General features: G+C 39.7%; 1 protein-coding gene and 1 pseudogene across 1 annotated transcript; both read left to right on the forward strand.

Annotated features, from left to right (window-relative positions):
- The first annotated feature begins 20,480 nt into the window (after positions 1–20,480).
- Positions 20,481–24,884, forward strand: LOC146484427 (uncharacterized). Its single transcript, XM_085104936.1, has one exon. It carries the CDS (start codon positions 21,957–21,959, stop codon positions 23,097–23,099), a length of 1,143 nt encoding a protein of 380 aa, XP_084961062.1. The 5' UTR covers positions 20,481–21,956; the 3' UTR covers positions 23,100–24,884.
- Positions 24,885–25,877: 993 nt separating this feature from the next.
- On the forward strand, positions 25,878–29,177 carry LOC146484428 (uncharacterized; annotated as a pseudogene).
- Positions 29,178–72,089: the final 42,912 nt, after the last annotated feature.

The raw sequence follows: 72,089 nt of genomic DNA on the forward strand, positions 1-72,089 counted from the left end.
TCTCTGGCCGTTCTGTGGGTGGATTCTCGGACCTACCTAGGCAATTTGGGGGAGATTTGACTTGCAAAGAAAACGATGTGAGCAATATTTTGCCAGTAGGACCGGGTGGCCCGACACTTATAAAAAAACTACTGAATTACAGTCGAACCAGGTCAAGCGTACCCCCCTAGACTCTATTAATGGATCGATTATTTGAAAATTGAACCATTAGTCGTTTCAAAGAATGCATTCATTCATTCATTGTTAGCGCGGATCAATGCTCAAATTAAAATTCCATTCTTATTGGCTTTTAATTTGAACATTGATCCGCGGTAACAGTAAAAGCAATAGCCTGTAAAATTTAAACTATAGTACATTTGAAACAGCTCGTTCGTTCAAACTGTTCCCGCATGTTGTTGACACGTTCATATATTAAAGCCATTATGCAAATTTGGTCATGGCAAGAGCACAAAGTCAAGCGCTTGCTGAAATGAGTCAGGCTGAAAATTCCAATTTATCTTTCAAGAATAGCATTACCCACCTTGTTGCATGAAAAGTATGGTATATATCTCATCAGACTGTCCATTATACCGCGAAAAATAGCGCAACACATGTGCCGAAGGTCATTGCCATTGTCGAAGATCAACTGAAATGAACATCTTTCACTGTGAGTTCGCATACTTTTCGCTGAATTAATTTGCATATACCTCAAAAAGAGAACTGCTTATTATGATAAAACGCTTCCAATTTTTTTCTCATTTTTTTAACAACTAACGGAATAAACGCCAGTGTATAAACGTAAAATGTCCACTGATTTAGTGATCATTTAACTTACCCGACAGGACCCATTTTCACCGTGCCTGGTTGAAAATGGCGAATTTTCTCTCTGACAGTACGCGTTGACTGCTGCAAACTACGAGAATGCTTTTTGGAAAATCCGCTTTTATACAAATCAAGAATTTCCGCTCTGAATATGTTGAAAAGGGTTTTTTTCCGGCGGGCTTACTGGTTTTGTGGTTTCATGCATTGTTCGTATAATCCAATCAGAAATCGAATTTTGATTTGAATACTTGAAACGACTAACGGCTTCAATTTTCAAATAATAGATTCATTAATAGAATCTAGGGGGGTACGCTTGACCTGGTTCGACTGTAAGATGGCGGGACCTCCATTTCGTCGTTGTATCGAAATTACCCAGAATGCAACTCGGACGGCAAAGGGAAAATTACGGGCTTTGAAAAGTGGCTCGAATCAAATGGCTGATGTTCGAACAGCTGTACGCGTGAGAGGCAAAATTGGAGATAAATGCTTAGTCATGAGATTAAGCTTTGCTGTCATGAAGGAATTTTGGTTTTAAAATAAGATTTTAAATTAAAAAATTGGTAGCAAAGAGGTGTGTTTTTCAGCTTTGTCGATGCCGCAGAAAACGGGCATTTTTGGTTTTGCTTGAAAATAAATGTTGATATGGAACGGCAAACGGAAGATAAACTCAGTTTATTTGCTCTTAAAGCCTAAAACACTTACTAATTAACACTATTAGTAGACCATAAGAATCAGATTTCTGGATTTGAGAACGTGGCCAATCTTGAAAGTGGTAGCCTCTAAAACGGCGTCATTAGTCGCCTTTAGCAGTAAAAGGGTTAACTAAAAATACTGGTTGTCAGCCACTCGTTAATTTCAACTCGGAAACCATACCAATCGGCAAATATCATCGATATTAGTATTTTTGCAAAGTATTGTAGAGATCTGAGTACATGAAATTAGAACTAGAGGGGGAGGGTAGTTCGCATGAGCCCAAAATGACCAACGTTGTAAGAAAGGACGAAATCAGAGTAAGAGGGGTAGTTATTTTGAAATTTGGGCTTAAATGAAAAAGTATTTTAGACTCAAGATAGCCAAAGGACAACAGGCATTTATCCAATAGTGTCAAAGTTGGGTGGGAGTGTCTGTCACGTGACTTACCCTCGTACAAACCATAGCCCTCACACGTACATCACCCTAGGGGCCAGAACTTAACCTTAACCCTAGATCTTAACCCTAATCCTGGATATCCTAGCTCCAACCATAGTTTTGAGTAATGCTTGTGTATGGCTTTCATCTGGTGATGTCACAAGTCCCGGTCACGTGACCTTGATTTTTTCCCTTAACTAAAGATACTGGTTGTCAGCCACTTGTTAATGGGCCATTTTCATGATGGCGTCATTTTACTACAACTACCAGAATTCATTTCGTTTTCCTTTTCAAATGCAAATTTTGTAATCCCAGTGGAGAGCAAAGCACAATAGCTCTAATTAGCATGAGAAAAGAAAAACCAGAAGGATTCTGGTAGTTGTAGTAAGATGACGCCATAGTGAAAATGTCCTATTTCAACTCGGAAACCATGCCAATCGGCAAATATTATCGATATTAGTATTTTTGCAAAGTATTGTAGAGATCTGAGTACATGAAATTAGAACTAGAAGGGGAGGGTAGTTGGCATGAGCCCAAAAATTACCAACGTTGTAAGAAAGGACGAAATCAGAGTAAGAGGGGAAGTTATTTTGAAATTTCGGCTTAAATGAAAAAGTATTTTAGACTCAAGTTAGCCAAAGGACAACAGGCATTTATCCAATAGTGTCAAAGTTGGGTGGGAGTGTCTGTCACGTGACTTACCCTCGTCCAAACCATAGCCCTCACACGTACATCACCCTAGGGGCCAGAACTTAACCTTAACCCTAGACCTTAACCCTAATCCCGAATATCCTAGCTCCAACCATAGTTTTGAGTAATGCTTGTGTATGGCTTTCATCTGGTGATGTCACAAGTCCCGGTCACGTGACCTTGATTTTTTCCCTTAACTAAAGATACTGGTTATCAGCCACTCGTGAATAGGCCATCTTCATGATGGCATCATTTTACTACAACTACCAGAATTCATTTCGTTTTCCTTTTCAAATGCAAATTTTGTAATCCCAGTGGAGAGCAAAGAACAATAGCTCTAATTAGCATGAGAAAAGAAAAACCAGAAGGATTCTGGTAGTTGTAGTAAAATGACGCCATAGTGAAAATGTCCTTTTTCAACTCAGAAACCATGCCAATCGGCAAATATTATCGATATTAGTATTTTTGCAAAGTATTGTAGAGATCTGAGTACAGGAAATTAGAACTAGAGGGGGAGGGTAGTTGGCATGAGCCCAAAAATGACCAACGTTGTAAGAAAGGACGAAATCAGAGTAAGAGGGGAAGTTATTTTGAAATTTGGGCTTAAATGAGAAAGTATTTTAGACTCAAGATAGCCAAAGGACAACAGGCATTTATCCAATAGTGTCAAAGTTGGGTGGGAGTGTCTGTCACGTGACTTACCCTCGTCCAAACCATAGCCCTCACACGTACATCACCCTAGGGGCCAGAACTTAACCTTAACCCTAGATCTTAACCCTAATCCTGGATATCCTAGCTCCAACCATAGTTTTGAGTAATGCTTGTGTATGGCTTTCATCTAGTGATGTCACAAGTCCCGGTCACGTGACCTTGATTTTTTCCCTTAACTAAAGATACTGGTTGTCAGCCACTCGTTAATAGGCCATTTTCATGATGGCGTCATTTTACTACAACTACCAGAATTCATTTCGTTTTCCTTTTCAAATGCAAATTTTGTAATCCCAGTGGAGAGCAAAGAACAATAGCTCTAATTAGCATGAGAAAAGAAAAACCAGAAGGATTCTGGTAGTTGTAGTAAAATGACGCCATAGTGAAAATGTCCTATTTCAACTCGGAAACCATGCCAATCGGCAAATATTATCGATATTAGTATTTTTGCAAAGTATTGTAGAGATCTGAGTACATGAAATTAGAACTAGAAGGGGAGGGTAGTTGGCATGAGCCCAAAAATGACCAACGTTGTAAGAAAGGACGAAATCAGAGAAAGAGGGGAAGTTATTTTGAAATTTCGGCTTAAATGAAAAAGTATTTTAGACTCAAGTTAGCCAAAGGACAACAGGCATTTATCCAATAGTGTCAAAGTTGGGTGGGAGTGTCTGTCACGTGACTTACCCTCGTCCAAACCATAGCCCTCACACGCACATCACCCTAGGGGCCAGAACTTAACCTTAACCCTAGACCTTAACCCTAATCCCGAATATCCTAGCTCCAACCATAGTTTTGAGTAATGCTTGTGTATGGCTTTCATCTGGTGATGTCACAAGTCCCGGTCACGTGACCTTGATTTTTTCCCTTAACTAAAGATACTGGTTGTCAGCCACTTGTTAATAGGCCATTTTCATGATGGCGTCATTTTACTACAACTACCAGAATTCATTTCGTTTTCCTTTTCAAATGCAAATTTTGTAATCCCAGTGGAGAGCAAAGAACAATAGCTCTAATTAGCATGAGAAAAGAAAAACAGGAAGGATTCTGGTAGTTGTAGTAAGATGACGCCATAGTGAAAATGTCCTATTTCAACTCAGAAACCATGCCAATCGGCAAATATTATCGATATTAGTATTTTTGCAAAGTATTGTAGAGATCTGAGTACAGGAAATTAGAACTAGAGGGGTAGGGTAGTTGGCATGAGCTCAAAAATGACCAACGTTGTAAGAAAGGACGAAATCAGAGTAAGAGGGGAAGTTATTTTGAAATTTGGGCTTAAATGAGAAAGTATTTTAGACTCAAGTTAGCCAAAGGACAACAGGCATTTATCCAATAGTGTCAAAGTTGGGTGGGAGTGTCTGTCACGTGACTTACCCTCGTCCAAACCATAGCCCTCACACGTACATCACCCTAGGGGCCAGAACTTAACCTTAACCCTAGACCTTAACCCTAATCCCGAATATCCTAGCTCCAACCATAGTTTTGAGTAATGCTTGTGTATGGCTTTCATCTGGTGATGTCACAAGTCCCGGTCACGTGACCTTGATTTTTTCCCTTAACTAAAGATACTGGTTGTCAGCCACTCGTTAATAGGCCATTTTCATGATGGCGTCATTTTACTACAACTACCAGAATTCATTTCGTTTTCCTTTTCAAATGCAAATTTTGTAATCCCAGTGGAGAGCAAAGAACAATAGCTCTAATTAGCATGAGAAAAGAAAAACCAGAAGGATTCTGGTAGTTGTAGTAAAATGACGCCATAGTGAAAATGTCCTATTTCAACTCGGAAACCATGCCAATCGGCAAATATTATCGATATTAGTATTTTTGCAAAGTATTGTAGAGATCTGAGTACATGAAATTAGAACTAGAAGGGGAGGGTAGTTGGCATGAGCCCAAAAATGACCAACGTTGTAATAAAAGACGAAATCAGAGAAAGAGGGGAAGTTATTTTGAAATTACGGCTTAAATGAGAAAGTATTTTAGACTCAAGATAGCCAAAGGACAACAGGCATTTATCCAATAGTGTCAAAGTTGGGTGGGAGTGTCTGTCACGTGACTTACCCTCGTCCAAACCATAGCCCTCACACGTACATCACCCTAGGGGCCAGAACTTAACCTTAACCCTAGACCTTTACCCTAATCCCGTATATCCTAGCTCCAACCATAGTTTTGAGTAATGCTTGTGTATGGCTTTCATCTGGTGATGTCACAAGTCCCGGTCACGTGACCTTGATTTTTTCCCTTAACTAAAGATACTGGTTGTCAGCCACTCGTGAATAGGCCATTTTCATGATGGCATCATTTTAATACAACAACCAGAATTCATTTCGTTTTCCTTTTCAAATGCAAATTTTGTAATCCCAGTGGAGAGCAAAGAACAATAGCTCTAATTAGCATGAGAAAAGAAAAACCAGAAGGATTCTGGTAGTTGTAGTAAAATGACGCCATAGTGAAAATGTCCTTTTTCAACTCAGAAACCATGCCAATCGGCAAATATTATCGATATTAGTATTTTTGCAAAGTATTGTAGAGATCTGAGTACAGGAAATTAGAACTAGAGGTGGAGGGTAGTTGGCATCAGCCCAAAAATGACCAACGTTGTAAGAAAGGACGAAATCAGAGTAAGAAGGGAAGTTATTTTGAAATTTGGGCTTAAATGAGAAAGTATTTTAGACTCAAGATAGCCAAAGGACAACAGGCATTTATCCAATAGTGTCAAAGTTGGGTGGGAGTGTCTGTCACGTGACTTACCCTCGTCCAAACCATAGCCCTCACACGTACATCACCCTAGGGGCCAGAACTTAACCTTAACCCTAGACCTTAACCCTAATCCCGAATATCCTAGCTCCAACCATAGTTTTGAGTAATGCTTGTGTATGGCTTTCATCTAGTGATGTCACAAGTCCCGGTCACGTGACCTTGATTTTTTCCCTTAACTAAAGATACTGGTTGTGAGCCACTCGTTAATAGGCCATTTTAATGATGGCGTCATTTTACTACAACTACCAGAATTCATTTCGTTTTCCTTTTCAAATGCAAATTTTGTAATCCCAGTGGAGAGCAAAGAACAATAGCTCTAATTAGCATGAGAAAAGAAAAACCAGAAGGATTCTGGTAGTTGTAGTAAAATGACGCCATAGTGAAAATGTCCTATTTCAACTCAGAAACCATGCCAATCGGCAAATATTATCGATATTAGTATTTTTGCAAAGTATTGTAGAGATCTGAGTACATGAAATTAGAACAAGAAGGGGAGGGTAGTTGGCATGAGCCCAAAAATGACCAACGTTGTAAGAAAGGACGAAATCAGGGAAAGAGGGGAAGTTATTTTGAAATTTGGGCTTAAATGAAAAAGTATTTTAGACTCAAGTTAGCCAAAGGACAACAGGCATTTAGCCAATAGTGTCAAAGTTGGGTGGGAGTGTCTGTCACGTGACTTACCCTCGTCCAAACCATAGCCCTCACACGTACATCACCTTAGGGGCCAGAACTTAACGTTAACCCTAGACCTTAACCCTAATCCCGAATATCCTAGCTCCAACCATAGTTTTGAGTAATGCTTGTGTATGGCTTTCATCTGGTGATGTCAGAAGTCCCGGTCACGTGACCTTGATTTTTTCTCTGAACTAAAGATACTGGTTGTCAGCCACTCGTTAATAGGCCATTTTGATGATGGCGTCATTTTACTACAACTACCAGAATTCATTTCGTTTTCCTTTTCAAATGCAAATTTTGTAATCCTAGTGGAGAGCAAAGAACAATAGCTCTAATTAGCATGAGAAAAGAAAAACCAGAAGGATTCTGGTAGTTGTAGTAAATTGACGCCATAGTGAAAATGTCCTATTTCAACTCGGAAACCATGCCAATCGGCAAATATTATCGATATTAGTATTTTTGCAAAGTATTGTAGAGATCTGAGTACAGGAAATTAGAACTAGAGGGGGAGGGTAGTTGGCATGAGCCCAAAAATGACCAACGTTGTAAGAAAGGACGAAATCAGAGTAAGAGGGGAAGTTATTTTGAAATTTCTGCTTAAATGAAAAAGTATCTTAGACTAAAGATAGCCAAAGGACAACAGGCATTTATCCAATAGTGTCAAAGTTGGGTGGGAGTGTCTGTCACGTGACTTACCCTCGTCCAAACCATAGCCCTCACACGTACATCACCCTAGGGGCCAGAACTTAACCTTAACCCTAGATCTTAACCTCAATCCCGAATATCCTAGCTCCAACCATAGTTTTGAGTAATGCTTGTGTATGGCTTTCATCTGGTGATGTCACAAGTCCCGGTCACGTGACCTTGATTTTTTCCCTTAACTAAAGATACTGGTTGTCAGCCACTCGTTAATAGGCCATTTTCATGATGGCGTCATTTTACTACAACTACCAGAATTTATTTCGTTTTCCTTTTCAAATGCAAATTTTGTAATCCTAGTGGAGAGCAAAGAACAATAGCTCTAATTAGCATGAGAAAAGAAAAACCAGAAGGATTCTGGTAGTTGTAGTAGAATGACGCCATAGTGAAAATGTCCTATTTCAACTCGGAAACCATGCCAATCGGCAAATATTATCGATATTAGTATTTTTGCAAAGTATTGTAGAGATGTGGGTACAGGAAATTAGAACTAGAGGGGGAGGGTAGTTGGCATGAGCCCAAAATGACCAACGTTGTAAGAAAGAACGAAATCAGAGTAAGAGGGGTAGTTATTTTGAAATTTGGGCTTAAATGAAAAAGTATTTTAGACTCAAGATAGCCAAAGGACAACAGGCATTTATCCAATAGTGTCAAAGTTGGGTGGGAGTGTCTGGCACGTGACTTACACTCGTACAAACCATAGCCCTCACACGTACATCACCCTAGGGGCCAGAACTTAACCTTAACCCTAGATCTTAAGCCTAATCCTGGATATCCTAGCTTCAACCATAGTTTTGAGTAATGCTTGTGTATGGCTTTCATCTGGTGATGTCACAAGTCCCGGTCACGTGACCTTGATTTTTTCCCTTAACTAAAGATACTGGTTGTCAGCCACTCGTTAATAGGCCATTTTCATGATGGCATCATTTTACTACAACTACCAGAATTCATTTCGTTTTCCTTTTCAAGTGCAAATTTTGTAATCCCAGTGGAGAGCAAAGAACAATAGCTCTAATTAGCATGAGAAAAGAAAAACCAGAAGGATTCTGGTAGTTGTAGTAAAATGACGCCATAGTGAAAATGTCCTATTTCAACTCGGAAACCATGCCAATCGGCAAATATTATCGATATTAGTATTTTTGCAAAGTATTGTAGAGATGTGAGTACAGGAAATTAGAACTAGAGGGGGAGGGTAGTTGGCATGAGCCCAAAATGACCAACGTTGTAAGAAAGGACGAAATCAGAGTAAGAGGGGAAGTTATTTTGAAATTTCTGCTTAAATGAAAAAGTATTTTAGACTCAAGATAGCCAAAGGACAACAGGCATTTATCCAATAGTGTCAAAGTTGGGTGGGAGTGTCTGTCACGTGACTTACCCTCGTCCAAACCATAGCCCTCACACGTACATCACCCTAGGGGCCAGAACTTAACCTTAACCCTAGACCTTCACCCTAATCCCAAATATCCTAGCTCCAACCATAGTTTTGAGTAATGCTTGTGTATGGCTTTCATCTGGTGATGTCACAAGTCCCGGTCACGTGACCTTGATTTTTTCCCTTAACTAAAGATACTGGTTGTCAGCCACTCGTTAATAGGCCATTTTCATGTTGGCATCATTTTACTACAACTACCAGAATTCATTTCCTTTTCCTTTTCAAATGCAAATTTTGTAATCCCCGTGGAGAGCAAAGAACAATAGCTCTAATTAGCATGAGAAAAGAAAAACCAGAAGGATTATGGTAGTTGTAGTAAAATGACGCCATAGTGAAAATGTCCTATTTCAACTCGGAAACCATGCCAATCGGCAAATATTATCGATATTAGTATTTTTGCAAACTATTGTAGAGATCTGAGTACAGGAAATTAGAACTAGAGGGGGAGGGTAGTTGGCATGAGCCCAAAATGACCAACGTTGTAAGAAAGGACGAAATCAGAGTAAGAGGGGAAGTTATTTTGAAATTTCTGCTTAAATGAAAAAGTATTTTAGACTCAAGATAGCCAAAGGACAACAGGCATTTATCCAATAGTGTCAAAGTTGGGTGGGAGTGTCTGTCACGTGATTTACCCTCGTCCAAACCATAGCCCTCACACGTACATCACCCTAGGGGCCAGAACTTAACCTTAATCCTAGACCTTAACCCTAATCCCAAATATCCTAGCTCCAACCATAGTTTTGAGTAATGCTTGTGTATGGCTTTCATCTGGTGATGTCACAAGTCCCGGTCACGTGACCTTGAGTTTTTCCCTTAACTAAAGATACTGGTTGTCAGCCACTCGTTAATAGGCCATTTTCACGATGGCGTCATTTTACTACAACTACCAGAATTCATTTCGTTTTCCTTTTCAAATGCAAATTTTGTAATCCTAGTGGAGAGCAAAGAACATTAGCTCTAATTAGCATCAGAAAAGAAAAACCAGAAGGATTCTGGTAGTTGTATTAAAATAACGCCATAGTGAAAATGTCCTATTTCAACTCGGAAACCATACCAATCGGCAAATATTATCGATATTAGTATTTTTGCAAAGTATTGTAGAGATCTGAGTACAGGAAATTAGAACTAGAGGGGGAGGGTAGTTGGCATGAGCCCAAAATGACCAACGTTGTAAAAAAGGACGAAATCAGAGTAAGAGGGGAAGTTATTTTGAAATTTCTGCTTAAATGAAAAAGTATTTTAGACTCAAGATAGCCGAAGGACAACAGGCATTTATCCAATAGTGTCAAAGTTGGGTGGGAGTGTCTGTCACTTGACTTACCCTCGTCCAAACCATAGCCCTCACACGTACATCACCCTAGGGGCCAGAACTTAACCTTAACCCTAGACCTTAACCCTAATCCCAAATATCCTAGCTCCACCCATAGTTTTGAGTAATGCTTGTGTATGGCTTTCATCTGGTGATGTCACAAGTCCCGGTCACGTGACCTTGATTTTTTCCCCTAACTAAAGATACTGGTTGTCAGCCACTCGTTAATAGGCCATTTTCATGTTGGCATCATTTTACTACAACTACCAGAATTCATTTCGTTTTCCTTTTCAAATGCAAATTTTGTAATCCCAGTGGAGAGCAAAGAACAATAGCTCTAATTAGCATGAGAAAAGAAAAACCAGAAGGATTCTGGTAGTTGTAGTAAAATGACGCCATAGTGAAAATGTCCTATTTCAACTCGGAAACCATGCCAATCGGCAAATATTATCGATATTAGTATTTTTGCAAACTATTGTAGAGATCTGAGTACAGGAAATTAGAACTAGAGGGGGAGGGTAGTTGGCATGAGCCCAAAATGACCAACGTTGTAAGAAAGGACGAAATCAGAGAAAGAGGGGAAGTTATTTTGAAATTTCGGCTTAAATGAAAAAGTATTTTAGACTAAAGATAGCCAAAGGACAACAGGCATTTATCCAATAGTGTCAAAGTTGGGTGGGAGTGTCTGTCACGTGACTTACCCTCGTCCAAACCATAGCCCTCACACGTACATCACCCTAGGGGCCAGAACTTAACCTTAACCTTAGACCTTAACCCTAATCCCGAATATCCTAGCTCCAACCATAGTTTTGAGTAATGCTTGTGTATGGCATTCATCTGGTGATGTCACAAGTCCCGGTCACGTGATCTCTATTTTTTCCCTTAACTAAAGATACTGGTTGTCAGCCACTCGTGAATAGGCCATTTTCATGATGGCATCATTTTACTACAACTACCAGAATTCATTTCGTTTTCTTTTTCAAATGCAAATTTTGTAATTCTAGTGGAGAGAAAAGAACAATAGCTCTAATTAGCATGAGAAAAGAAAAACCAGAAGGATTCTGGTAGTTGTAGTAAAATGACGCCATAGTGAAAATGTCCTATTTCAACTCGGAAACCATGCCAATCGGCAAATATTATCGATATTAGTATTTTTGCAAAGTATTGTAGAGATCTGAGTACATGAAATTAGAACTAGAAGGGCAGGGTAGTTGGCATGAGCCCAAAAATGACCAACGTTGTAAGAAAGGACGAAATCAGAGAAAGAGGGGAAGTTATTTTGAAATTTCGACTTAAATGAGAAAGTATTTTAGACTCAAGATAGCCAGAGGACAACAGGCATTTATCCAATAGTGTCAAAGTTGTGTGGGAGTGTCTGTCACGTGACTTACCCTCGTCCAAACCATAGCCCTCACACGTACATCACCCTAGGGGCCACAACTTAACCTTAACCCTAGATCTTAACCTCAATCCCGAATATCCTAGCTCCAATTATAGTTTTGAGTAATGCTTGTGTATGGCTTTCATCTGGTGATGTCACAAGTCCCGGTCACGTGACTTTGATTTTTTCTCTTAACTAAAGATACTGGTTGTCAGCCACTCGTTAATAGGCCATTTTCATGATGGCGTCATTTTACTTCAACCACCAGGATTTATTTCGTTTTCCTTTTTCAAATGCAAATTTTGTAATCCTAGTGGAGAGCAAAGAACAATAGCTCTAATTAGCATGAGAAAAGAAAAACCAGAAGGATTCTGGTAGTTGTAGTAAAATGACGCCTTAGTGAAAATGTCCTATTTCAACTCGGAAACCATGCCAATCGGCAAATATTATCGATATTAGTATTTTTGCAAAGTATTGTAGAGATCTAAGTACATGAAATTAGAACTAGAAGGGGAGGGTAGCTGGCATGAGCCCAAAAATGACCAACGTTGTAAGAAAGGACGAAATCAGAGAAAGAGGGGAAGTTCTTTTGAAATTTCGGCTTAAATGAGAAAGTATTTTAGACTCAAGATAGCCAAAGGACAACAGGCATTTATCCAATAGTGTCAAAGTTGGGTGGGAGTGTCTGTCACGTGACTTACCCTCGTACAAACCATAGCCCTCACACGTACATCACCCTAGGGGCCAGAACTTAACCTTAACCCTAGATCTTAACCCTAATCCTGGATATCCTAGCTCCAACCATAGTTTTGAGTAATGCTTGTGTATGGCTTTCATGTGGAGATGTCACAAGTCCCGGTCACGTGACCTTGATTTTTTCTCTTAACTAAAGATACTGGTTGTCAGCCACTCGTTAATAGGCCATTTTCATGATGGCGTCATTTTACTACAACTACCAGAATTCATTTCGTTTTCCTTTTGAAATGCAAATTTTGTAATCCTAGTGGAGAGCAAAGAACAATAGCTCTAATTAGCATGAGAAAAGAAAAACCAGAAGGATTCTGGTAGTTGTAGTAAAATGACGCCATAGTGAAAATGTCCTATTTCAACTCGGAAACCATGCCAATCGGCAAATATTATCGATATTAGTATTTTTGCAAAGTATTGTAGAGATCTGAGTACATGAAATTAGAACTAGAAGGGGAGGGTAGTTGGCATAAGCCCAAAAATGACCAACGTTGTAAGAAAGGACGAAATCAGAGAAAGAGGGGAAGTTATTTTGAAATTTGGGCTTAAATGAGAAAGTATTTTAGACTCAAGATAGCCAAAGGACAACAGGCATTGATCCAATAGTGTCAAAGTTGGGTGGGAGTGTCTGTCACGTGACTTACCCTCGTCCAAACTATAGCCCTCATACGTATATCACCCTAGGGGCCAGAACTTAACCTTAACCCTAGATCTTAACCCTAATCCTGGATATCCTAGCTCCAACCATAGTTTTGAGTATTGCTTGTGTATGGCTTTCATCTGGTGATGTCAGAAGTCCCGGTCACGTGACCTTGATTTTTTCCCGTAACTAAAGATACTGGTTGTCAGCCACTCGTTAATAGGCCATTTTCATGATGGCGTCATTTTACTACAACTACCAGAATTCATTTCGTTTTCCTTTTCAAATGCAAATTTTGTAATCCTAAATGAGAGCAAAGAACAATAGCTCTAATTAGCATGAGAAAAGAAAAACCAGAAGGATTCTGGTAGTTGTAGTAAAATGACGCCATAGTGAAAATGTCCTATTTCAACTCGGAAACCATGCCAATCGGCAAATATTATCGATATTAGTGTTTTTGCAAAGTATTGTAGAGATCTGAGTACATGAAATGAGAACTAGAAGGGGAGGGTGGTTGGCATGAGCCCAAAAATGACCAACGTTGTAAGAAAGGACGAAATCAGAGAAAGAGGGGAAGTTATTTTAAAATTTCGGCTTAAATGAGAAAGTATTTTAGACTCAAGATAGCCAAAGGACAACAGGCATTTATCCAATAGTGTCAAAGTTGGGTGGGAGTGTCTGTCACGTGACTTACCCTCGTCCAAACCATAGCCCTCACACGTACATCACTTTAGGGGCCAGAACTTAACCTTAACCCTAGATCTTAACCCTAATCCTGGATATCCTAGCTCCAACTATAGTTTTGAGTAATGGTTGTGTATGGCTTTCATCTGGTGATGTACCAAGTCCCGGTCACGTGACCTTGATTTTTTCCCTTAACTAAAGATACTGGTTGTCAGCCACTCGTTAATAGGCCATTTTCATGATGGCGTCATTTTACTACAACTACCAGAATTCATTTCGTTTTCCTTTTCAAATGCAAATTTTGTAATCCTAAATGAGAGCAAAGAACAATAGCTCTAATTAGCATGAGAAAAGAAAAACCAGAAGGATTCTGGTAGTTGTAGTAAAATGACGCCATAGTGAAAATGTCCTATTTCAACTCGGAAACCATGCCAATCGGCAAATATTATCGATATTAGTATTTTTGCAAACTATTGTAGAGATCTGAGTACATGAAATTAGAACTAGAAGGGGAGGGTAGTTGGCATGAGCCCAAAAATGACCAACGTTGTAAGAAAGAACGAAATCAGAGAAAGAGGGGAAGTTATTTTGAAATTTCGACTTAAATGAGAAAGTATTTTAGACTCAAGATAGCCAGAGGACAACAGGCATTTATCCAATAGTGTCAAAGTTGGGTGGGAGTGTCTGTCACGTGACTTACCCTCGTCCAAACCATAGCCCTCACACGTACATCACCCTAGGGGCCACAACTTAACCTTAACCCTATATCTTAACCTCAATCCCGAATATCCTAGCTCCAACCATAGTTTTGAGTTATGCTTGTGTATGGCTTTCATCTGGTGATGTCACAAGTCCCGGTCACGTGACCTTGATTTTTTCCCTTAACTAAAGATACTGGTTGTCAGCCACTCGTTAATAGGCCATTTTCATGATGGCGTCATTTTACTACAACTACCAGAATTCATTTCGTTTTCCTTTTCAAATGCAAATTTTGTAATCCTAGTGTAGAGCAAAGAACAATAGCTCTAATTAGCATGAGAAAAGAAAAACCAGAAGGATTCTGGTAGTTGTAGTAAAATGACGCCATAGTGAAAATGTCCTTTTTCAACTCGGAAACCATGCCAATCGGCAAATATTATCGATATTAGTATTTTTGCAAAGTATTGTAGAGATGTGAGTAAAGGAAATTAGAACTAGAGGGGGAGGGTAGTTGGCATGACCCCAAAAATGACCAACGTTGTAAGAAAGGACGAAATCAGAGTAAAAGGGGAAGTTATTTTGAAATTTGGGCTTAAATGAGAAAGTATTTTAGACTCAAGATAGCCAAAGGACAACAGGCATTTATCCAATAGTGTCAAAGTTGGGTGGGAGTGTCTGTCACGTGACTTACCCTCGTCCAAACTATAGCCCTCATACGTATATCACCCTAGAAGCCAGAACTTAACCTTAACCCTAGATCTTAACCCTAATCCTGGATATCCTAGCTCCAACCATAGTTTTGAGTATTGCTTGTGTATGGCTTTCATCTGGTGATGTCAGAAGTCCCGGTCACGTGACCTTGATTTATTCCCGTAACTAAAGATACTGGTTGTCAGCCACTCGTTAATAGGCCATTTTCATGATGGCGTCATTTTACTACAACTACCAGAATTCATTTCGTTTTCCTTTTCAAATGCAAATTTTGTAATCCTAAATGAGAGCAAAGAACAATAGCTCTAATTAGCATGAGAAAAGAAAAACCAGAAGGATTCTGGTAGTTGTAGTAAAATGACGCCATAGTGAAAATGTCCTATTTCAACTCGGAAACCATGCCAATCGGCAAATATTATCGATATTAGTGTTTTTGCAAAGTATTGTAGAGATCTGAGTACATGAAATGAGAACTAGAAGGGGAGGGTAGTTGGCATGAGCCCAAAAATGACCAACGTTGTAAGAAAGGACGAAATCAGAGAAAGAGGGGAAGTTATTTTAAAATTTCGGCTTAAATGAGAAAGTATTTTAGACTCAAGATAGCCAAAGGACAACAGGCATTTATCCAATAGTGTCAAAGTTGGGTGGGAGTGTCTGTCACGTGACATACCCTCGTCCAAACCATAGCCCTCACACGTACATCACTTTAGGGGCCAGAACTTAACCTTAACCCTAGATCTTAACCCTAATCCTGGATATCCTAGCTCCAACTATAGTTTTGAGTAATGGTTGTGTATGGCTTTCATCTGGTGATGTACCAAGTCCCGGTCACGTGACCTTGATTTTTTCCCTTAACTAAAGATACTGGTTGTCAGTCACTCGTTAATAGGCCATTTTCATGATGGCGTCATTTTACTACAACTACCAGAATTCATTTCGTTTTCCTTTTCAAATGCAAATTTTGTAATCCTAGTGGAGAGCAAAGAACAATAGCTCTAATTAGCATGAGAAAAGAAAAACCAGAAGGATTCTGGTAGTTGTAGTAAAATGACGCCATAGTGAAAATGTCCTATTTCAACTCGGAAACCATGCCAATCGGCAAATATTATCGATATTAGTATTTTTGCAAAGTATTGTAGAGATCTGAGTACATGAAATTAGAACTAGAAGGGGAGGGTAGTTGGCATGAGCCCAAAAATGACCAACGTTGTAAGAAAGGACGAAATCAGAGAAAGAGGGGAAGTTATTTTGAAATTTCGGCTTAAATGAGAAAGTATTTTAGACTCAAGATAGCCAAAGGACAACAGGCATTTATCCAATAGTGTCAAAGTTGGGTGGGAGTGTCTGTCACGTGACTTACCCTCGTCCAAACCATAGCCCTCACACGTACATCACTTTAGGGGCCAGAACTTAACCTTAACCCTAGATCTTAACCCTAATCCTGGATATCCTAGCTCCAACCATAGTTTTCAGTAATGCTTGTGTATGGCTTTCATCTGGTGATGTACCAAGTCCCGGTCACGTGACCTTGATTTTTTCCCTTAACCAAAGATACTGGTTGTCAGCCACTTGTTAATAGGCCATTTTCATCATGGCGTCATTTTACTACAACTACCAGAATTCATTTCGTTTCCCTTTTCAAATGCAAATTTTGTAATCCTAGTGGAGAGCAAAGAACAATAGCTCTAATTAGCATGAGAAAAGAAAAACCAGAAGGATTCTGGTAGTTGTAGTAAAATGACGCCATAGTGAAAATGTCCTATTTCAACTCGGAAACCATGCCAATCGGCAAATATTATCGATATTAGTATTTTTGCAAAGTATTGTAGAGATCTGAGTACATGAAATTAGAACTAGAAGGGGAGGGTACTTGGCATGAGCCCAAAAATGACCAACGTTGTAAGAAAGGACGAAATCAGAGAAAGAGGGGAAGTTATTTTGAAATTTGGGCTTAAATGAGAAAGTATTTTAGACTCAAGATAGCCAAAGGACAACAGGCATTTATCCAATAGTGTCAAAGTTGGGTGGCAGTGTCTGTCACGTGACTTTTCCTCGTACAAACCATAGCCCTCACACGTACATCACCCTAGGGGCCAGAACTTAACCTTAACCCTAGATCTTAACCCTAATCCTGGATATCCTAGCTCCAACCATAGTTTTGAGTAATGCTTGTGTATGGCTTTCATCTGGTGATCTCACAAGTCCCGGTCACGTGACCTTGATTTTTTCCCTTAACTAAAGATACTGGTTGTCAGCCACTCGTTAATAGGCCATTTTCCTGATGGCATCATTTTACTACAACTACCAGAATTCATTTCGTTTTCCTTTTCAAGTGCAAATTTTGTAATCCCAGTGGAGAGCAAAGAACAATTGCTCTAATTAGCATGAGAAAAGAAAAACCAGAAGGATTCTGGTAGTTGTAGTAAAATGACGCCATAGTGAAAATGTCCTATTTCAACTCGGAAACCATGCCAATCGGCAAATATTATCGATATTAGTATTTTTGCAAAGTATTGTAGAGATGTGAGTACAGGAAATTAGAACTAGAGGGGGAGGGTAGTTGGCATGAGCCCAAAATGACCAACGTTGTAAGGAAGAACGAAATCAGAGTAAGAGGGGTAGTTATTTTGAAATTTGGGCTTAAATGAAAAAGTATTTTAGACTGAAGATAGCCAAAGGACAACAGGCATTTATCCAATAGTGTCAAAGTTGGGTGGGAGTGTCTGTCACGTGACTTACCCTCGTCCAAACCATAGCCCTCACACGTACATCACCCTAGGGGCCACAACTTAACCTTAACCCTAGATCTTAACCTCAATCCCGAATATCCTAGCTCCAACCATAGTTTTGAGTAATGCTTTTGTATGGCTTTCATCTGGTGATGTCACAAGTCCCGGTCACGTGTCCTTGATTTTTTCCCTAAACTAAAGATACTGGTTGTCAGCCACTCGTTAATAGGCCATTTTCATGATGGCGTCATTTTACTACAACTACCAGAATTTATTTCGTTTTCCTTTTCAAATGCAAATTTTGTAATCCTAGTGGAGAGCAAAGAACAATAGCTCTAATTAGCATGAGAAAAGAAAAACCAGAAGGATTCTGGTAGTTGTAGTAAAATGACGCCATAGTGAAAATGTCCTATTTCAACTCGGAAACCATGCCAATCGGCAAATATTATCGATATTAGTATTTTTGCAAAGTATTGTAGAGATGTGAGTAAAGGAAATTAGAACTAGAGGGGGAGGGTAGTTGGCATGAGCCCAAAATGACCAACGTTGTAAGAAAGAACGAAATCAGAGTAAGAGGAAAAGTTATTTTGAAATTTGGGCTTAAATGAAAAAGTATTTTAGACTCAAGATAGCCAAAGGACAACAGGCATTTATCCAATAGTGTCAAAGTTGGGTGGGAGTGTCTGCAAGGTGACTTACCCTCGTACAAACCATAGCCCTCACACGTACATCACCCTAGGGGCCAAAACTTAACCTTAACCCTAGATCTTAACCCTAATCCTGGATATCCTAGCTCCAACCATAGTTTTGAGTAATGCTTGTGTATGGCTTTCATCTGGTGATGTCACAAGTCCCGGTCACGTGACCTTGAGTTTTTCCCTTAACTAAAGATGCTGGTTGTCAGCCACTCGTTAATAGGCCATTTTCATGATGGCGTCATTTTACTACAACTACCAGAATTCATTTCGTTTTCCTTTTCAAATGCAAATTTTGTAATCCCAGTGGAGAGCAAAGAACCTTAGCTCTAATTAGCATCAGAAAAGAAAAACCAGAAGGATTCTGGTAGTTGTAGTAAAATAACGCCATAGTGAAAATGTCCTATTTCAACTCGGAAACCATGCCAATCGGCAAATATTATCGATATTAGTATTTTTCCAAAGTATTGTAGAGATCTGAGTACAGGAAATTAGAACTAGAGGGGGAGGGTAGTCGGCATGAGCCCAAAAATGACCAACGTTGTAAGAAAGGACGAAATCAGAGTAAGAGGGAAAGTTATTTTGAAATTTGGGCTTAAATGAAAAAGTATTTTAGACTCAAGATAGCCAAAGGACAACAGGCATTTATCCAATAGTGTCAAAGTTGGGTGGGAGTGTCTGTCACGTGACTTGCCCTCCTCCAAACCATAGCCCTCACACGCACATCACCCAAGGGGCCAGAACTTAACCTTAACCCTAGATCTTAACCCTAATCGCGAATATCCTAGCTCCAACCATAGTTTTGAGTAATGCTTGTGTATGGCTTTCATCTGGTGATGTACCAAGTCCCGGTCACATGACCTTGATTTTTTCCCTTAACTAAAGATACTGGTTGTCAGCCACTCCTTAATAGGCCATTTTCATGATGGCGTCATTTTACTACAACTACCAGAATTTATTTTGTTTTCCTTTTCAAATGCAAATTTTGTAATCCTAGTGGAGAGCAAAGAACAATAGCTCTAATTAGCATGAGAAAAGAAAAACCAGAAGGATTCTGGTAGTTGTAGTAAAATGACGCCATAGTGAAAATGTCCTATTTCAACTCGGAAATCATGCCAATCGGCAAATATTATCGATATTAGTATTTTTGCAAAGTATTGTAGAGATGTGAGTACAGGAAATTAGAACTAGAGGGGGAGGGTAGTTGGCATGAGCCCAAAAATGACCAACGTTGTAAGAAAGGACGAAATCAGAGTAAGAGGGAAAGTTATTTTGAAATTTGGGCTTAAATGAAAAAGTATTTTAGACTCAAGATAGCCAAAGGACAGCAGGCATTTATCCAATAGTGTCAAAGTTGGGTGGGAGTGTCTGTCACGTGACTTACCCTCGTCCAAACCATAGCCCTCACACGCACATCACCCTAGGGGCCAGAACTTAACCTTAACCCTAGATCTTAACGCTAATGGCGAATATCCTAGCTCCAACCATAGTTTTGAGTAATGCTTGTGTATGGCTTTTATCTGGTGATGTCACAAGTCCCCGTCACGTGACCTTGACTTTTTCCCTTAACTAAAGATACGGGTTGTCAGTCACTCGTTAATAGGCCATTTTCATGATGGCATCATCTTACTACAACTACCAGAATTGATTTCGTTTTCCTTTTCAAATGCAAATTTTGTAATCCCAGTGGAGAGCAAAGAATAATAGCTCTAATTACCATGAGAAAAGAAAAACCAGAAGGATTCTGGTAGTTGTAGTAAAATGACGCCATAGTGAAAATGTCCTATATCAACTTGGAAACCATGCGAATCGGCAAATATTATCGATATTAGTATTTTTGCAAAGTATTGTAGAGATCTGAGTACAGGAAATTAGAACTAGAGGGGGAGGGTAGTTGGCATGAGCCTAAAAATGACCAACGTTGTAAGAAAGGACGAAATCAGAGTAAGAGGGGAAGTTATTTTGAAATTTGGGCTTAAATGAAAAATCAAACATTATGGAACTATAATGTTATTTATGTCGCGACATGATGCCCACGTGATAATTCGTTGCCGTCATCGGTGCTAGGTACATCTAACCAATGAGGTGTTAGGGCGGTTCCGACTAGGTTTATAGTCGAGATTCCTTGGGAAAAGCGTCCTTCCTTCCCTTGCCATCAGAGTGTTCATATCAAGAGAGAAGTTTTTTTTTCCCACTTACCTATTCAGGCAAGTTATCACTTTGAATATTCTTGTTTTTTGTCGTAGCATTTCTCCTGTTCTGGGCATTGGTGTCGCTCGAGTAGTTCAGTTTATTTTGATTCTTCGCGAAATGGCTCAAACTCGTGTTTTAATCCTGGGGCATTCTTTTATCCACCGCCTCCGGTCGTTTCTTATGGCGAAGTATAGTCTTTCTTTCCTGACCAATTTTCACTTGGGTAACGATCTCGTTATCAGATGGCAAGGGACCGGAGGGAGAACAGTAGCTAAGACTGTTCAATACGACCTTGGCGTTGTTGAGTCTTTTGCCCCTCACATTGTAATTTTACAGCTCGGGACCAACGACTTGGCTTCCCTTTCTGCCGTGGAGACTGGTTCTGCGATCGAGGACCTTACTCGGTTGCTGTTTGAGTCTTACGGTGTTCAATTTATATGTGTCTGTCAGACGATTTATCGCGAGAATACTCCATCATTTAATACTCAAGTTAACATCTTAACTCGATATTTAAAAGGAGTGTTAGAGCCGATTCCCTATGTCTTATATTGGCGCCACCGGGGGTTTTGGAATTGCAAATCCAGTTTTCTTGCTCGCGATGGTATTCATTTAAATAAGTTAGGGCAGTACAAATTTTTTCGCAGTCTGAGAGGGGCAGTATTGAGATGTTTGAGGGCCGTCGCGCCTTCATGATTAGATCGACTTTGAAAGATACCTGCCAGTTCCCATTTTATTTGTTTACCAAGCCGTTTTTCATTTTGTGATTGTTCATGAGCTCTTGTTTTTTTTTTTTTTTATTATTAACTGGGTAATTCCCAGTTTTGTTTCAAGGCTCACTGGGTCCATTGGACCATGTTGGTCACGGTATTTTTACCGTGCTTTTCACGGCTTTGGTCATGTTGTTTTTGTGCTTTCACTTTGCCACATGAGTGTACAACCCACTTGATCGCCCCTTTGGGGTGTGTCCTATGCACTCGGCTCTGTGACATTGCACTTTGTTATGGCTGGAACTTGGCATTTTCATTGTTTCTGCTACAGTTTTTTCATTGTTTGTTTAAATGCTCGACCTGGTTGGGCCGGCATTCTGTTTTATTAATCTCGTACTGCCCTGATCACACTGTATTTTTGGAACTCCCAGTTAGCGAGGAATGTTGTGGACCTCGACATCTGTTTCCTTAGACAATAGATCTGTAATTTATTGGCCGGAACACTGTCTCAAGGTGTTTCCTGCCTGGCTCCTGTCTTATCTCCATTCCATTTTTTTTGTAAGTAATGCCTCCTAGAAAGCGTGGCGTATCAAACTCTACAGCCTCTCGTTCAACACGGGGTAAACGGCCCAGATTGTCTGAACTGCGTGAAGTTGGCGCCGATACTCATGCAACTACCCCAAATGTCCCAACGCCAGCACCGCAGGGCAACGCAGGTCTGATGTCCATTGACGTCAATGCCTTATCCACCACCATATCAACCGTGGTCGCTCAAGCAGTACAGTCTGCGCTTTCCCAGGACAACATTGCTGCTATCTTGGCGCCCAGAACAACAGGCGGACTTGACTGTATTGAGCCAGCTGTTGCCACTGCAACCGACGCCATTGTTGTGGACGGTGGTTCATCTGAAGGTACACAAGGCATTCCTTATCAAGCGGGTTGTTCGGATCCTCAACCGCGACAGGTTTTTACAAGTATAGCTGTCGGTTTAACTTCGCGGGTTGGTGCGAAATTGAAAGGGAAAATTTGGGCTAACGAGTATGTTGATTTTGGGTCTCTCTTGTTCTCTTCCCCCCGGAACGAAGGAAAATACTCATTGTCAATGACCCCTTCCCCTGGGTTATCGAATCAACCCCAACTCACCCTTGAGCCATCCCATCCTACCAAGCGCATTCAAAATATCCAACAATGGTTGTCCGCATTTAATATCTTTGTTTCGGTTTATACGGAGCGATTCAAAGATGAAACACCCCAACTTATGAAATATTGCGAAGTGGTGCGCGACTTAGAGCTAAAGTCGGGTGATTGGCTTTGGTATGATGAGCAGTTTCGTTATATCAGGCAGTCTGACCCTGAAAAGTTCCCCTGGGGTCAAATTCACTGGGAATTGTGGCTCCGGGCATCCTCTAATTTTCGTAAACAACAGCCGTCCACCAACAAGCCCCAAACGCAAACTCGTCAGCGTTTTCGCCAGCCCTTCTTCCCCAAAGGTACTTGCTGGGCGTTTCAGGCCGGCAGACAATGTTCCGGGTGCCAGTTCGAGCATGTTTGCTACAAATGCGGTGCTAAACACCCGGGAAGCCAATGTTCCGTTCGGGCAAATCAAACCCGTTTTGGCGGTGTCGGAAATAAGGGAAAGGGAGGCGCAACTCAAGTTTCGGGCTCTCCACAGCCAACCAGTCACCCCAGTAAAAGTGGACCGGCTTGAATCTTTTCTAACACGAGGGTATGACTCGGTTCTAACCAAATATCTGATTGACGGTTTTCGGTTTGGTTTTCGTATACATTTTGTTGGTGAACGGCTTGCGTATGAATCTTCTAATCTTAAGAGTGCTTTAAACCAACCGGATATCACCGAGACAAAATTACGCAAGGAATGTGCAGCAGGAAGAATAGTAGGGCCTTTTACAACCCCGCCGTTTCGCCACTTTCGTACTTCCCCGCTTGGCCTAGTCCCTAAAAAAGATCCAAAAGAGTTTCGTTTAATACACCACTTGTCTTATCCAGACGGATCTTCCGTTAATGATTTCATTCCTGACTCTTGCTCTACGGTCAAATACGCATCTGTTCGGGATGCTTCAAAATCCATTAGGTGCATAGGGCGAGGTTGTTTTATGGCTAAAACGGATATCAAATCGGCTTTTCGTATCATTCCTATTCATCCTGCTGACTATTCCTTATTGGGTATCAAATGGGACAACATGTACTATTTTGATAGATGCTTGGCTATGGGACTCCGTTCCAGCTGCGCTATTTTTGAAGCTTTTTCTACGTCTCTCGAGTGGATATCTGTCCACCTTCTCGGTGCTTGTTCCGTCTTGCACATTTTGGACGATTTCCTGTTTATCGCGCCAACCAAAGATCAATGCGAGCGCGACCTAACAAATTTTGTTTCACTGTGTAATTATCTGGGTGTTCCCCTCGCCCCTGAGAAAACCGTCGGGCCGAACACGGTTTTGCAATTCGCGGGTATTACGTTAGATTCCTTGAGGATGGAGGCACGTCTTCCAGAGGAAAAGCTTCAAAAATGTCGCAGTTTGTTGACCGAGTTTCTTTCGCGTCGGTCCGTTTGTTTAAAGGAGCTTCAATCTTTAATCGGCTTATTAAATTTTACATGCCTCGTTGTTGTGCCCGGCCGTGCTTTCCTACGTCGATTAATCGATCTTACCAAAGGCATAACTAAACCTCATTATCACATTCGCATCTCACAGGGTGCTAGACTTGACCTTGACCTGTGGCTTCGGTTTTTAAGCGACTTTAACGGCAGATCGTTTTTTCTAGATGATATTTGGGAAACGTCGCACACTCTTCAACTTTATACCGATTCCGCTGGTTCTATAGGTTTTGGGGCGGTATTTAATACCCACTGGTTTCACGGTTTATGGCCCACAACTTGGCATGGTTATAATATCGCCGTTTTAGAACTCTTTCCCATCGTTATCGCTGTTCACATTTGGGGGGCGTGCATGGCTGATAAAAGTGTCATCTTTTTCAGTGACAATGCCGCCGTTGTTGATATCATTAATAAGCAGTCGTCTAAAGATAAGGCAATCATGGTTCTCCTTAGGGATTTAGTCTTAAGCTGTCTTAAACATAACATTTTATTCCAAGCCCGCCATATTCCTGGGTTTATCAATTGTCGTGCCGATTATCTTTCACGTTCTCAGGTCACGAAGTTCAAGGAAATATCACCGGACGCAGACAAATTTCCAATTCACGTACCCGAGAACCTAATGCCGAAGAGTTGGTTTCTAACTTGAACGGCCTGCTTAGTGCAGCGTTGACAGACGGATCTCGGCGGCTTTACCAGCGCGCGTGGGTGGTTTTTCGCCAATTTTATGCTCAATTTTATGGCTCCGCACAACTTACATTGCCGCTGCTCCCAACTTGTATTCCGCTTTTCATTTCATACCTTTCATTTAGAAAGTTATCTTTTTCAACGATCACCTCGTATCTTTCGGCCATTTCCTATGTCCACAAACTTAGAGGTTTTCCTGACGGCTATCTCTAAAATAGGGAATGGGGAACGGGGAACGGGGAACGGGGAATCTCTAAAATAGGGAATCTCTAAAATAGGGAATCTCTAAAAGGGGGAATCTCTAAAAGGGGGAATCTCTAAAATAGGGAATCTCTAAAAGGGGGAATCTCTAAAATAGGGAATCTCTAAAAGGGGGAATCTCTAAAATAGGGAATCTCTAAAAGGGGGAATCTCTAAAATAGGGAATCTCTAAAAGGAGGAATCTCTAAAATAGGGAATCTCTTAAAGGGGGAATCTCTAAAAGGGGGAATCTCTAAAATAGGGAATCTCTAAAAGGGGTAATCTCTAAAATAGGGAATCTCTAAAAGGGGTAATCTCTAAAATAGGGAATCTCTAAAAGGGGGAATCTCTAAAATAGGGAATCTCTAAAAGGGGGAATCTCTAAAAGGGGGAATCTCTAAAATAGGGAATCTCTAAAAGGGAGAATCTCTAAAATAGGGAATCTCTAAAATAGGGAATCTCTAAATGGGGGAATCTCTTAAATCCCTAAAGCTTTTTTACAACCACTGTTTCGGCAGGCTTTTTTTGTTGTCTGATACTGGGTAAACACCGCGCCAAATGAGCTTTGACCAATTACTTCCTGGCTCGTAATCTCGTCCCAGCTAAATTTTGGGAGCCCATCAAACGCCTCAAGCTTTTTTCTATTGCTGGCAAACGCCAATGGAAACTTGAAATTGTTATCCATGTTGACCTGAAGCCACCGACTTGAAAAAAGGTCGACCGAAGGTCGGGATGACATGTCTTATCTTAACACGTTCTTGCAGCCATTTCCCGCCATTTGGTACTACTTTAAGAGAATTTGTCTTTTTGGTATAAAAAAGCAGACGCTATTAAACCTTACATTCTCATAACTAGTCTTGTTAATTACGCCATGAAACGTAACCAGCCAGACACAATGAAAACATATTTAGCATTTGCAATTTGGGTGGCTTCCGGTCTACGTCAGACATGTCTTTATCCCAGGGAGATAAGCATGTCTGGTACCTGATTGATAACATCATAGATAAGGTGAATTTTTTCCTTGACCAGTGAAACCTTTTTTTTCTTGAAAAACATTGAGGGCATTTGTTGCAACTTTCGAAAGGCATAAAAGGAAATTGGTTCGGGCTTTTTTATTAGACATCGTTGTAAGGCCATTAGGGCTGGTGGATCAATCGCAACACAAACACCGCGAATTTCACAATTGGCATTTTTGAACTGATCACTAGATAAGCTTTATGCAGGCGTAAAGACGTCTGTCTAGTCCAATTAATGATGGTCGACGCGTGTTACAGATGCCAGGCCCGGCTCCAGTTCCAGTCATTTTGAGTCTACGGCTTATTCAGAGATTCAATTGCGCTTTCATCTTTACCGTTTTGCAGTAAGATGCTGTAGAATATTCGATTTCTCTTGCTGTATGTGGCCCTTTGGTATCGATTGGCATAAATTTTTTAGACCACCCCTACTGAAGGTATTGCGGCAAGCGACGACAACAATTTATTTTTATCTTATATATCTAGTAATTATGCAACAACTGTCAATAATATTATTGGTTGTTGGCAAATGCTGTAAATGTCTCTTAGGAAAAACTCTACTTCTAAAACGTTCATAGATTTATCCAGTTTGTTGATAGATTCTCCCGTTTAGAGATTCCTCTTTTTTGAAATTCCCTATTTTAGAGATTCCCCCTTTTAGAGATTCCCTATTTTAGAGATTCCCCCTTTTAGAGATTCCCCCTTTTAGAGATTCCCCCTTTTAGAGATTCCCTATTTTAGAGATTCCTCCTTTTAGAGATTCCCTATTTTAGAGATTCCCCCTTTTAGAGATTCCCTATTTTAGAGATTCCCCCTTTTAGAGATTCCCTATTTTAGAGATTCCCCCTTTTAGAGATTCCCCCTTTTAGAGATTCCCTATTTTAGAGATTCCCCCTTTTAGAGATTCCCTATTTTAGAGATTCCCCGTTCCCCGTTCCCCGTTCCCCGTTCCTCATTCCTCCATTCCCCGTTCCCTGTTTTAGAGATAGCCTTTTCCTGACCCGACCAAATCATTTTTGATACAAAAGTTGTTGACAGCTTTAAGCCGACAACGAACTGCAGATGTCCGTCTCCCTGTCACACGGCCTGTACTGCATGAGCTAATTCGTTCTCTTAGCTTTACTAACTCTTCGGCATTCAACGTTCACTTTTCGCGGCAATGTTTCTTGTGGCCTTTTACGGTCTTTTTCGAATCGGTGAACTGGCTACCAAGAGCACGCGTCTTGCGTCGGCGGTAGTCCAGTTTAATAATTTAACTTTTCACACTCGGAATGGTCACGAGCAGCTGGCTAAAATTACTATTTCAACATATAAGCATAACGCCAGCAATAGACCCTTCGACATTTTAATTGCACGAGAAGATTCTCACCCCTTTTGTCCAGTTGAAGCCCTTCTTCAGTATTGTAAGGTTCGTGGAGATCGCCCAGGTCCACTTTTCTGTCACGCTGATAACTCTCCTATTTCCGTCAACCAGTTTAACAGCGAACTCCAACGGTGTTTAACTTATTGCGGCCTTGACATCAGTAGGTACAAGAGCCATAGTTTTCGCATTGGCGGTGCTTGCCATGCTGCCGATAAAGGTTATTCCGATGCGCAGATACGTGCTCTTGGTCGCTGGAAATCGGATGCGTTCAAAGTTTATTTGAGGTCTGCGGTACTTCACGCTAACTAAATAGCGCTTGTCACGCGTAATCTTATCTTTCATTGCTTGTTTTTTTTTTAAAAACTAGTACAAAAGGCGACTTCAACATAGTTCAGACAGGGGCTGCTATGTTGCTGTCACTGGGGATTTTCCCCTTCAGTCATTCATGCTATTTTATGGCCTATTTAGGTGCGACCAACGGAGTTCAGTCACGGGCTGCTCCATCGCTGTTTCCGTACCTCTTTCTTAATTTTGTATTGGAAATACGTCATTCATGCTATTTTATGGCCTATTTAGGTGCGACCAACGGAGTTCAGTCACGGGCTGCTCCATCGCTGTTTCCGTACCTCTATATTAATGTTGTATTGGAAATACGTTTAAGGATTTACTTCTTAAAATAAGTAGATCTGTGTAGGTGGCGTGCCCGCCAGCCAAGTGGGTCAGACAATTGGGCTGTCATTTGGTCGGCATCGGCACTTTTTCACTCTTTGCAATACTACCCTGACAGTGTTTATCTTAGGCGTGACGATGACCAGTCACTGCTATACTGATTTTCTTAATTTACTTAATTAGCTTTAATTTAATTTAGTTTCCGTTTGTTCCTTTCATGATTTGTTTCCGGACGCTCATTGTGGCCGTTCAGACATGGGCTGCGGCTACTCTGTGTCGTCATTTCCTTTTCAATTATTCTCCATCAAGCGAGGATTTGCTTTTGGACGTTCTGCCAGGCCGTCCTGACAAAGGCTGCGTTCCCCGCAGTCGCCATTTTTGTTCAGAGAACGTGCGCTCTGTGTTTTCGGTCAGTTTATATCGCTTAGTTTTCCTGTGGGGCTCAGCCACAGTGGGTGGCTTGTGGCGTTGTTTTTCGCCCCACGTTTGTTAATTAAGTTTAACCGTTTACATTTATTGCGGTGTTGTCAGCTTTAGCCTTAATTCAATTAAACCTGCCACATCCGTGGCCAGATTCATCCAACACAGTTGTGTGGCTTTATGTTATATGCTCCTCGGTTGCGTGGGACTTACCACAGTAATTTACCACAGAGCGCACGTTCGACATTAAGCCGGTCTAACAGGCAAATGTCGCGATATAAAATCAAACATTATGGAACTATAATGTTATTTATGTCGCGATATGATGCCCACGTGATAATTCGTTGCCGTCATCGGTGCTAGGTACATCTAACCAATGAGGTGTTAGGGCGGTTCCGACTAGGTTTATAGTCGAGATTCCTTGGGAAAAGCGTCCTTCCTTCCCTTGCCATCAGAGTGTTCATATCAAGAGAGAAGTTTTTTCCCGCCCCCTCCCCTTTCGCCAGCCAACGGGTTATTACTGTTTCTTTGTCTATTAGTCAATATAAGTGGCGTTGTTTTTCGCCCCACGTTTGTTAATTAAGTTTAACCGTTTACATTTATTGCGGTGTTGTCAGCTTTAGCCTTAATTCAATTAAACCTGCCACATCCGTGGCCAGATTCATCCAACACAGTTGTGTGGCTTTATGTTATATGCTCCTCGGTTGCGTGGGACTTACCACAGTAATTTACCACAGAGCGCACGTTCGACATTAAGCCGGTCTAACAGGCAAATGTCGCGATATAAAAGTATTTTAAAATCAAGATAGCCAAAGGACAACAGGCATTTATCCAATAGTGTCAAAGTTGGGTGGGAGTGTCTGTCACGTGACTTACCCTCGTCCAAACCATATCCCTCACACATACATCACTTTAGGGGCAAGAACTTAACCTTAACCTTAGATCTTAACCCTAATCCTGGGTATCCTAGCTCCAACCATAGTTTTGAGTAATGCTTGTGTATGGCTTTCATCTGGTGATGTACCAAGTCCTGGTCACATGACCTTGATTTTTTCCCTTAACTAAAGATACTGGTTGTCAGCCACTCGTTAATAGGCCATTTTTATGATGGCGTCATTTTACTACAACTACCAGAATTCATTTCGTTTTCCTTTTCAAATGCAAATTTTGTAATCCTAGTGGAGAGCAAAGAACAATAGCTCTAATTAGCATGAAAAAAGAAAAACCAGAAGGATTCTGGTAGTTGTAGTAAAATGACGCCATAGTGAAAATGTCCTATTTCAACTCGGAAACCATGCCAATCGGCAAATATTATCGATATTAGTATTTTTGCAAAGTATTGTAGAGATCTGAGTACAGGAAATTAGAACTAGAGGGGGAGGGTAGTTGACATGAGCCCAAAAATGACCAACGTTGTAAGAAAGGACGAAATCAGAGTAAGAGGGGAAGTTATTTTGAAATTTGGGCTAAAATTAAAAAGTATTTTAGACTCAAAATAGCCAAAGGACAACAGGTATTTATCCAATAAAGTAAAAGTTGGGTGGGAGTGTCTGTCACGTGACTTAATCTCGTACAAACCATAGTCCTCACACGTACATTACCCTAGGGGCCAGAACTTAACCTTAACCCTAGATCTTAACCCTAATCCTTGATATCCTAGCTCCAACCATAGTTTTGAGTAATGGTTGTGTATGGCTTTGATCTGGTGATGTCACAAGTCCCGGTCACGTGACCTTGATTTTTTCCCTTAACTAAAGATACTGGTTGTCAGCCACTCGTTAATAGGCCATTTTCATGATGGCGTCATTTTACTACAACTACCAGAATTCATTTCGTTTTCCTTTTCAAATGCAAATTTTGTAATCCTAGTGGAGATTAAAGAACAATAGCTCTAATTAGCATGAGAAAAGAAAAACCAGAAGGATTCTGGTAGTTGTAGTAAAATGACGCCATAGTGAAAATGTACTTTTTAAAACTCAGAAACCATGCCAATCGGCAAATATTATCGATATTAGTATTTTTGCAAAGTATTGTAGAGATCTGAGTACAGGAAATTAGAACTAGAGGGGGAGGGTAGTTGGCATGAGCCCAAAAATGACCAACGTTGTAAGAAAGGACGAAATCAGAGTAAGAGGGGAAGTTATTTTGAAATTTCGGCTTAAATGAGAAAGTATTTTAGACTCAAAATAGCCAAAGGACAACAGGCATTTATCCAATAGTGTCAAAGTTGGGTGGGAGTGTCTGTCAGGTGACTTACCCTCGTCCAAACCATAGCCCTCACACGTACATCACCCTAGGGGCCAGAACTTAACCTTAACCCTAGATCTTAACCCTAATCCTGGATATCCTAGCTCCAACCATAGTTTTGAGTAGTGCTTGTGCATGGCTTTCATCTAATGATGTCACAAGTCCCGGTCACGTGACCTTGATTTTTTCCCTTAACTAAAGATACTGTTTGTCAGCCACTCGTTAATAGGCCATTTTCATGATGGCGTCATTTTACTACAACTACCAGAATTCATTTCGTTTTCCTTTTCAAATGCAAATTTTGTAATCCCAGTGGAGAGCAAAGAACAATAGCTCTAATTAGCATGAGAAAAGAAAAACTAGAAGGATTCTGGTAGTTGTAGTAAAAAGACGCCATAGTGAAAATGTCCTATTTAAACTCGGAAACCATGCCAATCGGCAAATATTATCGATATTAGTATTTTTGCAAAGTATTGTAGAGATCTGAGTACAGGAAATTAGAACTAGAGGGGGAGGGTAGTTGGCATGAGCCCAAAATGACCAACGTTGTAAGAAAGGACGAAATCAGAGAAAGAGGGGAAGTTATTTTGAAATTTCGGCTTAAATGAAAAAAGTATTTTAGACTCAAGATAGCCAAAGGACAACAGGCATTTATCCAATAGTGTCAAAGTTGGATGGGAGTGTGTGTCACGTGACTTACCCTCCTCCAAACCATAGCCCTCACACGTACATCACCCTAGGGGCCAGAACTTAACCTTAACCCTAGACCTTAACCCTAATCCCGAATATCCTAGCTCCAACCATAGTTTTGAGTAATGCTTGTGTATGGCTTTCATCTAGTGATGTCACAAGTCCCGGTCACGTGACTTTGATTTCTTCCCTTAACTAAAGATACTGGTTGTCAGCCACTTGTGAATAGGCCATTTTCATGATGGCGTCATTTTACTACAACTACCAGAATTCATTTCGTTTTCCTTTTCAAATGCAAATTTTGTAATCCCAGTGGAGAGCAAAGAACAATAGCTCTAATTAGCATGAGAAAAGAAAAACCAGAAGGATTCTGGTAGTTGTAGTGAAATGACGCCATAGTGAAAATGTTTTTTTTCAACTCAGAAACCATGCCAATCGGCAAATATTATCGATATTAGTATTTTTGCAAAGTATTGTAGAGATCTGAGTACAGGAAATTAGAACTAGAGGGGGAGGGTAGTTGGCATGAGCCGAAAAATGACCAACGTTGTAAGAAAGGACGAAATCAGAGAAAGAGGGGAAGTTATTTTGAAATTTCGGCTAAAATGAAAAAGTATTTTAGACTTAAGATAGCCAAAGGACAACAGGCATTTATGCAATAGTGTCAAAGTTGGGTGGGAGTGTCTGTCACGTGACTTACCCTCGTCCAAACCATAGCCCTCACACGTACATCACCCTAGGGGCCAGAACTTAACCTTAACCCTAGACCTTAACCCTAATCCCGAATATCCTAGCTCCAACCATAGTTTTGAGTAATGCTTGTGTATGGCTTTTATCTGGTGATGTCACAAGTCCCGGTCACCTGACCTTGATTTTTTCCCTTAACTAAAGATACTGGTTGTCAGCCACTCGTGAATAGGCCATTTTCATGATGGCATCATTTTACTACAACTACCCGAATTCATTTCGTTTTCCTTTTCAAATGCAAATTTTGTAATCCGAGTGGAGAGCAAAGCACAATAGCTGTAATTAGCATGAGAAAAGAAAAACCAGAAGGATTCTGGTAGTTGTAGTAAATTGACGCCATAGTGAAAATGTCCTTTTTCAACTCAGAAACCATGCCAATCGGCAAATATTATCGATATTAGTATTTTTGCAAAGTATTGTAGAGATCTGAGTACAGGAAATTAGAACTAGAGGGGGAGGGTAGTTGGCATGAGCCCAAAAATGACCAACGTTGTAAGAAAGGACGAAATCAGAGTAAGAGGGGAAGTTATTTTGAAATTTCGGCTTAAATGAGAAAGTATTTTAGACTCAAGATAGCCAAAGGACAACAGGCATTTATCCAATAGTGTCAAAGTTGGATGGGAGTGTGTGTCACGTGACTTACCTTCGTTCAAACCATAGCCCTCACACGTACATCACCCTAGGGGCCAGAACTTAACCTTAACCCTAGATCTTAACCCTAATCCTGGATATCCTAGCTCCAACCATAGTTTTGAGTAATGCTTGTGTATGGCTTTCATCTAGTGATGTCACAAGTCCCGGTCAAGTGACCTTGATTTTTTCCCTTAACTAAAGATACTGGTTGTCAGCCACTCGTTAATAGGCCATTTTCGTGATGGCGTCATTTTACTACAACTACCAGAATTCATTTCGTTTTCCTTTTCAAATGCAAATTTTGTAATCCTAGTGGAGAGCAAAGAACAATAACTCTAATTAGCATGAGAAAAGAAAAACCAGAAGGATTCTGGTAGTTGTAGTAAAATGACGCCATAGTGAAAATGTCCTATTTCAACTCGGAAACCATGCCAATCGGCAAATATTATCGATATTAGTATTTTTGCAAAGTATTGTAGAGATCTGAGTACAGGAAATTAGAACTAGAGGGGGAGGGTAGTTGGCATGAGCCCAAAATGACCAACGTTGTAAGAAAGGACAAAATCAGAGAAAGAGGGGAAGTTATTTTGAAATTTCGGCTTAAATGAAAAAAGTATTTTAGACTCAAGATAGCCAAACGACAACAGGCATTTATCCAATAGTGTCAAAGTTGGGTGGGAGTGTCTGTCACGTGACTTACCCTCGTCCAAACCATAGCCCTCACACGTACATCACCCTAGGGGCCAGAAGTTAACCTTAACCCTAGACCTTAACCCTAATCCCGAATATCCTAGCTCCAACCATAGTTTTGAGTAATGCTTGTGTATGGCTTTCATCTGGTGATGTCACAAGTCCCGGTCATATGACCTTGATTTTTTCCCTTAACTAAAGATACTGGTTGTCAGCCACTCGTGAATAGGCCATTTTCATGATGGCATCATTTTACTACAACTACCAGAATTCATTTTGTTTTCCTTTTCAAATGCAAATTTTGTAATCCTAGTGGAGAGCAAAGAACAATAGCTCTAATTAGCATGAGAAAAGAAAAACCAGAAGGATTCTGGTAGTTGTAGTAAGATGACGCCATAGTAAAAATGTCCTATTTCAACTCGGAAACCATGCCAATCGGCAAATATTATCGATATTAGTATTTTTGCAAAGTATTGTAGAGATCTGAGTACAGGAAATTAGAACTAGAGGGAGAGGGTAGTTGGCATGAGCCCAAAAATGACCAACGTTGTAAGAAAGGACGAAATCAGAGTAAGAGGGGAAGTTATTTTAAAATTAGGGCTAAAATTAAAAAGTATTTTAGACTCAAGATAGCCAAAGGACAACAGGTATTTATCCAATAAAGTAAAAGTTGGGTGGGAGTGTTTGTCACGTGACTTACTCTCGTACAAACCATAGTCCTCACACGTACATTACCCTAGGGGCCAGAACTTAACCTTAACCCTAGATCTTAACCATAATCCTGGATATCCTAGCTCCAACCATAGTTTTGAGTAATGGTTGTGTATGGCTTTCATCTGGTGATGTCACCAGTCCCGGTCACGTGACCTTGATTTTTTCCCTTAACTAAAGATACTGGTTGTCAGCCACTCGTTAATAGGCCATTTTCATGATGGCGTCATTTTACTACAACTACCAGAATTGATTTCGTTTTCCTTTTCAAATGCAAATTTTGTAATCCTAGCGGAGGGCAAAGAACAATAGCTCTAATTAGCATGAAAAAAGAAAAACCAGAAGGATTCTGGTAGTTGTAGTAAAATGACGCCATAGTGAAAATGTCCTATTTCAACTCGGAAACCATGCCAATCGGCAAATTTTATCGATATTAGTATTTTTGCAAAGTATTGTAGAGATCTGAGTACAGGAAACTAGAACTAGAGGGGGAGGGTAGTTGGCATGAGCCCAAAAATGACCAACGTTGTAAGAAAGGACGAAATCAGAGTAAGAGGGAAAGTTATTTTGAAATTTGGGCTTAAATGAAAAAGTATTTTAGACTCAAGATAGCCAAAGGACAACAGGCATTTATCCAATAGTGTCAAAGTTGGGTGGGAGTGTCTGTCACGTGACTTACCCTCGTCCAAACCATAGCCCTCACACGCACATCACCTTAGGTGCCAGAACTTAGCATTAACCCTAGATCTTAACCCTAATCGCGAATATCGTAGCTCCAACCATAGTTTTGAGTAATGCTTGTGTATGGCTTTCATCTGGTGATGTCACAAGTCCCCGTCACGTGACCTTGATTTTTCCCCTTAACTAAAGATACGGGTTGTCAGCCACTCGTTAATAGGCCATTTTCATGATGGCATCATTTTACTACAACTACCAGAATTGATTTCGTTTTCCTTTTCAAATGCAAATTTTGTAATCCCAGTGGAGAGCAAAGAATAATAGCTCTAATTACCATGAGAAAAGAAAAACCAGAAGAATTCTGGTAGTTGTAGTAAAATGACGCCATAGTGAAAATGTCCTATTTCAACTCGGAAACCATGCCAATCGGCAAATATTATCGATATTAGTATTTTTGCAAAGTATTGTAGAGATCTCAGTACAGGAAATTAGAACTAGAGGGGGAGGGTAGTTGACATGAGCCTAAAAATGACCAACGTTGTAAGAAAGGACGAAATCAGAGTAAGAGGGAAAGTTATTTTGAAATTTGGGCTTAAATGAAAAAGTATTTTAGACTCAAGATAGCCAAAGGACAACAGGCATTTATCCAATAGTGTCAAAGTTGGGTGGGAGTGTCTGTCACGTGACTTACCCTCGTCCAAACCATATCCCTCACACATACATCACTTTAGGAGCCAGAACTTAACCTTAACCCTAGATCTTAACCCTAATCCTGGGTATCCTAGCTCCAACCATAGTTTTGAGTAATGCTTGTGTATGGCTTTCATCTGGTGATGTACCAAGTCCCGGTCACATGACCTTGATTTTTTCCCTTAACTAAAGATACTGGTTGTCAGCCACTCGTTAATAGGCCATTTTCATGATGGCGTCATCTTACTACAACTACCAGAATTCATCTCCTTTTTGCTTTTCAAATGCAAATTTTGTAATCCTAGTGGAGAGCAAAGAACAATTGCTGTAATTAGCATGAAAAAAGAAAAACCAGAAGGATTCTGGTAGTTGTAGTAAAATGACGCCATAGTGAAAATGTCCTATTTCAACTCGGAAACCATGCCAATCGGCAAATATTATGGATATTAGTATTTTTGCAAAGTATTGTAGAGATCTGAGTACAGGAAATTAGAACTAGAGGGGGAGGGTAGTTGACGTGAGCCCAAAAATGACCAACGTTGTAAGAAAGGACGAAATCAGAGTAAGAGGGGAAGTTATTTTGAAATTTGGGCTAAAATTAAAAAGTATTTTAGACTCAAGATAGCCAAAGGACAACAGGCATTTATCCAATAGTGTCAAAGTTGGGTGGGAGTGTCTGTCACGTGACTTACTATCGTCCAAACCATAGCCCTCACATGTACATCACCCTAGGGGTCAGAACTTAACCTTAACCCTAGATCTTAACCCTAATCCTGGATATCATAGCTCCAACCATAGTTTTGAGTAATGTTTGTGTATGGCTTTCATCTGGTGATGTCAGAAGTCCCGGTCACGTGACCTTGATTTTTTCCTTTAACTAAAGATACTGGTTGTCAGCCACTCGTTAATAGGCCATTTTCATGATGGGGTCATTTTACTACAACTACTAGAATTCATTTCGTTTTCCTTTTCAAATGCAAATTTTGTAATCCTAGTGGAGAGCAAAGAACAATAGCTCTAATTAGCATGAGAAAAGAAAAACCAGAAGGATTCTGGTAGTTGTAGTAAAATGACGCCATAGTGAAAATGTCCTATTTCAACTCGTAAACCATGCCAATCGGCAAATATTATCGATATTAGTATTTTTGCAAAGTATTGTAGAGATCTGAGTACAGGAAATTAGAACTAGAGGAGGAGGGTAGTTGGCATGAGCCTAAAAATGACCAACGTTGTAAGAAAGGACGAAATCAGAGTAAGAGGGAAAGTTATTTTGAAATTTCGGCTTAAATGAAAAAGTATTTTAGACTCAAGATAGCCAAAGGACAACAGGCATTTATCCAATAGGTGAAAGTTGGGTGGGAGTGTCTGTCACGTGAGTTACCCTCGTCCAAACCATAGCCCTCACACGTACATCACCCTAGGGGCCAGAACTTAACGTTAACCCTAGATCTTAACCCTAATCCTGGATATCCTAGCTCCAACCATAGTTTTGAGTAATATTGGTGTATGGCTTTCATCTGGTGATGTCACAAGTCCCGGTCACGTGACGTTGATTTTTTCCCTTAACTAAAGATACTGGTTGTCAGCCACTCGTTAATAGGCCATTTTCATGATGGCGTCATTTTACTACAACTACCAGAATTGATTTCGTTTTCCTTTTCAAATGCAAATTTTGTAATCCCAGTGGAGAGCAAAGAACAATAGCTCTAATTAGCATGAGAAAACAAAAACGAGAAGGATTCTGGTAGTTGTAGTAAAATGACGCCATAGTGAAAATGTCCTATTTCAACTGGGAAACCATACCAATCGGCAAATATTATCGATATTAGTATTTTTGCAAAGTATTGTAGAGATCTGAGTACAGGAAATTAGAACTACAGGGGGAGGGTAGTTGGCATGATCCTAAAAATGACCAACGTTTTAAGAAAGGACGAAATCAGAGTAAGAGGGGAAGTTTTTTTGAAATTTCAGCTTAAATGAGAAAGTATTTTAGACTCAAGATAGCCAAAGGACAACAGGGATTTATCCAATAGTGTCAAAGTTGGGTGGGAGTGTCTGTCACGTGACTTACCCTCGTACAAACCATAGTCCTCACACGTACATTACCCTAGGGGCCAGAACTTAACGTTAACCCTAGATCTTAACCCTAATCCTTGATATCCTAACTCCAACCATAGTTTTGAGTAATATTGGTGTATGGCTTTCATCTGGTGATGTCACAAGTCCCGGTCACGTGACCTTGATTTTTTCTCTTAACTAAAGATACTGGTTGTCAGCCACTCGTTAATAGGCCATTTTCATGATGGCGTCATTTTACTACAACTACCAGAATTTTTCTGGTTTTTCTTTTCTCATGCTAATTAGAGCTATTGTTCTTTGCTCTCCACTGGGATTACAAAATTTGCATTTGAAAAGGAAAACGAAATGAATTCTGGTAGTTGTAGTAAAATGACGCCATAGTAAAAATGTCCTATTTCAATTTCGAAACCATGCCAATCGGCAAATATTATCGATATTAGTATTTTTGCAAAGTATTGTAGAGATCTGAGTACAGGAAATTAGAACTAGAGGGGGAGGGTAGTTGGCATGAGCCCAAAAATGACCAACGTTGTAAGAAAGGACGAAATCAGAGTAAGAGGGCAAGTTATTTTGAAATTTGGGCTTAAATGAAAAAGTATTTTAGACTCAAGATAGCCAAAGGACAACAGACATTTATCCAATAGTGTCAAAGTTGGGTGGGAGTGTCTGTCACGTGACTTACCCTCGTCCAAACCATAGCCCTCACACGCACATCACCCTAGGGGCCAGAACTTAACCTTAACCCTAGATCTTAACCCTAATCCTGGATATCCTAGCTCCAACCATAGTTTTGAGTAATACTTGTGTATGGCTTTCATCTGCTGATGTCACAAGTCCGGGTCACGTGACCTTGATTTTTTCCCTTAACTAAAGATACTGGTTGTCAGCCAATCGTTTATAGGCCATTTTCATGATGGCGTCATTTTACTACAACTACCAGAATTCATTTCGTTTTCCGTTTCAAATGCAAATTTTGTAATCCCAGTGGAGAGCAAAGAACAATAGCTCTAATTAGCATGAGAAAAGAAAAACCAGAAGGATTCTGGTAGTTGTAGTAAAATGACGCCATAGTGAAAATGTCCTATTTCAATTTGGAAACCATGCCAATCGGCAAATATTATCAATATTAGTATTTTTGCAAAGTATTGTAGAGATCTGAGTACAGGAAATTAGAACTAGAGGGGGAGGATAGTTGGCATGAGCCCAAAAATGACCAACGTTGTAAGAAAGGACGAAATCAGAGAAAGAGGGGAAGTTATTTTGAAATTTCGGCTTAAATGAGAAAGTATTTTAGACTCAAGATAGCCAAAGGACAACAGGCATTTATCCAATAGTGTCAAAGTTGGGTGGGAGTGTCTGTCACGTGACTTACCTTGGTCCAAACCATAGCCCTCACAGGTACATCACCCTAGTGGCCAGAACTTAACCTTAACCCTAGATCTTAACCCTAATCCCGAATATCCTAGCTCCAACCATAGTTTTGAGTAATGCTTGTGTATGGCTTTCATCTGGTGATGTCACAAGTCCCGGTAACGTGACCTCTATTTTTTCCCTTAACTAAGGATACTGGTTGTCAGCCACTCGTGAATAGGCTATTTTCATGATGGCGTCATTTTACTACAACTACCAGAATTCATTTCGTTTTCCTTTTCAAATGCAAATTTTGTAATCCCAGTGGAGAGCAAAGAACATTAGCTCTAATTAGTATGAGAAAAGAAAAACCAGAAGGATTCTGGTAGGTGTAGTAAAATAACGCCATAGTGAAAATGTCCTATTTCAACTCGGAAACCATACCAATCGGCAAATATTATCGATATTAGTATTTTTGCAAAGTATTGTAGAGATCTGAGTACAGGAAATTAGAACTAGAGGGGGAGGGTAGTTGGCATGAGCCTAAAATTGACCAACGTTTTAAGAAAGGACGAAATCAGAGTAAGAGGGAAAGTTATTTTGAACTTTGGGCTTAAATGAAAAAGTATTTTAGACTCAAGATAGCCAAAGGACAACAGGCATTTATCCAATAGTGTCAAAGTTGGGTGGGAGTGTCTGTCACGTGACTTACCCTCGTCCAAACCATATCCCTCACACATACATCACTTTAGGGGCCAAAACTTAACCTTAACCCTAGATCTTAACCCTAATCCTGGGTATCCTAGCTCCAACCATAGTTTTGAGTAATGCTTGTGTATGGCTTTCATCTGGTGATGTACCAAGTCCCGGTCACATGACCTTGATTTTTTCCCTTAACTAAAGATACTGGTTGTCAGCCACTCGTTAATAGGCCATTTTCATGATGGCGTCATTTTACTACAACTACCAGAATTCATTTCCTTTTCCTTTTCAAATGCAAATTTTGTAATCCCAGTGGAGAGCAAGGAACAATAGCTCTAATTAGCATGAGAAAAGAAAAACCAGAAGGATTCTGGTAGTTGTAGTAAAATGACGCCATAGTGAAAATGTCCTATTTCAATTTGGAAACCATGCCAATCGGCAAATATTATCGATATTAGTATTTTTGCAAAGTATTGTAGAGATCTGAGTACAGGAAATTAGAACTAGAAGGGGAGGGTAGTTGGCATGAGCCCAAAAATTACCAACGTTGTAAGAAAGGACGAAATCAGAGTAAGAGGGGAAGTTATTTTGAAATTTCTGCTTAAATGAAAAAGTATTTTAGACTTAAGATAGCCAAAGGACAACAGGCATTTATCCAATAGTGTCAAAGTTGGGTGGGAGTGTCTGTCACGTGACTTGCCCTCGTCCAAACCATAGCCCTCACACGTACATCACCCTAGGGGCCAGAACTTAACCTTAACCCTAGACCTTAACCCTAATCCCAAATATCCTAGCTCCAACCATAGTTTTGAGTAATGCTTGTGTATGGCTTTCATCTGGTGATGTCACAAGTCCCGGTCACGTGACCTTGAATTTTTTCCCTTAACTAAAGATACTGGTTGTCAACCACTCGTTAATAGGCCATTTTCATGTCGGCATCATTTTACTACAACTACCAGAATTCATTTCGTTTTCCTCTTCAAATGCAAATTTTGTAATCCCAGTGGAGAGCAAAGAACAATAGCTCTAATTAGCATGAGAAAAGAAAAACCAGAAGGATTCTGGTAGTTGTAGTAAAATGACGCCATAGTGAAAATGTCCTATTTCAACTCGGAAACCATGCCAATCGGCAAATATTATTGATATTAGTATTTTTGCAAAGTATTGTAGAGATCTGAGTACAGGAAATTAGAACTAGAGGGGGAGGGTAGTTGGCATGAGCCCAAAATGACCAACGTTGTAAGAAAGGACGAAATCAGAGTAAGAGGGGAAGTTATTTTGAAACTTCTCCTTAAATGAAAAAGTATTTTAGACTCAAGATAGCCAAAGGACAACGGGCATTTATCCAATAGTGTGAAAGTTGGGTGGGAGTGTCTGTCACGTGACTTACCCTCGTCCAGACCATAGCCCTCACACGTACATCACCCTAGGGGCCAGAACTTAACCTTAACCCTAGACCTTAACCCTAATCCCAAATATCCTAGCTCCAACCATAGTTTTGAGTAATGCTTGTGTATGGCCTTCATCTGGTGATGTCACAAGTCCCGGTCACGTGACCTTGATTTTTTTCCCTTAACTAAAGATGCTGGTTGTCAGCCACTCGTTAATAGGCCATTTTCATGATGGCGTCATTTTACTACAACTACCAGAATTCATTTCGTTTTCCTTTTCAAATGCAAATTTTGTAATCCCAGTGGAGAGCAAAGAACATTAGCTCTAATTAGCATGAGAAAAGAAAAACCAGAAGGATTCTGGTAGTTGTAGTAAAATAACGCCATAGTGAAAATGTCCTATTTCAACTCGGAAACCATACCAATCGGCAAATATTATCGATATTAGTATTTTTGCAAAGTATTGTAGAGATCTGAGTACAGGAAATTAGAACTAGAGGGGGAGGGTAGTTGGCATGATCCTAAAAATGACCAACGTTTTAAGAAAGGACGAAATCAGAGTAAGAGAGGAAGTTATTTTGAAATTTGGGCTTAAATGAAAAAGTATTTTAGACTCAATATAGCCAAAGGACAACAGGCATTTATCCAATAGTGTCAAAGTTGGGTGGGAGTGTCTGTCACGTGACTTACCCTCGTACAAACCATAGTCCTCACACCTACATTACCCTAGCGGCCAGAACTTAACGTCAACCCTAGATCTTAACCCTAATCCTGGATATCATAGCTCCAGCCATAGTTTTGAGTAATATTAGTGTATGGCTTTCATCTGGTGATGTCACAAGTCCCGGTCACGTGACCTTGATCTTTTCCCTTAACTAAAGATACTGGTTGTCAGCCACTCGTTAATAGGCCATTTTCATGATGGCGTCATTTTACTACAACTACCAGAATTCATTTTGTTTTCCTTTTCAAATGCAAATTTTGTAATCCTAGTGGAGAGCAAAGAACATTAGCTCTAATTAGCATGAGAAAAGAAAAACCAGAAGGATTCTGGTAGTTGTAGTAAGATGACGCCATAGTGAAAATGTCCTATTTCAACTCGGAAACCATGCCAATCGGCAAATATTATCGATATTAGTATTTTTGCAAAGTATTGTAGAGATCTGAGTACAGGAAATTAGAACTAGAAGGGGAGGGTAGTTGGCATGAGCCCAAAAATGACCAACGTTGTAAGAAAGGACGAAATCAGAGTAAGAGGGCAAAATATTTTAAAATTTGGGCTAAAATTAAAAAGTATTTTAGACTCAAGATAGCCAAAGGACAACAGGCATTTATCCAATAAAGTAAAAGTTGGGTGGGAGTGTCTGTCACGTGACTTACTCTCGTACAAACCATAGTCCTCACACGTACATTACCCTAGGGGCCAGAACTTAACGTTAACCCTAGATCTTAACCCTAATCCTTGATATCCTAGCTCCAACCATAGTTTTGAGTAATATTGGTGTATGGCTTTTATCTGGTGATGTCACAAGTCCCGGTCACGTGACCTTGATTTGTTCTCTTAACTAAAGATACTGGTTGTCAGCCACTCGTTAATAGGCCATTTTCATGATGGCGTCATTTTACTACAACTACCAGAATTCATTTCGTTTTCCTTTTCAAATGCAAATTTTGTAATCCCAGTGGAGAGTAAAGAACAATAGCTCTAATTAGCATGAGAAAAGAAAAACCAGAAGGATTCTGGTAGTTGTAGTAAAATGACACCATAGTGAAAATGTCCTATTTCAATTTGGAAACCATGCCAATCGGCAAATATTATCGATATTAGTATTTTTGCAAAGTATTGTAAAGATCTGAGTACAGGAAATTAGAACTAGAGCTGGAGGGTAGTTGGCATGAGCCCAAAAATGACCAACGTTGTAAGAAAGGACGAAATCAGAGTAAGAGGGCAAGTTATTTTGAAATTTGGGCTTAAATGATAAAGTATTTTAGACTCAAGATAGCCAAAGGACAACAGGTATTTATCCAATAGTGTCAAAGTTGGGTGGGAGTGTCTGTCACGTGACTTACCCTCGTCCAACCCATAGCCCTCACACGCACATCACCCTAGGGGCCAGAACTTAACCTTAACCCTAGATCTTAACCCTAATCCTGGATATCGTAGCCCCAACCATAGTTTTGAGTAATACTTGTGTATGGCTTTCATCTGCTGATGTCACAAGTCCGGGTCACGTGACCTTGATTTTTTCCCTTAATTAAAGATACTGGTTGTCAGCCAATCGTTAATAGGCCATTTTCATGATGGCGTCATTTTACTACAACTACCAGAATTCCTTTCGTTTTCCTTTTCAAATGCAAATTTTTTAATCCCAGTGGAGAGCAAAGAACATTAGCTCTAATTAGCATGAGAAAAGAAAAACCAGAAGGATTCTGGTAGTTGTAGTAAAATGACGCCATAGTGAAAATGTCTTATTTCAACTCGGAAACCATACCAATCGGCAAATATTATCGATATTAGTATTTTTGCAAAGTATTGTAGAGATCTGAGTACAGGAATTTAGAACTAGAGGGGGAGGGTAGTTGGCATGATCCTAAAAATGACCAACGTTGTAAGAAAGGACGAAATCAGAGTAAGAGGGGAAGTTATTTTGAAATTTCAGCTTAAAAGAGAAAGTATTTTAGACTCAAGATAGCCAAAGGACAACAGGCATTTATCCAATAGTGTCAAAGTTGGGTGGGAGTGTCTGTCACGTGACTTACCCTCGTCCAAACCATAGCCCTCACACGTACATCACCGTAGGGGCCAGAACTTAACCTTAACCCTAGATCTTAACCCTAATCCTGGATATCCTAGCTCCAACCACTGTTTTGAGTAATGCTTGTGTATGGCTTTCATCTGGTGATGTCACAAGTCCCGGTCACGTGACCTTGATTTTGTCCCTTAACTAAAGATACTGGTTGTCAGCCACTCGTTAATAGGCCATTTTCATGATGGCGTCATTTTACTACAACTACCAGAATTCATTTCGTTTTCCTTTTCAAATGCAAATTTTGTAATCCCAGTGGAGAGCAAAGAACAATAGCTCTAATTAGCATGAGAAAAGAAAAACCAGAAGGATTCTGGTAGTTGTAGTAAAATGACGCCATAGTGAAAATGTCCTATTTCAACTCGGAAAACATGCCAATCGGCAAATATTATCGATATTAGTATTTTTGCAAAGTACTCTAGAGATCTGAGTACAAGAAATTAGAACTAGAGGGGGAGGGTAGTTGGCATAAGCCCAAAATGACCAACGTTGTAAGAAAGGACGAAATCAGAGAAAGAGAGGAAGTTATTTTTAAATTTCGGCTTAAATGAAAAAGTATTTTAGACTCAAGATAGGCAAAGGACAACAGGCATTTATCCAATAGTGTCAAAGTTGGGTGGGAGTGTCTCTCACGTGACTTACCCTCGTCCAAACCATAGCCCTCACACGTACATAGCCCTAGGGGCCAGAACTTAACCTTAACCCTAGACCTTAACCCTAATCCCGAATATCCTAGCTCCAACCATAGTTTTGAGTAATGCTTGTGTATAGCTTTCATCTGGTGATGTCACAAGTCCCGGTCACGTGACCTTGATTTTTTCCCTTCACTAAAGATACTGGTTGTCAGCCACTCGTGAATACGCCATTTTCATGATGGCATCATTTTACTACAACTACCAGAATTCATTTCGTTTTCTTTTTCAAATGCAAATTTTGTAATCCCAGTGGAGAGCAAAGAACAAAACCTCTAATTAGCTTGAGAAAAGAAAAACCAGAAGGATTCTGGTAGTTGTAGTAAAATGACGCCATAGTGAAAATGTCCTATTTCAACTCGGAAACCATGCCAATCGGCAAATATTATCGATATTAGTATTTTTGCAAAGTATTGTAGCGATCTGAGTACATGAAATTAGAACTAGAAGGGGAGGGTAGTTGGCATGAGCCCAAAACTGACCAACGTTTTAACAAAGGACGAAATCAGAGAAAGAGGGGAAGTTATTTTGAAATTTCGGCTTAAATGAGAAAGTATTTTAGACTCAAGATAGCCAAAGGACAACAGGCATTTATCCAATAGTGTCAAAGTTGGGTGGGAGTGTCTGTCACGTGACTTCCCCTCGTCCAAACCTTAGCCCTCACACGTACATCACTTTGAGGGCAAGAACTTAACCCTAACCCTAGATCTTAACCCTAATCCTGGATATCCTAGCTCCAACCATAGTTTTGAGTAATGCTTGTGTATGGCTTTCATCTGGTGATGTACCAAGTCCCGGTCACGTGACGTTGATTTTTTCCCTTAACTAAAGATACTGGTTGTCAGCCACTTGTTAATAGGCCATTTTCATGATGGCGTCATTTTACTACAACTACCAGAATTCATTTCGTTTTCCTTTTCAAATGCAAATTTTGTAATCCCAGTGGAGAGCAAAGAACAATAGCTCTAATTAGCATGAGAAAAGAAAAACCAGAAGGATTCTGGTAGTTGTAGTAAAATGACGCCTTAGTGAAAATGTCCTATTTCAACTCGGAAACCATGCCAATCGGCAAATATTATCGATATTAGTATTTTTGCAAAGTATTGTAGAGATCTGAGTACATGAAATTAGAACTACAAGGGGAGGGTAGTTGGTATGAGCCCAAAAACGACCAACGTTGTAAGAAAGGACGAAATCAGAGAAAGAGGGGAAGTTATTTTGAAATTTCGGCTTAAATGAGAAAGTATTTTAGACTCAAGATAGCCAAAGGACAACAGGCATTTATCCAATAGTGTCAAAGTTGGGTGGGAGTGTCTGTCACGTGACTTACCCTCGTACAAACCATAGCCCTCACACGTACATCACTTTAGGGGCCAGAACTTAACCTTAACCCTAGATCTTAACCCTAATCCTGGATATCCTAGCTCCAACCATAGTTTTGAGTAATATTGGTGTATGGCTTTCATCTGGTGATGTCACAAGTCCGCGTCACGTGACCTTGATTTTTTCTTTTAACTAAAGATACTGGTTGTCAGCCACTCGTTAATAGGCCATTTTCATGATGGCGTCATTTTACTACAACTAGCAGAATTCATTTCGTTTTCCTTTTCAAATGCAAATTTTGTAATCCCAGTGGAGAGCAAAGAACAATAGCTCTAATTAGCATGAGAAAAGAAAAACCAGAAGGATTCTGGTAGTTGTAGTAAAATGACGCCATAGTGAAAATGTCCTATTTCAACTCGGAAACCATGCCAATCGGCAAATATTATCGATATTAGTATTTTTGCAAAGTATTGTAGAGATCTGAGTACAGGAAATTAGAACTAGAGGGGGAGGGTAGTTGGCATGAGCCCAAAAACGACCAACGTTGTAAGAAAGGACGAAATCAGAGAAAGAGGGGAAGTTATTTTGAAATTTCGGCTTAAATCAGAAAGTATTTTAGACTCAAGATAGCCAAAGGACAACAGGCATTTATCCAATAGTGTGAAAGTTCGGTGGGAGTAGCTGTCACGTGACTTACCCTCGTACAAACCATAGCCCTCACACGTACATCACCCTAGGGGCCAGAACTTAACCTTAACCCTAGATCTTAACCCTAATCCTGGATATCCTAGCTCCAACCATAGTTTTGAGTAATATTTGTGTATGCCTTTCATCTGGTGATGTCAGAAGTCCCGGTCACGTGACCTTCATTTTTTCTTTTAACTAAAGATACTGGTTGTCAGCCACTTGTTAATAGGCCATTTTCATGATGGCGTCATTTTACTACAACTACCAAAATTCATTTCGTTTTCCTTTTCAAATGCAAATTTTGTAATCCCAGTGAAGAGCAAAGAACAATAGCTCTAATTAGCATGAGAAAAGAAACACCAGAAGGATTCTGGTAGTTGTAGTAAAATGACGCCATAGTGAAAATGTCCTATTTCAATTTGGAAACCATGCCAATCGGCAAATATTATCGATATTAGTATTTTTGAAAAGTATTGTAGAGATCTGAGTACAGGAAGTTAGAACTAGAGGGGGAGGGTAGTTGGCATGAGCCCAAAAGTACCAACGTTGTAAGAAAGGACGAAATCAGAGTAAGAGGGGAAGTTATTTTTAAATTTCTGCTTAAATGAAAAAGTATTTTAGACTTAAGATAGCCAAAGGACAACAGGCATTTATCCAATAGTGTCAAAGTTGGGTGGGAGTGTCTGTCACGTGACTTACCCTCGTCCAAACCATAGCCCTCACACGTACATCACCCTAGGGGCCAGAACTTAACCTTAACCCTAGACCTTAACCCTAATCACAAATATCCTAGCTCCAACCATAGTTTTGAGTAATGCTTGAGTATGGCTTTCATGTGGTGATGTCACAAGTCCCGGTCACTTGACCTTGAATTTTTTCCCTGAACTAAAGATACTGGTTGTCAGTCACTCGTTAATAGGCCATTTTCATGTCGGCATCATTTTACTACAACTACCAGAATTCATTTCGTTTTCCTTTTCAAATGCAAATTTTGTAATCCCAGTGGAGAGCAAAGAACAATAGCTCTAATTAGCATGAGAAAAGAAAAACCAGAAGGATTCTGGTAGTTGTAGTAAAATGACGCCATAGTGAAAATGTCCTATTTCAACTCGGAAACCATGCCAATCGGCAAATATTATCGATATTAGTATTTTTGCAAAGTATTGTAGAGATCTGAGTACAGGAAATTAGAACTAGAGGGGGAGGGTAGTTGGCATGATCCTAAAAATCACCAACGTTTTAAGAAAGGACGAAATCAGAGTAAGAGAGGAAGTTATTTTGAAATTTGGGCTTAAATGAAAAAGTATTTTAGACTCAATATAGCCAAAGGACAACAGGCATTTATCCAATAGTGTGAAAGTTGGGTGGGAGTGTCTGTCACGTGACTTACCCTCGTACAAACCATAGTCCTCACACCTACATTACCCTAGGGGCCAGAACTTAACGTCAACCCTAGATCTTAACCCTAATCCTGGATATCATAGCTCCAACCATAGTTTTGAGTAATATTGGTGTATGGCTTTCATCTGGTGCTGTCACAAGTCCCGGTCACGTGACCTTGATTTTTTCCCTTAACTAAAGATACTGGTTGTCAGCCACTCGTTAATAGGCCATTTTCATGATGGCGTCATTTTACTACAACTACCAGAATTCATTTCGTTTTCCTTTTCAAATGCAAATTTTGTAATCCCAGTGAAGAGCAAAGAACAATAGCTCTAATTAGCATGAGAAAAGAAAAACCAGAAGGATTCTGGTAGTTGTAGTAAAATAACGCCATAGTGAAAATGTCCTATTTCAACTCGGAAACCATACCAATCGGCAAATATTATCGATATTAGTATTTTTGCAAAGTATTGTAGAGATCTGAGTACAGGAAATTAGAACTAGAGGGGGAGGGTAGTCGGCATGAGCCCAAAAATGACCAACGTTGTAAGAAAGGACTAAATCAGAGTAAGAGGGAAAGTTATTTTGTAATTTGGGCTTAAATGAAAAAGTATTTTAGACTCAAGATAGCCAAAGGACAACAGGCATTTATCCAATAGTGTCAAAGTTGGGTGGGAGTGTCTGTCACGTGACTTACCCTCGTCCAAACCATAGCCCTCACACGCACATCACCCTAGGGGCCAGAACTTAACCTTAACCCTAGATCTTAACCCTAATTGCGAATAACCTAGCTCCAACCATAGTTTTGAGTAATGCTTGTGTATGGCTTTCATCTGGTGATGTACCAAGTCCCGGCCATATGACCTTGATTTTTTCCCTTAACTAAAGATACTGGTTGTCAGCCACTCGTTAATAGGCCATTTTCATGATGGCGTCATTTTACTACAACTACCAGAATTCATTTTGTTTTCCTTTTCAAATGCAAATTTTGTAATCCTAGTGGAGAGCAAAGAACAATAGCTCTAATTAGCATGAGAAAAGAAAAACCAGAAGGATTCTGGTAGTTGTAGTAAGATGACGCCATAGTGAAAATGTCCTATTTCAACTCGGAAACCATGGCAATCGGCAAATATTATCGATATTAGTATTTTTGCAAAGTATTGTAGAGATCTGAGTACAGGAAATTAGAACTAGAGGGGGAGGGTAGTTGGCATGAGCCCAAAAATGACCAACGTTGTAAGAAAGGACGAAATCAGAGTAAGAGGGGAAGTTATTTTAAAATTGGGGCTAAAATTAAAAAGTATTTTAGACTCAAGATAGCCAAAGGACAACAGGTATTTATCCAATAAAGTAAAAGTTGGGTGGGAGTGTTTGTCACGTGACTTACTCTCGTACAAACCATAGTCCTCACACGTACATTACCCTAGGGGCCAGAACTTAACCTTAACCCTAGATCTTAACCCTAATCCTGGATATCCTAGCTCCAACCATAGTTTTGAGTAATGGTTGTGTATGGCTTTCATCTGGTGATGTCACCAGTCCCGGTCACGTGACCTTGATTTTTTCCCTTAACTAAAGATACTGGTTGTCAGCCACTCGTTAATAGGCCATTTTTATGATGGCGTCATTTTACTACAACTACCAGAATTGATTTCGTTTTCCTTTTCAAATGCAAATTTTGTAATCCTAGCGGAGGGCAAAGAACAATAGCTCTAATTAGCATGAGAAAAGAAAAACCAGAAGGATTCTGGTAGTTGTAGTAAAATGACGCCATAGTGAAAATGTCCTATTTCAACTCGGAAACCATGCCAATCGGCAAATATTATCGATATTAGTATTTTTGCAAAGTATTGTAGAGATCTGAGTACAGGAAACTAGAACTAGAGGGGGAGGGTAGTTGGCATGAGCCCAAAAATGACCAACGTTGTAAGAAAGGACGAAATCAGAGTAAGAGTGAAAGTTATTTTGAAATTTGGGCTTAAATGAAAAAGTATTTTAGACTCAAGATAGCCAAACGACAACAGGCATTTATCCAATAGTGTCAAAGTTGGGTGGGAGTGTCTGTCACGTGACTTACCCTCGTCCAAACCATAGCCCTCACACGCACATCACCTTAGGGGCCAGAACTTAACCTTAACCCTAGATCTTAACCCTAATCGCGAATATCCTAGCTCCAACCATAGTTTTGAGTAATGCTTCTGTATGGCTTTCATCTTGTGATGTCACAAGTCCCCGTCACGTGACCTTGATTTTTCCCCTTAACTAAAGATACGGGTTGTCAGCCACTCGTTAATAGGCCATTTTCATGATGGCATCATTTTACTACAACTACCAGAATTGATTTCGTTTTCCTTTTCAAATGCAAATTTTGTAATCCTAGTGGAGAGCAAAGAATAATAGCTCTAATTACCATGAGAAAAGAAAAACCAGAAGAATTCTGGTAGTTGTAGTAAAATGACGCCATAGTGAAAATGTCCTATTTCAACTCGGAAACCATGCCAATCGGCAAATATTATCGATATTAGTATTTTTGCAAAGTATTGTAGAGATCTGAGTACAGGAAATTAGAACTAGAGGGGGAGGGTAGTTGGCATGAGCCTAAAAATGACCAACGTTGTAAGAAAGGACGAAATCAGAGTAAGAGGGAAAGTTAATTTGAAATTTGGGCTTAAATGAAAAAGTATTTTAGACTCAAGATAGCCAAAGGACAACAGGCATTTATCCAATAGTGTCAAAGTTGGGTGGGAGTGTCTGTCACGTGACTTACTATCGTCCAAACCATAGCCCTCACATGTACATCACCCTAGGGGCCAGAACTTAGCCTTAACCCTAGATCTTAACCCTAATCCTGGATATCATAGCTCCAACCATAATTTTGAGTAATGTTTGTGTATGGCTTTCATCTGGTGATGTCAGAAGTCCCGGTCACGTGACCTTGATTTTTTCCTTTAACTAAAGATACTGGTTGTCAGCCACTCGTTAATAGGCCATTTTCATGATGGGGTCATTTTACTACAACTACTAGAATTCATTTCGTTTTCCTTTTCAAATGCAAATTTTGTAATCCTAGTGGAGAGCAAAGAACAATAGCTCTAATTAGCATGAGAAAAGAAAAACCAGAAGGATTCTGGTAGTTGTAGTAAAATGACGCCATAGTGAAAATGTCCTATTTCAACTCGTAAACCATGCCAATCGGCAAATATTATCGATATTAGTATTTTTGCAAAGTATTGTAGAGATCTGAGTACAGGAAATTAGAACTAGAGGAGGAGGGTAGTTTGCATGAGCCTAAAAATGACCAACGTTGTAAGAAAGGACGAAATCAGAGTAAGAGGGAAAGTTATTTTGAAATTTCGGCTTAAATGAAAAAGTATTTTAGACTCAAGATAGCCAAAGGACAACAGGCATTTATCCAATAGTGTGAAAGTTGGGTGGGAGTGCCTGTCACGTGACTTACCCTCGTCCAAACCATAGCCCTCACACGTACATCACCCTAGGGGCCAGAACTTAACCTTAACCCTAGATCTTAACCCTAATCCTGGATATCCTAGCTCCAACCATAGTTTTGAGTAATATTGGTGTATGGCTTTCATCTGGTGATGTCACAAGTCCCGGTCACGTGACGTTGATTTTTTCCCTTAACTAAAGATACTGGTTGTCAGCCACTCGTTAATAGGCCATTTTCATGATGGCGTCATTTTACTACAACTACCAGAATTCATTTCGTTTTCCTTTTCAAATGCAAATTTTGTAATCCCAGTGGAGAGCAAAGAACAATAGCTCTAATTAGCATGAGAAAACAAAAACGAGAAGGATTCTGGTAGTTGTAGTAAAATGACGCCATAGTGAAAATGTCCTATTTCAACTCGGAAACCATACCAATCGGCAAATATTATCGATATTAGTATTTTTGCAAAGTATTGTAGAGATCTGAGTACAGGAAATTAGAACTACAGGGGGAGGGTAGTTGGCATGATCCTAAAAATGACCAACGTTTTAAGAAAGGACGAAATCAGAGTAAGAGGGGAAGTTTTTTTGAAATTTCAGCTTAAATGAGAAAGTATTTTACACTCAAGATAGCCAAAGGACAACAGGGATTTATCCAATAGTGTCAAAGTTGGGTGGGAGTGTCTGTCACGTGACTTACTCTCGTACAAACCATAGTCCTCACACGTACATTACCCTAGGGGCCAGAACTTAACGTTAACCCTAGATCTTAACCCTAATTCTTGATATCCTAACTCCAACCATAGTTTTGAGTAATATTGGTGTATGGCTTTCATCTGGTGATGTCACAAGTCCCGGTCACGTGACCTTGATTTTTTCTCTTAACTAAAGATACTGGTTGTCAGCCACTCGTTCATAGGCCATTTTCATGATGGCGTCATTTTACTACAACTACCAGAATTCATTTCGTTTTCCTTTTCAAATGCAAATTTTGTAATCCCAGTGGAGAGCAAAGAACAATAGCTCTAATTAGCATGAGAAAAGAAAAACCAGAAGGATTCTGGTAGTTGTAGTAAAATGACGCCATAGTAAAAATGTCCTATTTCAATTTGGAAACCATGCCAATCGGCAAATATTATCGATATTAGTATTTTTGCAAAGTATTGTAGAGATCTGAGTACAGGAAATTAGAACTAGAGGGGGAGGGTAGTTGGCATGAGCCCAAAAATGACCAACGTTGTAAGAAAGGACGAAATCAGAGTAAGAGGGCAAGTTATTTTGAAATTTGGGCTTAAATGAAAAAGTATTTTAGACTCAAGATAGCCAAAGGACAACAGACATTTATCCAATAGTGTCAAAGTTGGGTGGGAGTGTCTGTCACGTGACTTACCCTCGTCCAAACCATAGCCCTCACACGCACATCACCCTAGGGGCCAGAACTTAACCTTAACCCTAGATCTTAACCCTAATCCTGGATATCCTAGCTCCAACCATAGTTTTGAGTAATACTTGTGTATGGCTTTCATCTGCTGATGTCACAAGTCCGGGTCACGTGACCTTGATTTTTTCCCTTAACTAAAGATACTGGTTGTCAGCCAATCGTTAATAGGCCATTTTCATGATGGCGTCATTTTACTACAACTACCAAAATTCATTTCGTTTTCCGTTTCAAATGCAAATTTTGTAATCCCAGTGGAGAGCAAAGAACAATAGCTCTAATTAGCATGAGAAAACAAAAACCAGAAGGATTCTGGTAGTTGTAGTAAAATGACGCCATAGTGAAAATGTCCTATTTCAACTCGGAAACCATACCAATCCGCAAATATTATCGATATTAGTATTTTTGCAAAGTATTGTAGAGATCTGAGTACAGCAAATTAGAACTAGAGGGGGAGGGTAGTTGGCATGAGCCCAAAATGACCAACGTTGTAAGAAAGGACGAAATCAGAGTAAGAGGGCAAGTTATTTTGAAATTTCTGCTTAAATGAAAAAGTATTTTAGACTCAAGATAGCCAAAGGACAACAGGCATTTATCCAATAGTGTCAAAGTTGGGTGAGAGTGTCTGTCACGTGACTTACCCTCGTCCAAACCATAGCCCTCACACGTACATCACCCTAGGGGCCAGAACTTAACCTTAACCCTAGACCTTAACCCTAATCCCAAATATCCTAGCTCCAACCATAGTTTTGAGGAATGCTTGTGTATGGCTTTCATTTGGTGATGTCACAAGTCCCGGTCACGTGACCTTGATTTTTTTCTCTTAACTAAAGATGCTGGTTGTCAGCCACTCGTTAATAGGCCATTTTCATGATGGCGTCATTTTACTACAACTACCAGAATTCATTTCGTTTTCCTTTTCAAATGCAAATTTTGTAATCTCAGTGGAGAGCAAAAAACATTAGCTCTAATTAGCATGAGAAAAGAAAAACCAGAAGGATTCTGGTAGTTGTAGTAAAATAACGCCATAGTGAAAATGTCCTATTTCAACTCGGAAACCATACCAATCGGCAAATATTATCGATATTAGTATTTTTGCAAAGTATTGTAGAGATCTGAGTACAGGAAATTAGAACTAGAGGGGGAGGGTAGTTGGCATGATCCTAAAAATGACCAACGTTTTAAGAAAGGACGAAATCAGAGTAAGAGAGGAAGTTATTTTGAAATTTGGGCTTAAATGAAAAAGTATTTTAGACTCAATATAGCCAAAGGACAACAGGCATTTATCCAATAGTGGCAAAGTTGGGTGGGAGTGTCTGTCACGTGACTTACCCTCGTACAAACCATAGTCCTCACACCTACATTACCCTAGGGGCCAGAACTTAACGTCAACCCTAGATCTTAACCCTAATCCTGGAAATCATAGCTCCAACCATAGTTTTGAGTAATATTGGTGTATGGCTTTCATCTGGTGATGTCACAAGTCCCGGTCACGTGACCTTGATTTTTTCCCTTAACTAAAGATACTGGTTGTCAGCCACTCGTTAATAGGCCATTTTCATGATGGCGTCATTTTACTACAACTACCAGAATTCATTTCGTTTTCCTTTTCAAATGCAAATTTTGTAATCCCAGTGGAGAGCAAAGAACATTAGCTCTAATTAGCATGAGAAAAGAAAAACCAGAAGGATTCTGGTAGTTGTAGTAAAATAACGCCATAGTGAAAATGTCCTATTTCAACTCGGAAACCATACCAATCGGCAAATATTATCGATATTAGTATTTTTGCAAAGTATTGTAGAGATCTGAGTACAGGAAATTAGAACTAGAGGGGGAGGGTAGTCGGCATGAGCCCAAAAATGACCAACGTTGTAAGAAAGGACTAAATCAGAGTAAGAGGGAAAGTTATTTTGTAATTTGGGCTTAAATGAAAAAGTATTTTAGACTCAAGATAGCCAAAGGACAACAGGCATTTATCCAATAGTGTCAAAGTTGGGTGGGAGGGTCTGTCACGTGACTTACCCTCGTCCAAACCATAGCCCTCACACGCACATCACCTTAGGGGCCAGAACTTAACCTTAACCCTAGATCTTAACCCTAATCGCGAATATCCTAGCTCCAACCATAGTTTTGAGTAATGCTTGTGTATGGCTTTCATCTGGTGATGTCACAAGTCCCCGTCACGTGACCTTGATTTTTCCCCTTAACTAAAGATACGGGATGTCAGCCACTCGTTAATAGGCCATTTTCATGATGGCATCATTTTACTACAACTACCAGAATTGATTTCGTTTTCCTTTTGAAATGCAAATTTTGTAATCCCAGTGGAGAGCAAAGAATAATAGCTCTAATTACCATGAGAAAAGAAAAACCAGAAGAATTCTGGTAGTTGTAGTAAAATGACGCCATAGTGAAAATGTCCTATTTCAACTCGGAAACCATGCCAATCGGCAAATATTATCGATATTAGTATTTTTGCAAAGTATTGTAGAGATCTGAGTACAGGAAATTAGAACTATAGGGGGAGGGTAGTTGGCATGAGCCTAAAAATGACCAACGTTGTAAGAAAGGACGAAATCAGAGTAAGAGGGAAAGTTATTTTGAAATTTGGGCTTAAATGAAAAAGTATTTTAGACTCAAGATAGCCAAAGGACAACAGGCATTTATCCAATAGTGTCAAAGTTGGGTGGGAGTGTCTGTCACGTGATTTACCCTCGTCCAAACCATATCCCTCACACATACATCACTTTAGGAGCCAGAACTTAACCTTAACCCTAGATCTTAACCCTAATCCTGGGTATCCTAGCTCCAACCATAGTTTTGAGTAATGCTTGTGTATGGCTTTCATCTGGTGATGTACCAAGTCCCGGTCACATGACCTTGATTTTTTCCCTTAACTAAAGATACTGGTTGTCAGCCACTCGTTAATAGGCCATTTTCATGATGGCGTCATTTTACTACAACTACCAGAATTCATCTCCTTTTTGCTTTTCAAATGCAAATTTTGTAATCCTAGTGGAGAGCAAAGAACAATTGCTGTAATTAGCATGAAAAAAGAAAAACCAGAAGGATTCTGGTAGTTGTAGTAAAATGACGCCATAGTGAAAATGTCCTATTTCAACTCGGAAACCATGCCAATCGGCAAATATTATCGATATTAGTATTTTTGCAAAGTATTGTAGAGATCTGAGTACAGGAAATAAGAACTAGAGGGGGAGGGTAGTTGACGTGAGCCCAAAAATGACCAACGTTGTAAGAAAGGACGAAATCAGAGTAAGAGGGGAAGTTATTTTGAAATTTGGGCTAAAATTAAAAAGTATGTTAGACTCAAGATAGCCAAAGGACAACAGGCATTTATCCAATAGTGTCAAAGTTGGGTGGGAGTGTCTGTCACGTGACTTACTATCGTCCAAACCATAGCCCTCACATGTACATCACCCTAGGGGCCAGAACTTAACCTTAACCCTAGATCTTAACCCTAATCCTGGATATCATAGCTCCAACCATAGTTTTGAGTAATGTTTGTGTATGGCTTTCATCTGGTGATGTCAGAAGTCCCGGTCACGTGACCTTGATTTTTTCCTTTAACTAAAGATACTGGTTGTCAGCCACTCGTTAATAGGCCATTTTCATGATGGGGTCATTTTACTACAACTACTAGAATTCATTTCGTTTTCCTTTTCAAATGCAAATTTTGTAATCCTAGTGGAGAGCAAAGAACAATAGCTCTAATTAGCATGAGAAAAGAAAAACCAGAAGGATTCTGGTAGTTGTAGTAAAATGACGCCATAGTGAAAATGTCCTATTTCAACTCGTAAACCATGCCAATCGGCAAATATTATCGATATTAGTATTTTTGCAAAGTATTGTAGAGATCTGAGTACAGGAAATTAGAACTAGAGGAGGAGGGTAGTTGGCATGAGCCTAAAAATGACCAACGTTGTAAGAAAGGACGAAATCAGAGTAAGAGGGAAAGTTATTTTGAAATTTCGGCTTAAATGAAAAAGTATTTTAGACTCAAGATAGCCAAAGGACAACAGGCATTTATCCAATAGTGTGAAAGTTGGGTGGGAGTGTCTGTCACGTGACTTACCCTCGTCCAAACCATAGCCCTCACACGTACATCACCCTAGGGGCCAGAACTTAACGTTAACCCTAGATCTTAACCCTAATCCTGGATATCCTAGCTCCAACCATAGTTTTGAGTAATATTGGTGTATGGCTTTCATCTGGTGATGTCACAAGTCCCGGTCACGTGACGTTGATTTTTTCCCTTAACTAAAGATACTGGTTGTCAGCCACTCTTTAATAGGCCATTTTCATGATGGCGTCATTTTACTACAACTACCAGAATTCATTTCCTTTTCCTTTTCAAATGCAAATTTTGTAATCCCAGTGGAGAGCAAAGAACAATAGCTCTAATTAGCATGAGAAAACAAAAACGAGAAGGATTCTGGTAGTTGTAGTAAAATGACGCCATAGTGAAAATGTCCTATTTCAACTCGGAAACCATACCAATCGGCAAATATTATCGATATTAGTATTTTTGCAAAGTATTGTAGAGATCTGAGTACAGGAAATTAGAACTACAGGGGGAGGGTAGTTGGCATGATCCTAAAAATGACCAACGTTTTAAGAAAGGACGAAATCAGAGTAAGAGGGGAAGTTTTTTTGAAATTTAAGCTTAAATGAGAAAGTATTTTAGACTCAAGATAGCCAAAGGACAACAGGGATTTATCCAATAGTGTCAAAGTTGGGTGGGAGTGTCTGTCACGTGACTTACCCTCGTACAAACCATAGTCCTAACACGTACATTACCCTAGGGGCCAGAACTTAACGTTAACCCTAGATCTTAACCCTAATCCTTGATATCCTAACTCCCACCATAGTTTTGAGTAATATTGGTGTATGGCTTTCATCTGCTGATGTCACAAGTCCCGGTCACGTGACCTTGATTTTTTCCCTTAACTAAAGATACTGGTTGTCAGCCAATCGTTAATAGGCCATTTTCATGATGGCGTCATTTTACTACAACTACCAGAATTCATTTCGTTTTCCGTTTCAAATGCAAATTTTGTAATCCCAGTGGAGAGCAAAGAACAATAGCTCTAATTAGCATGAGAAAACAAAAACCAGAAGGATTCTGGTAGTTGTAGTAAAATGACGCCATAGTGAAAATGTCCTATTTCAACTCGGAAACCATACCAATCGGCAAATATTATCGATATTAGTATTTTTGCAAAGTATTGTAGAGATCTGAGTACAGGAAATTAGAACTAGAGGGGGATGGTAGTTGGCATGATCCTAAAAATGACCAACGTTTTAAGAAAGGACGAAATCAGAGTAAGAGGGGAAGTTTTTTTAAAATTTCAGCTTTAATGAGAAAGTATTTTAGACTCAAAATAGCCAAAGGACAACAGGGATTTATCCAAGAGTGTCAAAGTTGGGTGGGAGTGTCTGTCACGTGACTTACCCTCGTACAAACCATAGTCCTCACACGTACATTACCCTAGGGGCCAGAACTTAACGTTAACCCTAGATCTTAACCTTAATCCTTGATATCCTAGCTCCAACCATAGTTTTGAGTAATATTGGTGTATGGCTTTCATCTGGTGATGTCACAAGTCCGTGTCACGTGACCTTGATTTTTTCTCTTAACTAAAGATACTGGTTGTCAGCCACTCGTTAATAGGCGATTTTCATGATGGCGTCATTTTACTACAACTACCAAAATTCATTTCGTTTTCCTTTTCAAATGCAAATTTTGTAATCCCAGTGAAGAGCAAAGAACAATAGCTCTAATTAGCATGAGAAAAGAAAAACCAGAAGGATTCTGGTAGTTGTAGTAAAATGACGCCATAGTGAAAATGTCTTATTTCAATTTGGAAACCATGCCAATCGGCAAATATTATCGATATTAGTATTTTTGCAAAGTATTGTAGAGATCTGAGTACAGGAAATTAGAACTAGAGGGGGAGGGTAGTTGGCATGAGCCCAAAAATGACCAACGTTGTAAGAAAGGACGAAATCAGAGTAAGAGGGGAAGTTACTTTGAAATTTCTGCTTAAATGAAAAAGTATTTTAGACTTAAGATAGCCAAAGGACAACAGGCATTTATCCAATAGTGTCAAAGTTGGGTGGGAGTGTCTGTCACGTGACTTACCCTCGTCCAAACCATAGCCCTCACACGTACATCACCCTAGGGGCCAGAACTTAACCTTAACCCTAGACCTTAACCCTAATCCCAAATATCCTAGCTCCAACCATAGTTTTGAGTAATGCTTGTGTATGGCTTTCATCTGGTGATGTCACAAGTCCCGGTCACGTGACCTTAAATTTTTTTCCTTAACTAAAGATACTGGTTGTCAGCCACTCGTTAATAGGCCATTTTCATGTTGGCATCATTTTACTACAACTACATGAATTCATTTCGTTTTCCTTTTCAAATGCAAATTTGGTAATCCCAGTGGAGAGCAAAGAACAATAGCTCTAATTAGCATGAGAAAAGAAAAACCAGAAAGATTCTGGTAGTTGTAGTAAAATGACGCCATAGTGAAAATGTCCTATTTCAACTCGGAAACCATGCCAATCGGCAAATATTATCGATATTAGTATTTTTGCAAAGTATTGTAGAGATCTGAGTACAGGAAATTAGAACTAGAGGGGGAGGGTAGTTGGCATGAGCCCAAAACGACCAACGTTGTAAGAAAGGACGAAATCAGAGTAAGAGGGAAAGTTATTTTGAAATTTCTGCTTAAATGAAAAAGTATTTTAGACTCAAGATAGCCAAAGGACAACAGGCATTTATCCAATAGTGTCAAAGTTGGGTGGGAGTGTCTGTCACGTGACTTACCCTCGTCCAAACCATAGCCCTCACACGTACATCACCCTAGTGGTCAGAACTTAACCTTAACCCTACACCTTAACCCTAATCCCAAATATCCTAGCTCCAACCATAGTTTTGAGTAATGCTTGTGTATGGTTTTCATCTGGTGATGTCACAAGTCCCGGTCACGTGACCTTGATTTTTTTCCCTTAACTAAAGATGCTGGTTGTCAGCCACTCGTTAATAGGCCATTTTCATGATGGCGTCATTTTACTACAACTACCAGAATTCATTTCGTTTTCCTTTTCAAATGCAAATTTTGTAATCCCAGTGGAGAGCAAAGAACATTAGCTCTAATTAGCATGAGAAAAGAAAAACCAGAAGGATTCTGGTAGTTGTAGTAAAATAACGCCATAGTGAAAATGTCCTATTTCAACTCGGAAACCATACCAATCGGCAAATATTATCGATATTAGGATTTTTGCAAAGTATTGTAGAGATCTGAGTACAGGAAATTAGAACTAGAGGGGGAGGGTAGTTGGCATGATCCTAAAAATGACCAACGTTTTAAGAAAGGACGAAATCAGAGTAAGAGAGGAAGTTATTTTGAAATTTGGGCTTAAATGAAAAAGTATTTCAGACTCAATATAGCCAAAGGACAACAGGCATTTATCCAATAGTGTCAAAGTTGGGTGGGAGTGTCTGTCACGTGACTTACCCTTGTACAAACCATAGTCCTGACACCTACATTACCCTAGGGGCCAGAACTTAACGTCAACCCTAGATCTTAACCCTAATCCTGGATATCATAGCTCCAACCATAGTTTTGAGTAATATTGGTGTATGGCGTTCATCTGGTGATGTCACAAGTCCCGGTCACGTGACCTTGATTTTTTCCCTTAACTAAAGATACTGGTTGTCAGCCACTCGTTAATAGGCCATTTTCATGATGGCGTCATTTTACTACAACTACCAGAATTCATTTCGTTTTCCTTTTCAAATGCAAATTTTGTAATCCCAGTGGAGAGCAAAGAACATTAGCTCTAATTAGCATGAGAAAAGAAAAACCAGAAGGATTCTGGTAGTTGTAGTAAAATGACGCCATAGTGAAAATGTCCTATTTCAACTCGGAAACCATACCAATCGGCAAATATTATCGATATTAGTATTTTTGCAATATATTGTAGAGATGTGAGTACAGGAAATTAGAACTAGAGGAGGAGGGTAGTCGGCATGAGCCCAAAAATGACCAACGTTGTAAGAAAGGACGAAATCAGAGTAAGAGGGCAAGTTATTTTGAAATTTGGGCTTAAATGAAAAAGTATTTTAGACTCAAGATAGCCAAAGGACAACAGGCATTTATCCAATAGTGTCAAAGTTGGGTGGGAGTGTCTGTCACGTGACTTACCCTCGTCTAAACCATAGCCCTCACATGTACATCATCCTAGGGGCCAGAACTTAACCCTAACCCTAGGTCTTAACCCTAATCCTGGATATCATAGCTCCAACCATAGTTTTGAGTAATGTTTGTGTATGGCTTTCATCTGGTGATGTCACAAATCCCGGTCACGTGACCTTGATTTTTTCCTTTAACTAAAGATACTGGTTGTCAGCCACTCGTTAATAGGCCATTTTCATGATGGGGTCATTTTACTACAACTACCAGAATTCATTTCGTTTTCCTTTTCAAATGCAAATTTTGTAATCCTAGTGGAGAGCAAAGAACAATAGCTCTAATTAGCATGAGAAAAGAAAAACCAGAAGGATTCTGGTAGTTGTAGTAAAATGACGCCATAGTGAAAATGTCCTATTTCAACTCGTAAACCATGCCAATCGGCAAATATTATCGATATTAGTATTTTTGCAAAGTATTGTAGAGATCTGAGTACAGGAAATTAGAAGTAGAGGAGGAGGGTAGTTGGCATGAGCCCAAAAATGACCAACGTTGTAAGAAAGGACGAAATCAGAGTAAGAGGTAAAGTTATTTTGAAATTTGGGCTTAAATGAAAAAGTATTTTAGACTCAAGATAGCCAAAGGGCAACAGGCATTTATCCAATAGTGTCAAAGTTGGGTGGGAGTGTCTGTCACGTGACTTACCCTCGTCCAAACCATAGCCCTCACACGTACATCACCCTAGGGGCCAGAACTTAACGTTAACCCTAGATCTTAACCCTAATCCTGGATATCCTAGCTCCAACCATAGTTTTGAGTAATATTGGTGTATGGCTTTCATCTGGTGATGTCACAAGTCCCGGTCACGTGACGTTGATTTTTTCCCTTAACTAAAGATACTGGTTGTCTGCCACTCGTTAATAGGCCATTTTCATGATGGCGTCATTTTACTACAACTACCAGAATTCATTTCGTTTTCCTTTTCAAATGCAAATTTTGTAATCCCAGTGGAGAGTAAAGAACAATAGCTATAATTAGCATGAGAAAACAAAGACGAGAAGGATTCTGGTAGTTGTAGTAAAATGACGCCATAGTTAAAATGTCCTATTTCAACTCGGAAACCATACCAATCGGCAAATATTATCGATATTAGTATTTTTGCAAAGTATTGTAGAGATCTGAGTACAGGAAATTAGAACTAGAGGGGGAGGGTAGTTGGCATGAGCCTAAAAATGACCAACGTTTTAAGAAAGGACGAAATCAGAGTAAGAGGGAAAGTTATTTTGAACTTTGGGCTTAAATGAAAAAGTATTTTAGACTCAAGATAGCCAAAGGACAACAGGCATTTATCCAATAGTGTCAAAGTTGGGTGGGAGTGTCTGTCACGTGACTTACCCTCGTCCAAACCATATCCCTCACACATACATCACTTTAGGGGCCAGAACTTAACCTTAACCCTAGATCTTAACCCTAATCCTGGGTATCCTAGCTCCAACCATAGTTTTGAGTAATGCTTGTGTATGGCTTTCATCTGGTGATGTACCAAGTCCCGGTCACATGACCTTGATTTTTTCCCTTAACTAAAGATACTGGTTGTCAGCCACTCGTTAATAGGCCATTTTCATGATGGCGTCATTTTACTACAACTACCACAATTCCTTTCGTTTTCCTTTTCAAATGCAAATTTTTTTAATCCCAGTGGAGAGCAAAGAACATTAGCTCTAATTAGCATGAGAAAAGAAAAACCAGAAGGATTCTGGTAGTTGTAGTAAAATGACGCCATAGTGAAAATGTCTTATTTCAACTCGGAAACCATACCAATCGGCAAATATTATCGATATTAGTATTTTTGCAAAGTATTGTAGAGATCTAAGTACAGGAAATTAGAACTAGAGGGGGAGGGTAGTTGGCATGATCCTAAAAATAACCAACGTTTTAAGAAAGGACGAAATCAGAGTAAGAGGGGAAGTTATTTTGAAATTTCACCTTAAAAGAGAAAGTATTTTAGACTCAAGATAGCCAAAGGACAACAGGCATTTATCCAATAGTGTCAAAGTTGGGTGGGAGTTTCTGTCACGTGACTTACCCTCGTCCAAACCATAGCCCTCACACGTACATCACCCTAGGGGCCAGAACTTAACCTTAACCCTAGATCTTAACCCTAATCCTGGATATCCTAGCTCCAACCACTGTTTTGAGTACTGCTTGTGTATGGCTTTCATCTGGTGATGTCACAAGTCCCGGTCACGTGACCTTGATTTTGTCCCTTAACTAAAGATACTGGTTGTCAGCCACTCGTTAATAGCCCATTTTCATGATGGCGTCATTTTACTACAACTACCAGAATTGATTTCGTTTTTCTTTTCAAATGCAAATTTCGTAATCCCAGTGGAGAGCAAAGAACAATAGCTCTAATTAGCATGAGAAAAGAAAAACCAGAAGGATTCTGGTAGTTGTAGTAAAATGACGCCATAGTGAAAATGTCCTATTTCAACTCGGAAACCATACCAATCGGCAAATATTATCGATATTAGTATTTTTGCAAAGTATTGTAGAGATCTGAGTACAGGAAATTAGAACTAGAGGGAGAGGGTAGTTGGCATGATCCTAAAAATGACCAACGTTTTAAGAAAGGACGAAATCAGAGTAAGAGGGGAAGTTTTTTTGAAATTTCAGCTTAAATGAGAAAGTATTTTAGACTCAAGATAGCCAAAGGACAAAAGGGATTTATCCAATAGTGTCAAAGTTGGGTGGGAGTGTCTGTCACGTGACTTACCCTCGTACAAACCATAGTCCTCACACGTACATTACCCTAGGGGCCAGAACTTAACGTTAACCCTAGATCTTAACCCTAATCCTTGATATCCTAGCTCCAACCATAGTTTTGAGTAATATTGGTGTATGGCTTTCATCTGGTGATGTCACAAGTCCCGGTCACGTAACCTTGATTTTTTCTCTTAACTAAAGATACTGGTTGTCAGCCACTCGTTAATAGGCCATTTTCATGATGGCGTCATTTTACTACAACTACCAGAATTCATTTCGTTTTCCTTTTCAAATGCAAATTTTGTAATCCCAGTGGAGAGCAAAGAACAATAGCTCTAATTAGCATGAGAAAAGAAAAACCAGAAGGATTCTGGTAGTTGTAGTAAAATGACGCCATAGTGAAAATGTCCTATTTCAATTTGGAAACCATGCCAATCGGCAAATATTATCGATATTAGTATTTTTGCAAAGTATTGTAGAGATCTGAGTACAGAAAATTAGAACTAGAGGGGGAGGATAGTTGGCATGAGCCCAAAAATGACCAACGTTGTAAGAAAGGACGAAATCAGAGTAAGAGGGCAAGTTATTTTGAAATTTGGGCTTAAATGAAAAAGTATTTTAGACTCAAGATAGCCAAAGGACAACAGGCATTTATCCAATAGTGTCAAAGTTGGGTGGGAGTGTCTGTCACGTGACTTACCCTCGTCCAAACCATAGCCCTCACACGCACATCACCCTAGGGGCCAGAACTTAACCTTAACCCTAGATCTTAACCCTAATCCTGGATATCCTAGCTCCAACCATAGTTTTGAGTAATACTTGTGTATGGCTTTCATCTGCTGATGTCACAAGTCCGGGTCACGTGACCTTGATTTTTTCCCTTAACTAAAGATACTGGTTGTCACCCAATCGTTAATAGGCCATTTTCATGATGGCGTCATTTTACTATAACTACCAGAATTCATTTTGTTTTCCTTTTCAAATGCAAATTTTGTAATCCTAGTGGAGAGCAAAGAACATTAGCTCTAATTAGCATGAGAAAAGAAAAACCAGAAGGATTCTGGTAGTTGTAGTAAGATGACGCCATAGTGAAAATGTCCTATTTCAACTCGGAAACCATGCCAATCGGCAAATATTATCGATATTAGTATTTTTGCAAAGTATTGTAGAGATGTGAGTACAGGAAATTAGAACTAGAGGGGGAGGGTAGTTGGCATGAGCCCAAAAATGACCAACGTTGTAAGAAAGGACGAAATCAGAGTAAGAGGGCAAGTTATTTTAAAATTTGGGCTAAAATTAAAAAGTATTTTAGACTCAAGATAGCCAAAGGACAACAGGTATTTATCCAATAAAGTAAAAGTTGGGTGGGAGTGTCTGTCACGTGACTTACTCTCGTACAAACCATAGTCCTCACACGTACATTACCCTTGGGGCCAGAACTTAACCTTAACCCTAGATCTTAACCCTAATCCTGGATATCCTAGCTCCAACCATAGTTTTGAGTAATACTTGTGTATGGCTTTCATCTGCTGATGTCACAAGTCCGGGTCACGTGACCTTGATTTTTTCCCTTAATTAAAGATACTGGTTGTCAGCCAATCGTTAATAGGCCATTTTCATGATGGCGTCATTTTACTACAACTACCAGAATTCCTTTCGTTTTCCTTTTCAAATGCAAATTTTTTAATCCCAGTGGAGAGCAAAGAACATTAGCTCTAATTAGCATGAGAAAAGAAAAACCAGAAGGATTCTGGTAGTTGTAGTAAAATGACGCCATAGTGAAAATGTCTTATTTCAACTCGGAAACCATACCAATCGGCAAATATTATCGATATTAGTATTTTTGCAAAGTATTGTAGAGATCTGAGTACAGGAATTTAGAACTAGAGGGGGAGGGTAGTTGGCATGATCCTAAAAATGACCAACGTTGTAAGAAAGGACGAAATCAGAGTAAGAGGGGAAGTTATTTTGAAATTTCAGCTTAAAAGAGAAAGTATTTTAGACTCAAGATAGCCAAAGCACAACAGGCATTTATCCAATAGTGTCAAAGTTGGCTGGGAGTGTCTGTCACGTGACTTACCCTCGTTCAAACCATAGCCCTGACACGTACGTCACCCTAGGGGCCAGAACTTAACCTTAACCCTAGATCTTAACCCTAATCCTGGATATCCTAGCTCCAACCACTGTTTTGAGTAATGCTTGTGTATGGCTTTCATCTGGTGATGTCACAAGTCCCGGTCACGTGACCTTGATTTTGTCCCTTAACTAAAGATACTGGTTGTCAGCCACTCGTTAATAGGCCATTTTCATGATGGCGTCATTTTACTACAACTACCAGAATTCATTTCGTTTTCCTTTTCAAATGCAAATTTTGTAATCCCAGTGGAGAGCAAAGAACAATAGCTCTAATTAGCATGAGAAAAGAAAAACCAGAAGGATTCTGGTAGTTGTAGTAAAATGACGCCATAGTGAAAATGTCCTATTTCAACTCGGAAAACATGCCAATCGGCAAATATTATTGATATTAGTATTTTTGCAAAGTACTCTAGAGATCTGAGTACAAGAAATTAGAACTAGAGGGGGAGGGTAGTTGGCATAAGCCCAAAATGACCAACGTTGTAAGAAAGGACGAAATCAGAGAAAGAGAGGCAGTTATTTTTAAATTTCGGCTTAAATGAAAAAGTATTTTAGACTCAAGATAGGCAAAGGACAACAGGCATTTATCCAATAGTGTCAAAGTTGGGTGGGAGTGTCTGTCACGTGACTTACCCTCGTCCAAACCATAGCCCTCACACGTACATAGCCCTAGGGGCCAGAACTTAACCTTAACCCTAGACCTTAACCCTAATCCCGAATATCCTAGCTCCAACCATAGTTTTGAGTAATGCTTGTGTATAGCTTTCATCTGGTGATGTCACAAGTCCCGGTCACGTGACCTTGATTTTTTCCCTTAACTAAAGATACTGGTTGTCAGCCACTCGTGAATACGTCATTTTCATGATGGCATCATTTTACTACAACTACCAGAATTCATTTCGTTTTCCTTTTCAAATGCAAATTTTGTAATCCCAGTGGACAGCAAAGAACAATAGCTCTAATTAGCATGAGAAAAGAAAAACCAGAAGGATTCTGGTAGTTGTAGTAAAATGACGCCCTAGTGAAAATGTCCTATTTCAACTCGGAAACCATGCCAATCGGCAAATATTATCGATATTAGTATTTTTGCAAAGTATTGTAGAGATCTGAGTACATGAAATTAGAACTACAAGGGGAGGGTAGTTGGTATGAGCCCAAAAACGACCAACGTTGTAAGAAAGGACGAAATCAGAGAAAGAGGGGAAGTTATTTTGAAATTTCGGCTTAAATGAGAAAGTATTTTAGACTCAAGATAGCCAAAGGACAACAGGCATTTATCCAATAGTGTCAAAGTTGGGTGGGAGTGTCTGTCACGTGACTTACCCTCGTCCAAACCATAGCCCTCACACGTACATCACTTTAGGGGCCAGAACTTAACCTTAACTCTAGATCTTAACCCTAATCCTGGATATCCTAGCTCCAACCATAGTTTTGAGTAATATTGGTGTATGGCTTTCATCTGGTGATGTCAGAAGTCCGCGTCACGTGACCTTGATTTTTTCTTTTAACTAAAGATACTGGTTGTCAGCCACTTGTTAATAGGCCATTTTCATGATGGCGTCATTTTACTACAACTACCAGAATTCATTTCGTTTTCCTTTTCAAATGCAAATTTTGTAATCGCAGTGGAGAGCAAAGAACAATAGCTCTAATTAGCATGAGAAAAGAAAAACCAGAAGGATTCTGGTAGTTGTAGTAAAATGACGCCATAGTTAAAATGTCCTATTTCAACTCGGAAACCATGCCAATTATCAAATATTATCGATATTAGTATTTTTGCAAAGTATTGTAGAGATCTGAGTACAGCAAATTAGAACTAGAGGGGGAGGGTAGTTGGCATGAGCCTAAAAATGACCAACGTTGTAAGAAAGGACGAAATCAGAGTAAGAAAGAAAGTTATTTTGAAATTTGGGCTTAAATGAAAAAGTATTTTAGACTCAAGATAGCCAAAGGACAACAGGCATTTATCCAATAGTGTCAAAGTTGGGTGGGAGTGTGTGTCACGTGACTTACCCTCGTCCAAACCATAGCCCTCACACGCACATCACCCTAGGGGCCAGAACTTAACCTTAACCCTAGATCTTAACCTTAATCCCGAATATCCTAGCTCCAACGATAGTTTTGAGTAATGCTTGTGTATGGCTTTTATCTGGTGATGTCACAAGTCCCGGTCACGTGACCTTGATTTTTTCCCTTAACTAAAGATACGGGTTGTCAGCCACTCTTTAATAGGCCATTTTCATGATGGCATCATTTTACTACAACTAGCAGAATTGATTTCGCTTTCCTTTTCAAATGCAAATTTTGTAATCCCAGTGGACAGCAAAGAACAATAGCTCTAATTAGCATGAGAAAAGAAAAACCAGAAGGATTCTGGTAGTTGTAGTAAAATGACGCCATAGTTAAAATGTCCTATTTCAACTCGGAAACCATGCCAATTATCAAATATTATCGATATTAGTATTTTTGCAAAGTATTGTAGAGATCTGAGTACAGCAAATTAGAACTAGAGGGGGAGGGTAGTTGGCATGAGCCTAAAAATGACCAACGTTGTAAGAAAGGACGAAATCAGAGTAAGAGGGGTAGTTATTTTGAAATTTCGGCTTAAATGGAAAAGAATTTTAGACTCAAGATAGCCAAAGGACAACAGGTACTTATCCAATAGTGTCAAAGTTGGGTGGGAGTGTCTGTCACGTGACTTACCCTTGTACAAACCAAAGCCCTCACACGTACATCAGCCTAGGGGCCAGAACTTAACCTTAACCCTAGATCTTAACCCTAATCCTGGATATCCTAGCTCCAACCATAGTTTTGAGTAATGCTTGTGTATGGCTTTCATCTGGTGATGTCACAAGTCCCGGTCACGTGACCTTGATTTTTTCCCTTAACTAAAGATACTGGTTGTCAGCCACTCGTGAATAGGCCATTTTCATGATGGCGTCATTTTACTACAACTACCAGAATTCATTTCGTTTTCCTTTTCAAATGCAAATTTTGTAATCCCAGTGGAGAGCAAAGAACAATAGCTCTAATTAGCATGAGAAAAGAAAAACCAGAAGGATTCTGGTAGTTGTAGTAAAATGACGCCATAGTTAAAATGTCCTATTTAAACTAGGAAACCATACCAATCGGCAAATATTATCGATATTAGTATTTTTGCAAAGTATTGTAGAGATCTGAGTACAGCAAATTAGAACTAGAGGGGGAGGGTAGTTGGCATAATCCTAAAAATGACCAACGTTTTAAGAAAGGACGAAGTCAGAGTAAGAGGGGAAGTTATTTTAAAATTTCTGCTTAAATGAGAAAGTATTTCAAACTCAAGATAGCCAAAGCACAACAGGCATTTATCCAATAGTGTCAACGTTGGGTGGGAGTGTCTGTCACGTGACTTACCCTCGTACAAACTATAGTCCTCACACGTACATTACCCTAGGGGCCAGAACTTAACCTTAACCCTAGATCTTAACCCTAATCCTTGATATCCTAGCTCTAACCATAGTTTTGACTAATGCTTGTGTATGGCTTTCATCTGGTGATGTCACAAGTCCCGGTCACGTGACCTTGATTTTTTCCCTTAACTGAAGATACTGGTTGTCAGGCACTCGTGAATAGGCCATTTTCATGATGGCGTCATTTTACTACAACTACCATAATTCATTTCGTTTCCCTTTTCAAATGCAAATTTTGTAATCCTAGTGGACAGCAAAGAACAATAGCTCTAATTAGCATGAGAAAAGAAAAACCAGAAGGATTCTGGTAGTTGTAGTAAAATGACGCCATAGTGAAAATGTCCTATTTCAACTCGGAAACCATGCCAATCGGCAAATATTATCGATATTAGCTTTTTTCCAAAGTACTGTAGAGATCTGAGTACATGAAATTAGAACTAGAAGGGGAGGGTAGTTGGCATGAGCCCAAAAATGACCAACGTTGTAAGAAAGGACGAAATCAGAGAAAGAGGGAAAGTTATTTTGAAATTTCAGCTTAAATAAAAAAGTATTTTAGACTCAAGATAGCCAAAGGACAACAGGCATTTATCCAATAGTGTCAAAGTTGGGTGGGAGTGTCTGTCACGTGACTTACCCTCGTACAAACCATAGCCCTCACACGTACATTACCCTAGGGGCCAGAACTTAATCTTAACCCTAGATCTTAACCCTAATCCTGGATATCCTAGCTCCAACCATAGTTTTGAGTAATTCTTGTGTATGGCTTTCATCTGGTGATGTCAAAAGTCCCGGTAAGGTGACCTTGATTTTTTCCCTTAACTAAAGATACTGGTTGTCAGCCACTTGTTAATAGGCCATTTTCATGATGGCGTCATTTTACTACAACTACCAGAATTCATTTCGTTTTCCTTTTCAAATGCAAATTTTGTAATCCCAGTGGAGAGCAAAGAACAATAGCTCTAATTAGCATGAGAAAAGAAAAACCAGAAGGATTCTGGTAGTTGTAGTAAAATGACGCCATAGTTAAAATGTCCTATTTAAACTAGGAAACCATACCAATCGGCAAATATTATTGATATTAGTATTTTTGCAAAGTATTCTAGAGATCTGAGTACAGGAAATTAGAACTAGACGGGGAGGGTAGTTGGCATGAGCCCAAAAATCACTAACGTTGTAAGAAAAGACGAAATCAGAGTAAGAGGGAAAGTTATTTTGAAATTTCAGCTTAAATGAGAAAGTATTTTAAACTCAAGATAGCCAAAGGACAACAGGGATTTATCCAATAGTGTCAAAGTTGGGTGGCAGTGTCTGTCACGTGACTTACCCTCATACAAACCATAGTCCTCACACGTACATTACCCTAGGGGCCAGAACTTAACCTTAACCCTAGATCTTAACCCTAATCCCGAATATCCTAGCTCCAACCACAGTTTTGAGTAATGCTTGTGTATGGCTTTCATCTGGTGATGTCACAAGTCCCGGTCACGTGACCTTGATTTTTTCCCCTAACTAAAGATACGGATTGTCAGCCACTCGTTTATAAGCCATTGTCATGATGGCATCATTTTACTCCAACTACCAGAATTGATTTCGTTTTCCTTTTCAAATGCAAATTTTGTAATCCCAGTGGAGAGCAAAGAACAATAGCTCTAATTAGCATGAGAAAAGAAAAACCAGAAGGATTCTGGTAGTTGTAGTAAAATGACGCCATAGTGAAAATGTCCTATTTCAACTCGGAAACCATGCCAATCGGCAAATATTATCGATATTAGTATTTTTGCAAAGTATTGTAGAGATCTGAGTACAGGAAATTAGAACTAGATGGGGAGGGTAGTTGGCATGAGCCCAAAATGACCAACGTTGTAAGAAAGGACGAAATCAGAGAAAGAGGGGAAGTTATTTTGAAATTTTGGCTTAAAAGAGAAAGTATTTTAGACTGAAGATAGCCAAAGGACAACAGGCATTTATCCAATAGTGTCAAAGTTGGGTGGGAGTGTCTGTCACGTGACTTACCCTCGTCCAAACCATAGCCCTTACACGTACATCACTTTAGGGGCCAGAACTTAACCTTTACCCTAGATCTTAACACTAATCCTGGGTATCCTAGCTCCAACCATAGTTTTGAGTAATGCTTGTGTATGGCTTTCATCTGGTGATGTACCAAGTCCCGGTCACGTGACCTTGATTTTTTCCCTTAACTAAAGATACTGGTTGTCAGCCACTCGTTTATAGGCCATTTTCATGATGGCGTCATTTTACTACAACTACCAGAATTCATTTCGTTTTCCTTTTCAAATGCAAATTTTGTAATCCTAGTGGAGAGCAAAGAACAATAGCTCTAATTGGCATGAGAAAAGGAAAACCAGAAGGATTCTGGTAGTTGTAGTAAAATGACGGCATAGTGAAAATGTCCTATTTCAACTCGGAAACCATGCCAATCGGCAAATATTATCCATGTTAGTATTTTTGCAAAGTATTGTAGAGATCTGAGTACAGGAAATTAGAACTAGAGGGAGAGGGTAGTTGGCATGATCCTAAAAATGACCAACGTTTTAAGAAAGGACGACATCAGAGTAAGAGGGGAAGTTATTTTGAAATTTCAGCTTAAATGAACAAGTATTTTAGACTCAAGATAGCCAAAGGACAACAGGCATTTAACCAATAGTGTCAAAGTTGGGTGGGAGTGTCTGTCACGTGACTTACCCTCGTCCAAACCATAGCTCTCACACGTACATCACTT

Source organism: Pavona decussata, unplaced genomic scaffold (genome assembly GCF_977016875.1).
Source record: "Pavona decussata unplaced genomic scaffold, jaPavDecu1.1 SCAFFOLD_34, whole genome shotgun sequence".
NCBI lineage: Eukaryota > Metazoa > Cnidaria > Anthozoa > Scleractinia > Agariciidae > Pavona > Pavona decussata.

Bases quoted from the DNA above. Each gene is read 5' to 3' on its own strand.
- LOC146484427 (XM_085104936.1), top strand. From the start codon at position 21,957: ATGCCTCCTAGAAAGCGTGGCGTATCAAACTCTACAGCCTCTCGTTCA.